General features: G+C 42.1%; 1 long non-coding RNA gene across 1 annotated transcript; it reads left to right on the top strand.

Moving 5' to 3' along the window:
• Positions 1-26805: 26805 nt before the first annotated feature.
• LOC120402145 lies at positions 26806-52566 on the top strand. Its single transcript, XR_005597015.1, has 3 exons — positions 26806-26941; positions 43996-44077; positions 52455-52566. It is a non-coding gene; the product is annotated as an uncharacterized LOC120402145 (long non-coding RNA).
• The last annotated feature ends 19523 nt before the right edge of the window (positions 52567-72089 follow it).

Raw genomic sequence — 72089 nt, 5'->3', positions numbered from 1 at the left:
TACTTCACAGGGGTGCAGTGAGTATTTGGCAATGTATGTAAAGAACTTTGAAAAAATAAATGCAATATAAAATTGCTAAATGTTATATCTGTTATGCTCTATACCTTCAGCCTTACCACTATCTGCTGTAATCCCATTAGATCTCATAAAATCAGGTTTCAGTATGATTAGTACCTCACCTGGAGTGGAGATGTCCCCTTCTTTGTCTCATTTACCTATTATTTCATGTCTTTTAGACTTTAAGATCTTTAGGACAGGTATTGCCACTTACTGTATATTTGTGCAGTGTCTAGCACAATGGGGCCCCAATCTGGTTAGCCTCTAGGCACTACCACAAGATAGATATTTATGAATAATAATAGAATTAAGAAGAACACACATGATAGTGGAGACACAAGAGGTGATACTCTTGGCTGTGCCTTCAACAGATAAGAAAACACTACGCACAACACATTATTCTCCCTCTCTCTGTAATGCAATATGTTAAGTCTGACCTCATCATTAAGGTTATAGTATTAACATGTTGTGTGTTTCCTTGCCTGGAAAGGCATTCAGCCCAGCTAAACGTGTCAAATCATTATCAGATATTCAGCAAGTTAACTACAAAGAATATGTCTCTGGAGGAATGGAATACAAAGCTACAGTGGACATATCTGGTGGTGGTTCTTATGGTGTTAAGCAAGCAGTTAGCAAAGAGGTTCTTCAACCATCTTAAGAAGGCAAGCAGTCATCATCAGAAACTCCATATTAAGGAGAATGGACAGAGAATTCAGCAAAGGATTCAGGATGGGGTGGTGTCCACCTGGCACGAACATACTGCTCTGCTCTGACCACTAGGCCTGGCTCCTGCTCCAATCACTAGGCTATGCTGCCCACATCCTGGTTCAGAACTCACCATTACTTGTTTTAGAATTATGAATAAGTCCTAACCACTGGATGCATGTGGACCAATATGCTAACTAACAAAGTCCAGGAGAAGGTACTGGTAGGGGGTCTGTTATAGACCACTGAATTAAACCAAAAGCATAATGAGTTCCTCCTTAAGTGCCTGTCTTATGTGTGGAAAGAGGAATTGTGGTGTTCTGAAGGACTTCAGTTTGGGAGACACATGCTGGAGGTTTCATGCAGCCAGTAGTAAAACATCATCAGAGTTTCTAAAAATGATCTATAATTTTAATATAAAAGATATTGTACCCAGATGAGGTAATTCTATTTTGGACATCATTAATTCATCTTGATCTATTATAATCACCAGACTGGAAGTTGGTGGTTCCTTAATCATGACCTGATTACAGGCAAACACAGAACAGTCTTAAGCAGTCATATACATTTGGTGCTCCAGAATGGCTCATTTCCCAAAGGTGAGAAAAATTATGAACAAAACTGGGAAGACAAATTTAGACAAATTTGAATGCAGATTGGGAGGTCTTTAAGAAGAGTTTATTAGATATCCAAAAAGCCACAATTCCTCAATCAAGAATGAGGAAAACTTTGACTAATAGCCTGTCCTGGTTTGCTAGTGTAGTGAAGGCAGCAGTATATAACAAATGGAAAAACGGGGGAAATAAATAGCCATCAAGATAAACTAGAAGTTATGAAAGACAGAAAATTGAAAAGAGAAGCTAAAGACATCAGGGGAAAAGCCATGGCTGACAGGACTAAGCATATTTAGGAACAAAAGAGAAACTAGCAACGAGAAAGGTTCATTACTAGATGGTGTGACAAAGTTCCTCCTCTACCTTGGTGGATCCTGCACTTATTGGTGAATTTGCTCACCTCACAGATTCACCATGTGAGTCGGGAAACAGCCCAGAGACCTTCCCCTCTGGTAAAAGCTACAGTCCAGGTCAATTCCTCCTGTGTCTGATCAGGAATTGGGAGGTTTGGGGGGAACCTGGGCCCGCCCTCTACTCTGGGTTCCAGCCCAGGGCCCTGTGGACTACAGCTGTCTAGCGTGCCTCCTGGTACAGCTGCACGACAGCTACAACTCCCTGGGCTACTTCCCCATGGCCTCCTTCCAACATCTTCTTTATCCTCACCACAGGACCTTTCTCCTGGTGCCTGATAATGCTTGTACTCCTCAGTCTTCCAGCAATATGTCTTCTCGCTCTCAGCTCCTCATGCCTCTTGCTCCCAGCTCCTTGCATGAACGCCACAAACTGAAGTGAGGTCCTAACTCAGGTGCCCTGATTAGCTAGCCTGTCCTAATTGATTCTAGCAGTTTCTTAATTGGCTCCAGGTGTCTTAATTATCCTGCCTGTCTTAATTGGTTCTAGCAGGTTCCTGATTACTCTAGTGCAGCCCCTGCTCTGGTCACTCAGGGAACAGAAAACTACTCATCCAGTGACCAGTATATTTGCCCTCTACCAGACTCCTGTACGCTCCCCGCATGGGGCTCTCCAGACCTAGTACTCCCCAGCACATACTTCAGGAGGTGAAGGCCGCTTTGCCACCCACTGCTTGGGCCTACCTCGACCGGGTCCTGTGAGACGGCATGCCCCGCCCACCCTCCACCCCTGGCCCTCTGGACCTTTTCATTGGGCCCCTGCCCCATGGCCCCAACCAGCCCCCCCCCCGGCCCTTTCACTGTGAGCTGGCTGCACAATTTGCAGCCAGTTTGGTTCCAGACCATGGCAAGGAAACATCTATACATGCTTATGCTCCACACCCTTCACTTCCTCACCCTCGCGTCCCGTCCCGACACAAAGTGGAGGGACCTCCTGCCACCTCTTGAGGGTGAGGAGCCCCGGTGGACCAGCCTATACTCCACCATGGTTCCAAGGCCCGCTGAGGATATCAGTTGGTGGCTCCTTCACAGGGCCATGACCACGGGCGTGTTCTTGGCGCGGTTTACCCCCATCTCGGATACCTGCCACTTCTGCAGCGTGGCACACATTTACCTAGAATATGCCAGGTTGCAGCCCCTATTCCAGCTCCTCTTAGATATCTTATTACATTTTTGGTTGCACTTTTCCCCTCACTTGTTCATCTATGCACGCCCCATCCGTGGCCCCACAAGGTTGCAGGACCTTCTTGTCAACCTCCTCCTCCAAAATGGCCATCTACAAAACCAGGGAGAGGAGGTTGGCTGACAGGATTTCCTGCAACTGTGGGGCCTATTTCCACTCCTCCATCCGTTCACGCATCCATACAGAGTTCCTCTGGGCGGTGTCCGCTGGCTCCCTTGATGTCTTCAAGAAGCAGTGGGCACTGTCCGGGGTTCTCTGCTTGGTGTCCCCGTCAGGTTCCCTTCCTTTAGCCCTGTGACCTCACTCCCATTCCTGTTATTTCATTAGTTGTCCCCCGGAATTATTTGGTATCACGGACCCATGGATCCTCCCCTTAGGCTGGGGGGAGGTCCTTTAGCAGTGGGCGGGACCAGACTTAACAGGACTAGACTTCTGTACCCCACTGGTCTGGGTCTGTCACAATGGACATAGAAAAATTGTTTATAATAATACAGAAAACTTAAGTGTTCAATAAATATTTCTGTTTGGTATTTGGAAAAAGCAAGATGGTGTCCTGGTATCACATGAGGATGCTGAAGTACTTTCTAGTCCACTAGTAATGAAGGAAGAGATAAATCAACATCTACTAGGTGTAAACATTTTTATGTCAGTAGTTCAAGACAGCTTCCACTCAAGAGTCCTAAAAGAACTCTCTGAGGAGCTCTCTGGTTTGCTGATTTTCATTTTTAATAAATATTGGTATACCAGAGAAGTTCCAGAAGACTAGAAGCATGCTAATGTTGTGCCAATATTCAGAAAGGACAAGTAGAAAGACCTGAGTAACTGTAGGATGGTAAAATAATGAAAAAGCTGTTTGGGTGTTCAACTGATAAAGAATTAAAGGATAGGAATATAATTAATGCCAATCAATATGGCTTAATACCAAACAATATTCTGATTAAAAAATTAGCACTATGAAATATCAAAGCAATGTCAAAAAGTAGTAATCAGTGAAAGTGGGTGTTTCCATCTGGGTTCTGCAAGGATGGGTACTAGGCCTGATGCTATCCAATATTTTCATCAACGATCTGGACATAAACATATTGCTAATAAAATCTGTGAGTGATGCAGGCTGTCAAAATGGTGAATAATGATGAAGACAGGGCAGCATGATCTTGGTAAGCTGGGCTCATTCAAACAAAATGCATTTTGAAACAGTCAAATGCAAAGTTATACATGTAGGATCAAGGAACTCAGACCATACCAACAGAATGGGGACTGTATACTGGAAAGCAGGGAATCTAAAAAGGATTCAGCCAGAAAGCAGTGAATCTAAAAAGGATTTAGGGGTCATAGTGGACAAGCAACCCAACATGTGCAACACTGTAGCAAATGCAATCTTTAGATATACCATATGTACAGTGCTATCTTTAGATATATATAGAACTAATGCAATGCTTAGATATATATACAGAGGAGCAGCATGAAAAAGCAGGGAGCTGATATTTACCTCTGTATACAGCATGGGTGAGACTGACAATACCATTCTGAGTCCAGTTCTCATGTCAACACATTAAAAAGATGTTGAAAAATTGGAGAAGGGGCAGGAAAGAGCCTTAAAAATGATTTGAGGGCTGGAGAAAATGCCTTACAGTGCCTTAAAGAGTACAATCATTTTAGCTGATCAAAAATAAGATTGAGAAATTACTTGATTAATGTATAAGCAGCTTTATGGGGAGACTGGATACCAAAAATGTCTTTAAAAGGCATAACAAGAACCAATGGCTGGAAACTGAAGCCAGATACATTCAAATGAGAAATTAGGCACAATTTTTTAACAGTGAAGGTGATTATCTATTGAAACAACCTACCAAAAGAAATGATGAAAATATGAAGAGAAGGAGAATTCAGATCAAGTTTGGGTGCCTTTCTGGAAGTAATGTTTTCTTCAAAAACAAGCTATTGGGTTCAATATAGGTGTAGCTAGGTGAAATTTAATGGCCTGTGAGATTCAGAAGGTCTGGCAAGATGATCAGATTGTTCTTTCTAGCCTTAAATAATCCTGAAACTATAGTTGAATAGAGTTTTCTTCATCAGAGAGAAAGATTTTTTTAATTAAATGCAGAGAATTTGGGGAAGGTAAAGATAATTAAGTTTTGAAACTGTAGCGATCTATTTAAAAATGAGCAATCTGATTATTTTTTTCCTCATAAAAACTGCTTAGCCACAGCTTTCAATATACTGTCTTTTCAAAATGAGGTAGTAACTTTATTCACTGGGTTATACAATCGTTTTAATTAAAACTAGGGGATTTTATTTTACAACAGAAAAATACAATATTTGAAATTTCAAGGAGGCAAGTTAATTACAATTCAATATTAGGGCTGATGTTCAAATAATTTCCTTAAAAGTTCTATCTGGATCTAAGTGAACAAGTCTAATTGTATATTCTTCCAGTGCATTAAGTAACAATTCAATGAATATACTTTCATAAACTAGTCACTTCTCATTAGCCAGGAAATTTTATTTTTGTATGCATTGTATTGGACTGATTGGCTTTGCAAATAAGTAAGTAGGCAAATAAATAAGTAACCAAACAAAACAAAACAAAAAACCCAAAACAATAACAAAACCCCATAAAATGACTGGAATTCAGGGGCTCATATTGCCAAATCACACCCCAAATGATTTAGACATTATTGGGAATTTCAGCTTGGAAAAGAGATAACTAAGGGAGGATATAATAGAGGTCTATAAAATCATGACTTGTGTGGAGACAGTAAATAAGGAGAAAATAAATACTCCCTCTCATAACACAAGAAGTAGGGGTCACCAAATGAAATTAATAGGCAGCATGTTTAAAACAAACAAAAGGAAGTATTTCTTCACACAACACACCGTCACCCTGTGGAACTCTTTGCCAGAGGATGTTGTGAAGGCCAAGACTATAACAGAGTTAAAAAAAAGAACTAGATAAAGTCATGGAGGATAGGTCCACCAATGGCTATTAGCCAGGATGGACAGGGATGGTGTCTCTAGCCTCTGTTTGTTGGAAGCTAGAAATAGATGACAGGAGATGGATCACTTGATGATGACCTTTTCTGTTCATTCCCTCTGAAGCACCTGTCATTGGCCACTATATGAAGACAGGATACTGGGCTAGATGGACCATTGGTCTGACCCATTATGGCTGTTCTTATGTTCTTTTGATTTGTAGTGGTAGAAACAATGGTACTGTATTCTAATAACTTGTCTCAAATTATCATGAGGACTTTTAATCACCTAAACAGACTATTTCTGTTAACTGTCTTTGAGTCAGCAGGTTACAATTATTTGGTTGTTCCTGAAGTAAAATAGACCCAGACATCAACTGATTGTAACAAAATGTGCCTCTGTGATCACTGATAATATTATCTTTCAGTTTGATTTTGGTTGTAACTTGAGGTGTTTTTGACCTTTTAAAGCTCCAATTCGTTTGGGGCCCTAACCTCAGCAATCACCTCCTTTCTTTTGTGCAGTAGTGTTGCTCTAGTCTAGGAAACAGCCCCCCAGATTTAAACGAGAGAGACAGATGACAGAACATCTTTAGTGAAGGGTTCTTGTCTCCAGAATAATTTCCCCTGTTTGTCTGAGGGACCCTGAATTTGTTGAACATTAAGATATGTCTTTGTCAAGTGGAGGTATGCTGGGTTTGGTTGGGTGGCTCTCAAATCCTAGACTATATGCCTAGGACAAATCCCCCTTGTCCTTGACTAAGAACCAGCCTCCCTTCTCCCCATGGAAAGGCAGAAGTTGACCCCAAGAATGGACTCTGCTCTCACCAATAAAGCAATATTTATCTGAATAGTGAGCTATCAGTATCAGGGGTGAGGCAATAATACAACATACCCAGTCCTCAGAGCCTAAATATACAAATTGATGCTCTCTAAACTGATTGAGCCCCAACATCCACTGCCCAGCTTGTTCTTCCCCATACATAGTACAAACCAACCCTTTGCTGTTGTCACTGTATGCTAGAGTGCAATTAGAACTCAGAGTTCTGAGTTCTGATTTCTGCTGCCTGGACTGTCCGTCTCCAACATTGCTGGGCTGGACTTCCCAGGTAGGTCTAGCTTCTCCCTGGGTCAGACCACTTTGCCACGTACTCTGTTTTCATTCTCTCCTCTAGTACAGTGGTTCCCAAACTGGGGTTTGTGAACCCCTGCGGGTTCAAGAAATGTTACAGGGGGTTCTCGGGGAAAAAATTCCTAATGGTGGACAGAGCTGTCCCTAGGGACCCCGGGCAGCACAGGGCCAGCAGCTCAGAGCCCCTGGACTTCCAAGAGCTAAGCAGATCAAAGCAAGCATATCTATCACACTGAGGAGATTTAAACTTCAAGACTCCTTATAAGAAATGGAAAGGGAGGTGGATATTTTTTGCTGTTTTAAAAATTAAAGAGGCAGCTAGTATTGTTTTTTAAATTATTATGAAGAACAAGTTTAAGCTTTCTTGTAACATGTGTTGTTTGCCTGGACTGCTCAAGACCTGAATGCTCATGTAGGAGGAATGAGTTAAGTTGGCTTCTTAAATACCTTCATGCTGTTTCACATTTGATACTCCTTGATGAAACATAGGTGTCTTATAACAGGCTCATTCAAAGTGATACAAGCTACGAAAGTGAGATCTTGGAAGAGTGTTGCTGTTTTCATAATGTAATAAAAATACTGTAATGCTAAATAATAATTAATAATAGTGTGTAATAAGCATGCCATAAAAACATATTTTATATTTCCAAGATCACTGCTTTTATAATTTATACTCAGGTAAAGGAGAAAATCCCTGGAAATATTCATTTTTAGGAGGGAGTTCGCGAGACTTGACATTTTAGTGAAAGGGGTTCACAGGTTGTTGAAGTTTGGGAACCAGAGTCTAACACAAACCAAAACTACAGCAAGTCGCAGGAGCACTCTTGCCAGTTCCACGTCTGTGTCTGCTGATTGGCCCAGAGCCAACCAGGTGGCCCACAGCCAATTCCCTGTCCTTTTCCTGGAGTGACATTCCTCCTCTCTAATGGGAATTAGGCAGTTTGTAGCCAATCTGCTGCTACTCTACCCTCACAATGAGAGGTGGGCCAGCATCAGGAAACTAGGAGATGGATGCCTACCTCACCTTTAACCAATCAGAGCTTTTCTGTGGAGGAAAGGCTCTACACAGGTGTCCAATTGCAAAGCCTGTCCACCTTCCTAAGCTTTTCCTGGGTGGGTAGAAGGTTTCCAGTTTAAAGGGTAGGGAGGATTCTAATTAAAATCGGTTTAATCTGAATCTCTGTATATTAAAAAAAAAAGAATTTGTTCATGTACCTAAAGCATAATTTATATGGCTTCAGTTTCCAGCCATTGGTTCTTGTTATGCCTTTTAAAGACATTTTTGGTATCCAGTCTCCCCATAAAGCTGCTTGTACATTAATCAATGTAGACTTGTAGAGACTTGATTTTGTTGTTAATGATGAGACACCTTGAAATGGCACAGGTAGTAGAAGCAATGGCTTCCCCCAGGTTTATTTAGGCTTTCAGAAGACAAAAATCACTAGACTTATTAAACTGAAAAGAATGTTGCTTGCAGTGTTTATTGTAGCAGGATATTACAGAGACCAGGTGGGTGAGGTAATATCTTTTATTGGACCAACTTCTGCTGGTGAAAGAGACAAGCTTTCAAGCTTACACAGTGCTCTTCTTCAGGACTGGGAAAGGTACTCAGGGTGTCACAGCTAACTACAAGATGGAACATAGCATAAGGAGTTAACATGTAAGAGACTATTCAGGGCAAAGTGGGCAATTAACACCTCAGCAGTCAGAGGTCAAAGAAGGGTTAGTGGGTTATAGATTGTTGAAATAGGCCATGAATTCAGTGTCTTTATTAAGTCCATGATTTGGGATGTTTAGCAGAGTTATGAATTTAAGCTCCCAGGTTCATCTTTCAAAAGTGTTGTGCAGGTTTCCTTTGAGGACAAGAACTGAGAGATCAGGTATGGAGTGATCATTTTATGTAAAGTGTTCACCCTGGGTTATATGCTGTTTCTGTCTTTTATCATTTTTCTGTGAGAGTTCATTCAATAGCATAGTGAATGTTTGGTTTAACCCATATAGTTGCTATTGGGACATTTAGTGCACTGGATGAGACACACCACATGTTGTGATAGGCATGTGTAGAACCCAGGGATCTTGAAAGGTATGAGGTGGGGATTATTTATTCTTGTAGCAGTGGAGATATGTCTGCAGGTTTTGCAACTGTTGTTATGGCAAGATCTGGTGCCACTTAAAGTTTGTGGGTCCTGGTCTGTGGGGACCGGCTTCTAATGATGATGTTGGCAAGGTCAGAAGGTGATTGCAGGCCAGAAGATGGGGTTTGGGAAAGATTTCTTTCAGGATATGGTCCCCATTGAGTACGGGTTATAATTGTATAATGATACCCCATAGGAGTTCCAGTGTGGAGTGGTAGGAGACAATGAGGGGCATGAGGTCAGAGGGTTTTTGTTTTTCTGTATTGAAGCAGGATATTTGGGCGGCCTGTTCCATGATGCGATCTGCACCTCTGGTTGAGTGTCTTTGTTTGGTGAAGGCAGTTTTCATGTGTTGAGATGTGTATGCCAGATTTTCTTCTCAGAACGTATTCTATGGTATCCAGTGATGAGCTGCCAAAATATTAACAACAGGTTCCCTCCTCCTCACCCCACAAGGGGGTTGTGGCTGCCCCCCCGGGACCCCTGCCCCATCCAGCCCCCTTCCCTGTCCCCTGACTGCCCCCTGCTGCCCCATCCAACCCCTCCTCTCATTCCTGATGGCCCCCTGGGACCGCTGCCCCATCCAACCACCCCTTCTCTCTGTCCCCGACTATCCTTGGAACCCCTGCCCCTGACTGCCCCCCACCGCCCCATCCAACCCCTGCTCCTTCCTGACTGCCCCCACCCCGGGACCCTTTCCCCCATTCAATCCCCCTGTTCCCTGCCCTCTGACCACCCCCCCTATCCACCCCCCCACAACCTCCAAAACTCCCCTGCCCTCTTCCAACACCCTCTCCCTGCTCCCTGCCTCCTTACCACGCTGCCTGGAGCCGCTTGGCTGGGACCTGCACCGGCACCGCGGGGCCGGAGTTGGGGGCGCTCGGCTGGGGTCAGGACGGGTCAGGGCTAGGGGCACTCAGCCGGGACCGGGAGCCGCAGGGCGGGAGCCGGGGGCACTTGGCTGGGGCTGGGACCAGGCTGGGGGTGCTCAGCTAGGGGTGCCAGGCCAGAGGGAGGCACTTGGCCAGGACCAGGAGCAGGACCGGAGGCTGCACTTCCCCTCCCCCGGCGCCCCAGCTTACCTGTGTGCCTGCTGCTTGTTTCAGGCTTCCCACAAACATCTGATTCGCGGGAAGCAGGGGAGGGGGAGGAGAAGGGGGGTGGAGTATTCAGGGGAGGAGAGGGAAGTGAGCTGGGGCCGGGGTGGAGTGGACAGCTGCCAGAGCTTTTGTTAAATAAAGCCCTTATAGAACCGATTGTCCCAAAACAACCGGTTCTAAAAGGGCTTCTAAATTTAACAACTGGTTCCTGCGAACTGGATCCAGCTCACCCCTGGTGGTATCTGAGTGTCTGGCTGTAGATACCAGATTTCTTGTTAATGTTGCCTGCATTCTCTCAAAAATGGTGATAAGTCAGGGGATGCTCAGCTTTCTTGTATATATATTGTAGCATTTAATTTCCTCGTAGTAGCTGGCATGGATGAGTTCAAGCAGTACTTACCTAACACCTGGAGCTTGTTAAGTATTACTGCTTTGAGAGATAAGAAGTGTTCAATGCCCTCAATACATTTAGTTGTTTTTTGTTTGTTTGAAACAACTGATAAGAATTCATTCACAATACAGTTTAATGACTTAAAATAAATAGGGTAAATAGTGTGCTGGATGGCTAACCAGCAGAAAACATGCCAATTCCAAATGTGTGTCACTTGGGATATTTGAGGCAGCTTTATGTCTGGGAAGAAAAACAGAATCTGGCCTCTGGGAGGATGGGCCAGGTAATGCAGCTGCACTACCTTCTGCTGCCAGTAAAGCCTTCCTCACCAACCCAGTTTTCTCAGTGTAACCTGCATCCCCCTGCTCCCAGGTCATGATATATCCTGGAGATTAGGAAAGAGCAAGCTGGTAGGCAGGTCATGTCAGGAGATCAGATTGCAATAAAGAGTGAACAAAAGAATTCTGAGTATTTTAGGCCTAAATCCACAAAGGTACGTAGGTGCCTAAACCCCAGATTGGGCACATAAGTCCCTGTTTTCGGCACAACTGAAAAGCACAAAACCCTTGTTTGGCTGTTGCCTAGCCCTGTAGGTACCTAAAGTCACTTGGCACCAAATTTTTCACTGTATAAGTTCCCTGTGTGCCTAAGTTTCTGTCTCTGGGCATTCACACTGTTGCATCACTCTACACATCTGGATGCCTAAGCCCCAACATGATCCTCAAACCAAGGAAAAGTCTCTCTTGCCTATGGGGCCTAGGGCCCATTCAAAATCCAGCTAGAGGAAGTGGTGGTGGTGGTGAACTTGCTTTTGTAAGTTTTAGCCCAGTGGTTAGATCACTCCCCCAGGATGTGGAAGGCTTGGATTCAATTCCTTTCTCTGCCTGCTGGAGCAAATCTGAAGAGATCTCCAACTGCCTCAGCAAGTGTTCTAACCATTGATCTCTGGGATACTGTAATGTAAGGACTCCCTCAATCTCTCCTGTTAAAGCTGTTCCACGGACACTTAATAGCTAGGTTTGTGGATCTTAAACTGCAAATTGTATAAGGTATATCTCAGGGTAGATATTTACTCATGATAACCAGACATCGAAAAAGGCAATATAAAGTCAAGAAAAGCACATTTTCAACCAGAAGTAAGATTTAGTATATAATATGAAAGAAAATTTGTTTTTTATTTCCAGTGCAGCTTTATTCTTAAGTAGGGCACAACATAATTGATGGTGAGAATAAAAATACTTAACCCTGTAGAGAAAGCATCCGTGACAGTGTTTTGGAAAATGGATGTGTTGGAAAGAAGCATTCCATCCTGTGAAGTATGGTAGTTTCCACTTACTAATTTTGAGGCTTTTGAAAAACTTGAAATAAAACTTTTGATAAATTGATTAAATCACCAAAGTACAAATACAATCCAGAGCCATAGTGGAGCACATGAAGTTACATAGTTTATATTCAGAACACTGGGAAAATGAGGTCAAATGCGTTGCTGGCACAAATAGGGATAATTTCATCCAAGTTAAATTAATGGAGTTGTGCCTGCTTATATCAATAGTGAATATGCCTGCTGTTTCTAGGTTCATGGCCAAACTTGGCTAAACATTGTAGTTATCTTATTTCACTAAATGAATTTCTGAGAGATTTTCTAGTATAGTATGAGGTACTGATGAGAACAACAATCAGAGCCAGCTGGTTTCACAGTCTACGCAGGATTTTACAAAAGCATTTGAGATTGTTTGGTCTGTGGAGTCAGCAACAAGTGATGCATGTGAGGTAAAGGAAATGGCACCATCTTCAGTGCCTGTGAGGGAAATGCAGTAGCCCACAGGAGGGAAGTATATTGATTGGATGCTACCATTGCAGAGGGAATCACTGAGTTGTAGCATTTTAAAGATTTCAATTGGCTTTAGTTCTTTTACCAAAAAAATAAAAACTGCTTGTAGGAATGAAGAGAGAGAGAGAAACAACAACAGCTGCAATGGTAAAAGTAGCCAAAGCTTAACACTCCTCCCCAAAAATCAAGACCTGCTAACTTAGGTCTGGGAATCTGCTGATGCCTATGCCACATGAATGACCTTAAAAACAAAAGCACACAGAGGCAATTAATCATGTCTTGGGTGATTACTGCAAGAGGTACAGATGACTGGATATTGGTGTCTCTCAAACACTGTTAATGAGGTAATTATGAGTAAACAAGAGGCTCTCAAATGTAAAAATAAAGCAGTGACAACACTGTTTAACACAGACACTGGGGAAAACAGTTCTGATTTAGGGAAAACAGTGTCCAATTTATCAAATTAAAGGGGATTTGTTTAAATTCACCAGTCAGGGCTGGCTTAGTGGAAAAATATTCACAATTTAAAAGAATGGAAGTTCTCAGCATTTCTCCTGAACTTAAGTATTTTTCTGCACAGTAAATGAGTCTGAATAAGCCAAGTAAGGGAAACATGCATTTGAGCCAGTTCAGTTCTCATTGGCCATACCTATCATATCTGTGGTGAAAAAGGGAGGAGCTATTTACAACAGTAGCAATAAAAACTCACAGTGAATAGAATCTGGATACATGCCTAATAACAAGGAGAGGCAAGCTTATTTCTTCATTATCAAATAGCTGTATTAGTGAACTTGACAAAAATGATGTATATCACTGATAGTTTCTTGTCTAGAATGCCAGATAATGTTTATTTACCATAGTCATAGTCACATTTTATAAAATATGACTATAAGGTAATACCAATCTCCTAGAACTGGAAGGGACCTTGAAAGGTCATCTAGTCCAACCCCCTACCTTCACTAGCAGGACCAATTTCTGCCCCAGATCCCTACGTGGCCTCCTCAAGGATTGAACTCACAACCCTGGGTTTAGTAGGCCAATGCCAATTCTCAAACCACTGAGCTATCTTACTCAATTCCTCTGCTAGAGAAATTCTTCCCAGGCTGGATCTAGGGCTTTCATAGCCCCTTGGGCTACCACAGCACTATAAAGAGAACAGACCTCGAGGGAGAACCTCTCTGGACTACAAAATAATTTAAGTATTTATTCTCAATGGAACAGTCTTTAGAGGAAAAACTTAGAACTGCAGTGGCTATAGCACCTCTCTGGAAGACTCTGGGTTCAATCCCCTGCTCCTATCATTCTTTCTTTATTCACAGTGGAGATGCTTCCATGGGAGACCCCATACCAGAATATTCTGTATAGTTTAGTGGTTTGTGCATGTTTCTGAGAGGGGGAAAAAACCCTCTACAAATTCTTTTCCCCCTCTACAATAGAGAGGGGAATTGAATCTGGATCTCCTCACATCCTGATCAAGTGCTCAAACCAGGAGGCTATAAATTATAGAATGCCCTCACCACTGCCTCCTCCCTGTAGAGTGAAGCAAGTGCCTAACATGCCCATAAGACGCATTTTAGGTGCTTAAGCCTATTCATTGTGTAGAGAGCCAGGTTCAATTCCTCCCTCTGTGTGCTAAAGTGGAGTGTATATCCCCAGCCGAACTACCAAACTGTTATATGGACTGGCTCTTTGGAGGCAAGAAATTTAGTGTTACCTCTGTGTGTGCCCAATAAGAAGGACTGGACGCTGCAGGAGAGATGGTTTTGGGGAGACTTGAGACCAGAAGCGTTGTTGGCGTCACCTTGAAAGGAATAACTGGGCTGAAGCCAGGGTTAAACCACTGTGTTGTCAGCATGCTGCTGGTGTCTGAGAGCACAGAGATTCCCAGGATTACAAGGCAGGTGGTAACAGAACATTTTACCAGTCTGGGTCAATCCCCAAAGTGCCACAGCCTGTTTCTGCAGTCCTTAATAAAGTAAATTGCCCTCTGTTTTAGATAGGCATTTTTGCTGAGTGTGAAGTGGGGGATAAGGCCTAGAAATGCAGAATGATATCTTTTATACATCCAATAACAAATTATAGACACAAAGAACGCCCCTTGCAATCCATGGCAATTATGACCTACATTCTTTGGCAAGAACATGGCATTTCATGACACTTCTGATGGTGTGGCAACTTCAGGAAAAAAAATAAAATGAAGATTTTTATTGAATTAAATATAAATAATAGTCATTACATTATGCTTTTGACTAATTTCAAAATAAATTGAGTTTATCTTAGGTACCTTCCATCCTGCTGCTGGAGTCCAACTGCTTGCATTTTTAATACTAGCAATTTGTTTACATCATTTTACAGGTTTTCTTTGCAAGGAATAGGACTAGAACTGTGTTAGACAGTTATGATTCTCTTTACATTTTTAGCTTCCCTAAAACAGAGCTTGTGGGACTGTGGTCACAGGCTTCATGAATTTAAAGGTCAGTTCTGTAAATGGCACTGGTTTTCTTATCCTTCCACCAGTCTCCCTTTGTTGCCATGCATCTAACCAGCCAGTCTTGTGAGAGAGTGAAGAATTATTGGCAATATGTTTAAAAATGATTGAAAATATATTTTAAAATATTCTAAAACAGCTACCTAATAATATCACAATTTTAAGGTCTAATTTTAATGTATAAAAGCAGGGGCGGATCTATAAATTACGGCGCCCCAAGTAGGGCGGCGCGCTTTGTCGCCCTTCCCCAGTCCCGCGGCTGGGGCAGAAGTGTCTGCGGCGGGTGCGCTGGTTCGTGGCTCCGGTGGAGCATCCGCAGGCATGCCTGCGGGAGCTCCGTCCGAGCCGCGGGACCAGCGTGCCCGCCGCAGTCATGCCTGCGGGAGCTCAAGCGGAGCCGCGGGAAGAGGGGACCCTCCGCTCGTCCCGGGTCTCCAGTGGACCTCCCGCAGGCATGACTGCGGAAGGTCCGTCGGAGCCAAATGCCGCCCCACGCGCCTGCTTGGCGCGCTGGGGTCTGGAGCCGGCCCTGTATAAAAGATATCATTATGGAATCCTCAAAGACTAGAGGCAAGTGTTTAATGTGTCAATAGAATGTGGAAGATCATACTTTCCCAATGGAATAAAACTTCTAGGCCCTATGAGGTATAAGCATGTAAGGCTTCAAGCCTGTCTCGAGTGTACAGTTAAATATTTCCCAACCTTGGCTATGGGACATTGTAATTTAGGGAGAATAATTTTACATGTAGGAAGAAAGCAGGATATATGTCTATGGAGGCGCTTAATAATATGATTTATTATTTGTATTACAAGAGTGCCTTATAAGCTTGTAATGTTAGAAGTTGTTCAGCTATAGATGAATTGGTGGGTAGAGTGCAAATGAGGAATTCATAAAGCTTGATATATGCAATTTTTCTTATGGGGGTCACCAACACATCGGTGGTTTAAATATTTAGCACTTGTCTGCATTAGTAAATATCCATTTTCCCACAAAATTTGATAATCATTGTTCACTTTAGATTATGATGCCCAGAAACCCTTTCCATACTGCTGATGCATACCACATGTGCCATAATCCAATGTCGCAATAAGGAAAAAGTGCAGAATATACTCTATTTCCTCATAGAGTTAGCTACTCATTTCAAGAATTTTTTCTTTAATCCTGATTAGAATTTCTATTTGCAATTCATTCAGTAGATGGTCCTGATGTTTCTTCCAGTATCTATTTTCACTGCATAAGTACTAAGTATTTATGATTAAGTTTCTGTTGAATTCTTTTGTTTGCAAACTTCTGAGTAAGAAGTTTCTGTTTGTTGGTCCTCTTCTCAGACATATAGCCAAGTAATGTCTCACAACCCATAAACTGAAAAAAATGTCTTTTCTTATGTTCCCTCATAACAGTTTCACGGTGGAAGCCCCAGCCCATGAAACATTTTAAAATTTAACTGGAAAAAAACTAAAGTAGTATGTTGATTTTAGTAAGTGTCAAATCAAGATTGATAGGACAGATCAGATAAGCTATGTTTGTTCTCGTGATGTCAGTCCCATAAATCTATTCTCTTCTGGCATCTGGCCTACCTTTGGCATTGCCATTCTGTCCCTGGACTTCAATCACCACACTTGAGCCCACCTCTTTTGACCCGTGAACAGTTATGCCACCTTTGGCTCCTCCCAAATCACCATAACTTTCAATACCAGTCCAAGCCCCAACTTCCTCCTCTCTTGGGCCTTGCCATACAATGTCTGGCCTCTGCTTACACCCCCATGACCAACTGAAAGGCTCTTCCTGCCTAGGAGGAAAACCTGTTGCATTTGGTGTATGGCCAGGAAACCCTAAATCAATGGCTGATAATTAGTATCACTCTTAGAAACTATAAAGGACCACAGGAAATGATAAAATGTAAAAAGAGAGAGGTGTTTAAAATATTTGCAATGTTTATCTTTTAAGTAAATAGATAAGTAAAGTTAGGTCTGAGAGGAAGGACCCACACCATTTCCGGAAATCTGCATTCTGCCTTGCAGCTTCTTGGAGGTGGGATCAGGATTACTTCAAGATCAATAAATTTGCAGATGAACTGAGGTTGAAGTGTTCTCCTACAGGTTTTTGTATATTGCCATCTCTAATATGATTTGTGTCCATTATCCTACTTCAAGATCAATGGCATTGGATGCTGTGGAAAGTCCCAGCAGAATAAATATGAATAATTCTTCTTCAAGTGATTGCTCATATTGATTCCAAGTAAGTGTGCACACGCCGCGTGCACAGTTGTGGGAATGTTTTTCCTCTAGCAGCACCCATCGGGTTGGCTATGGAGCCCCCTGGAGTGGCACCTTAATGGTGCTCAATATATGACCCTGGCGACTCCTCAGTTCCTTCTTACTGCCAGTGATGGTCATTAGAACTGTGTCTTCTTGCTTTGCAAGCTCTCCATCTTTCCCTAGCTTCTATTCGTATTGTTTGTATTTAGTAGTTAGTAAGCTGATGGGCTGGGGGGGTTTCCTCTCCAACCCAACTGCGTTCTCCTTGGGGAACTTACATGCCGAAGTCCCAAGGGTTCAAGTCCTGCAACAAGCCCATGCCAATGGACAACCCCCACAAGACTGCTTAAAGTGTCTGGGGGAAGCACACCAAGTGGACAAGTGCAGGATTTGTAAAGGGTTTTGCCCCAGGACAAAAAAGGATTGAGAATTTCACCTCAAGCAGCTCCTTAGGGAGGGGGCACTTAGACCACAACCTACACAAGTGGCAAGACCTGGCACTGAGCTCATCAGTGTGCAGTACCCCGGCGGCAGTGGTAGAAGTGGCAATGTGGAAGGATTCTGGGAGAGATCTGTGGCCTCGCGGTTCCCTGGGCCGAAACTGGCGGGACTGACCCGGCACCGGCAAGGGCGGCTCTAGGAATTTTGCCGCCCCAAGCACGGCAGGCAGGCTGCCTTCCGCGGCTTGCCTGCGGAGGGTCCGCTGGTCCCGTGGCTTCGGCGGACCTCCCGCAGGCACACCTGCGGGAGGTCCGCCAAAACCGCAGGATCAGCGGACCCTCCGCAGGCAAGCCACCGAGGGCAGCCTGCCTGCCGCCCTCATGGCGCCGGCAGAGCACCCCTCGTGGCTTGCTGCCCCAAGCACACGTTTGGCGTACTGGGGCCTGGAGCCACCCCTGGGCACCGGTCCCATTCCCCAATGCAGAAGTGGCACTGGAATCAGGAAAAGAGTGGATCTCTGACTCAGAGACACACCCTTTGGAGCAGGCCAATGGGGTGCGTCCCAGAGAGGAGGACCCAGGGCCGAAGACTTTGGAGCTGTTGACTTCAGCCCCGCAAGGGGGACCGTCGAGTCTGGTGCTGTTGTACTCCCTGAGTCAGGTAATTGAGGAGGTGGATTGCTATCTACCCTGGACACCTTTGAGGCCGGGAGGGACCACATCGTCATGACGGCACCACGGTCCCTACGAGCCAAGCCTCCGGTACCACACGTGTGGCACCGTCTCAAGGCAAACCGGCAATGCTCCATCCCTCAGCACTGCAGGTGGAATCACAGCACTGCTCAGAGTCCTGGCACCGCTTGCAATTGCAGCACCAGTCGGACTCGCACCACTGCTCCAGGTTGTGCCAGCACTCCCGATCGCAACACCGATCTTCATGCTGATTCCCGTTGATTAGCAGGTCCCTCTTCCAGCACTGGTCATCCTGGCACTGGTCAGCATCCCTGCACAGATCCTGATCTCGGTACTGCTCCAGACTCGCGGTTCAGAGGTCACCAAACAGGAACCTTTGTATTGGGTGCCCTGGGCCTGGTGGTACACCAACGGGGTCCAAAATGGCCACTGCACTGGTCCCTGCCACTCCCCAGTCCTGCTTCGCTCGGCACTGCCTTGCCCATCATGGTCCTGGTCCCTGTCTTTGGACTTGGAAACAGGGTCTAGATATTTAGAGCAGGGCCAGCACCAGTCAGGCCGTGGAAGGCCTGAGGTGGAGGCATGACCATGGCCTGTGCAGTGGCAGGGACCAGTGCAGTGGCCATTTTGGACCCCGTTGGTGTACCACCAGGCCCAGGGCACCCAATACAAAGGTTCCTGTTTGGCGACCTATGAACCGCGAGTGCTGGAGGCATCAGTCAGTCGCCCTACCCCTAGGGGTCCAAGGAGGTACCAGTGACTCTACCTCCCCTTGAAGCAACCCCAGTCTCTGAGCCTGATCCAGGTGTGGTTGGCTCCGACAGAGAGGCAGGACAGGAGGCCCCTGCAGACCAAGAGGATCAGGAGGACCCTGTTCCCCCATTAGCCTCCTCCTCATCCTCTGCAGATGAAGTGTTATAGGCACCTCTGTCTCTGGACCGCCCCCCATAGACAGCTGTACCCACCAGGACCTCCTTTGAAGGGTGGCATGAAATATGGGCTAGCAGGCTGAGGAGGTGGTGGAATCAGAAGACCTGATGATAGACATCCTGGCCCTGGAAGGCCTGTCGAGGGTGGCTCAACCCCTCATCAAGACTATACAGGCCAATGCTAAGACCATTTGGCAGACCCGGGCCTCCATCCCTCCCACTGTGAAGGATATGGAGAGGAATTATTTCATCCCATCTAAGAGGTATGAATACCTCTCACACACCCGCAGCCTTGCTCATTAGTGGTGGCGGCAGTAAACAAAAGGAGAGGCAGGGATAACAAGCCCCAGCGCCTAAGCCCAAGGATGCCAAGCGCCTAGATTTATTTGTGTGCAAAGTGTATTCTTTGGGAGCGGGGGTTGCAACTCAGGATTGCTGACCATCAGGCAATTCTGAGTAGATACAGCTTCAGCTCCTGGAACTTGATGCTCAAGTTGACCACAAACATTATCAATTCATGGTCCTTCCATTTGGCCTCTCAACAGCCCCCCAAGTATTCACCAAGTGCATGTCAGTCATGGTCGCTTTCCTCTGTCGGAGGCAGGTGCAGGTATACCCCTACCTCGATGACTGTCTGCTCAGGAGGCAGGTGGTGTCTCAAGTCTGGTTGGTCAGATCCACATTAGAGAGACGGGGTCTCCTCCTCAACTTGAACAAGTCAACCTTGGCACCAACCCAAAAAATAGAATTAATCGGGGCGGTGTTAGACTTGGTTCAGGCAAGAGCACTTTTGCCAGAGTCCGGATTCCAAGCCATGACACACATCTTTCGAGGCCTCAGGCAATACCCAACCACTACAGCAAGGGGTTCTTGAGTCTCCTCGGCCACATGGTAACCTGCACTTATGTGACCCGGCACGCCAGACTGAGGCTCAGGCCTCTACAGGTTTGGCTTGCTTTGGCCTACCGTCCGGGACGTGACAGACTGAATTCAGTGGTGATGGTGCCAGAGCAGGTGCTTGAGTCACTTCAATAGTGGCTTAACCCTTGGACAGTATGCGAAGGAGTCCCCTTCAACAGCCCCCAGCCTTCCTTGTCCCTAGTAATGGACGTGTCAGCTCTGGGAGACCTCCAAACACAGGGCCTTTGGTCGCAGGATGAGCTCTTCCTTCATATCAATATCAAGGAGCTGAGAGCAGTGAAACTAGCATGCCAGACCTTTCAGGCTCGACTACAAGGGCAGTGCATAGCAGTTCTGATGGACAAAACCACTGCCGTGTTTTACATCAACAGAGTCTCCCCTATGTCTGTCTACACAATTTGTAGTTACTATGTAACTTCCATAAGCAGTACAAATAATTTCTTTACCAATTTTGTCTCCTTGCCTTCTTACTGTTTGCTGCAATTAGTTCATTAATTTTTACTTGTGTTTTGTTAAACAGTTTGGCAATGTCATGAACATTATAAATGGTGTACTGTTTCTTCAGTAGCTGGCCCTTAACACCATGAATTACAGGTTCAGAAGTGGTTTCCGCTGCCTGTTGGTCAAAATAGTTAATGTTTTGTTTATATAATTTTTCATATTACCCGCATTCTAAATAGGTTTCCAAGTTCAGATGATCTTGCAATATACCCAATAACTTCATCTAGATTTGAATCTCCTGTTTTGAAAGATACCAGACTGCGGAACAGGGGCGGCTCTATGTTTTTTGCCACCCCAAGCACGGTAGTCAGGCTGCCTTCGGTGGCATTTCTGCGGGAGGTCCGCCAGTCTTGCGGATTCGGTGGCGGTTTTGCAGGTGATCTGCCGGTCCTGTGCCTTTGGCGTACCCGCCGCCGAATTGCCGCCTAATCCGCAGGACCGGCGGACCTCCTGCAGAAACGCAGCCAAAGGCTGCCTTGCTGCCACCCTCACAGCAACCGGCAGGGTGACCCCCGCAGCTTGCCGCCCTAGGCACGCGCTTGGTGCACTGGTTCCTGGAGCCACCCCTGCTGTGGAATAGTCTTTTGCCCAGCCCTTAAGTCTTGTGCACATTTCTGATAAGATGCTAGTATATTAATGAACAAAGTAGTATATAGCAATAATACAGTTGCTTTTACACAGTAACCAAATGCATCCATATTTCTGTAATAAAAATTTAAAACCACAGGCACATGAACTAACTTTGCCCAATAATATACCATTTTAAACAACAGTTAGACCTGGTCCACCTAGTAGTTTCTAGCTGATTGAATTCTTAATTATCCATATGTGGTAAACTGAGGTTTAGTTGACCAGTCTGGTTTTTATAAAGCACTTATTTTTCTTTCTTGATGCCTGGGAGTTTCTTCATTGTGTACTAGGGTGACCGGATGTCTCGATTTTATAGAGAGAGTCCTGATATTTGGGGCTTTTTCTTATATAGGCTTCTATTACTCCCCAACCTCTGTCCCGATTTTTCACACTTTCTATCTGGTCAGCCTACTGTGCACTAATATCTTCTGATGTCTTCAGTCTGTGGGATGCACCTTAAACTGCTTAAGTTGGTTAACATAATAAAGTTTTTGCTTGTTTGTTTTACATTTCTCTTCTTTTCAATAACCCAAATTTAATACACAGATTAGCTTAGTTTGTTCACAATGTAATAAGGAACAAGACTTTTATAACACAAGCTATGCTTTGTTCTGATTTTCCCAATTCTTTAGTGCAAATATACCTGTTTTAGATGCTTTTACAGTTGTTGCATAGACATTCATTTTCACTTAAGAGGTGCATTACTAATTTTTTCATAATAAATGTAGTGCTTGACTGCTAAAATATATGCTCACTCTCTTTTGTGAGGTGTCCTGCTCTGCCCTGCTGAGTACTCCATTTTGGAAAAAAGTTAGGAACAGAATTTTTACCCAAGCTTTTTAGAGTTAATTTGCTTGTGATACCAATTCAACTTTTGTTAATTAGTTGAAAGCACAAACTGTAACAATCACTACTTTCCTTTAACATAACATAAAAGAAAAAAGTATAAAAATCAAACCAAAATGAATTTTAAATGCAAGTTTAGACAAATGCTTTGAGGGCATAAAAATTTCATGACACATGGTTTTGTTTGGGAGACAAAGGTCAAAACCTGTTGAAATTGCTTTGTTTAACTTCAACATTTTGCAACATAACCAGATATAGCATATATTGTTATTTTTTTGAATTTTTTTCTATAACATTCTTATAACTATATTTAAAGGTTCAAACAAGTTCACAAAAACCCAAACAAGAAATTGACATTTTGTTAATATTACCTTTGCATTAATGTTGAGGTTTCCCCTTACATTTTTCCTTTGAAAAAAAAATGTTGTGATTAATATAAGATAACCTTTTTTTGTTTGCAATTGCATTATTTGTTTAGGCAAAAATATATGTACATATATTTATAACTGAGGCCTTTTTAAACTTTGCAAAAAAGTTAATTGGGATTATGATGGTTATACCTCAGCCACAGTACAAAAATAGTGTGGTACCATGCCTATAAAAAAGTATAAAATTGACGTTTGTTGCAACACAATGAAAACAAAAAAAGTAGCTATGGGGGACACACACCATACAACACAGGGCAACATGCATGACATACAGGACAAACTTACAAATAAAGACAAATGGCACCAGAATTTTATTCATAACTATATAAGATAAGGCATTAAGAGTTCAAAATTATGAAGGCGATGCATTTTCAAATACAGACAGGTAAACAAAAGAGATTAACATTTAAATAAGCAGATTATTACCTTTTTATTTAAAACTTTTAATAAGAATTAATAAAAATTCAGATTAACTTATTTGCCCACTTCGTATTAATTCAATAACTTAAGGCATTTTCCATTACTTTCCATTGCTTTATTTTAAAAACTCTGTTACAGGGAAATAAGGAAAACCCATGTTTCAAATATTAGTCAGTGGTTAGGATTAGAAGCAGAGTCTGCATTTCTGTTGCTTGGCAACCATATCTTCAAGAAAGTTAGGATATTTCCAGTTGTTGCATTCCTGACCTAAAAGGTTAAAATAATTAATTTACTGGACTTATTTAGAGTAAAGAATTTACCTTGTTTTCTCTCTATTTGTTTGTTGCTACTTTGTCTTTTTCAGCGATGGAGGTTTCTGTAATATCTATAACTTTTAAAACAAAGAGAGAGCAGATGGGAGGGAAGGGGGGAAGAGCAACCTAGAAAGGGAAGGAGACTTGAGCCAAGAGAGAGATAACTTGACAGAGTTAATTAATCTTAAAGTACAGGCAGCAGCAGCAAGTTTAGCAAACTGAGAGAGGATATAAAGAAAAACTTAACTGGTACATAAAAATATTTGAGAAAGAAGGCTATATTATTAGCTCAGAACAAGAAGTGGGGCTCCGTGGGTTAAGGCAGTTGGGAAACCGTATCCCTAGTTTTTATCCTGGTTCTGAGAGGATAGTGGGGGTTACCTGCTCTTGCCAAACTTGAATTTGTTCCCCCAGTGTCTGTTGTTTTTCTCTGCATGTCAAATGGGTTACAGGAGTGCCCATTCCTGCTGCAGTTAACTGTTTCTGGGCAACTCCATATGTCATTGCATCAATTCTAGGTGTTAACCCACTCACTCTCGATTTTTCACTTTGAAATTATTTTTATACACTCCTCTGCAAAATGATATGATCCTACAACACTGTGCTGGTTTTGCTAGACCAGAAGTGATGGTCCACCCATGGGAATACCATGGCAATACTGGCAGTCACTGTATCTGTTCCGTGGGACCAGAATGGCTTGTCATCACTCTCATGGTCAGCTATCTTCATCTTATCATGTCAGTAAGTTCTGCCTCGATTCCATCCAGTGTCTTGCCAGTCACTTACTGCACCCCATAAACATTTGTCCCTCAATAAGAAGCATGAGCAGAATCACGTAATTATTCACTTGCTCCATGTCTTCCACCCAGTTTGGCAGGAGGAAGATGTGAGCAGGAACTACCTTCAATAAACATGGACAATACCAACACCACCCAGCAAAGTGGTTCCTAGAGCATCTCCTGTGATGCACAGAACTCTGAGATACCACTACTGAAATGGTAGTGCTGACAATGTGTAACAAATGCAGCAGTGCGGACATGAGCATTCATGTGTACACAACACATGCGGACACTGTATGGGGAACATGCATGAACATGTATATAGTCAATTAGCTGAATATGTGTGCAAGTGTAGACATAGCCTTAAAAGCACATTTCACTACATTGGTAAAATGTATTAACCTTCTGTCAAATTACCACAGAAATGACACATACTTGAGTCTGACGTTGAGGTGCTGAATGTCTCTTGTGGGAGATATTTATGCAGGGGAAGATAAGGGTGCTCAACACCTTATAGGATCAGACCCCTATTACCTTAATTTTCAGATGCTGTTAGTAGTGGTGGTGCAGAGAATGAATGTGTTTCCTTTTATCTCCAATGCACTGAGAAACCTGATAAGAGCATACAAAGGCATTGTAGAAACTTATCACACCTCACTGATTCCACTCCCCCACCCCCATCTACATGCTGGGAGCCTGTAGTGAAATGAAGTGAAGCCTGGAGAAGAACAATTTTATGTTTTTTTTCAAACTGGTGGGAGAATGTGCTTGAGTAACTATTAAACCTACCCAAACTCTGTGCATTAATGATTAACTCATTGAAATGAACTTTTAGCACAGATATATGTACCTTCTTTAAAACTAAACAAAGTTTACATATAAATAAATACTAGCAAATATATGGCCTATATAGAGGGGACAGGGATGGAAAAATCTTTCTCTTTGGTTTCTGTGCCTCTTTGTCCAATGAATCTGTAGGGCTAGTCCAGCAGCAGCTGGGCCGAGCTTACTTTGTAATGAGGCCCAACTGGATCAGAGCCAGATCAGAGTTCAACCTTCACAGTTGCCTGGCACACGTGGCCAAAGGACCAGGTATCTGAACACTGGAGCAGGACCTGGCAGAGCAGTTCATTCTGGGCTGGAGGAGACTGATGCCTCTTGATTACCATTGAGTCTAACTGGGCCTGTGACTGGGGTCTTATATGGGGTCTGTGGTGGGGCTAAGAATTCTGGATCTCAATAAGCCAGACAATTATTTGAAATTCAGGAGTTGACCAAACTCCTGAATACACTGATTTGGGTTGCTCATTTTCCTGTATGTAAATATATCCTAGGTTTTCATGTCTTTTGATTGTTTTTCCATTTCCCCAAATAAAAAGATACATGTGGTTCCATATTCCCAAAGCTGAGTGCTTGTGGGTGGGGAAGAACCCCCTGCAAAAATAGTGAGGAAGGTTTTAATTTAATTTCTCAGAACCAGAAATCGGAATTCAGCTCTAGGTGGGTCATAGTTTTATTTGTTTCAGAAAGTAGCCCCCAAGACAGATTGAACCTGGGCCTGGTTATTGCCATTGGCTCTTGGGTTACACTAAATGTCCATGGGAACTGGTTCACTTGCTAATGTCCATCTAGACAAAAGAGAATGCTTCACTCATGCAATTCCTCTGATATAGTTGCTCTGGCCAGCTTTCACTACAGTATGTCTTTTGGGTTCGACCCTCTATCTTGAACCCCTTGAATGCTCTTGAGTCTGCAATGATTATTCACAGCATACAATTCATTAACAGCTTTGTATATGGTAGTCACTACAGGCTTGGTTGCTGGGAACTGGAGATATCCACGAGTTTCCCAAAACCCTGGGTCAAAATTATTACTCAGATCCTACATCTGGATCTCTAAGGCGTATAGGTGACTTGATTGATTTTTTTTTAAGATGGAATGAAATATACCACTTTGTTCCTCCTGCTCTTTCTGAAGTGAGCTGATACTAAGCTAAAGAATTAAGATTTGCAAGGCTTGCACAGCAAGAGGCTCTGATTTGAGAGCAAACTGGTGCTCCACTAACTTTTTCCCTGTGTGGCATATGTCTGCAGTAGTAATACAGCCCTGAGGCAATTCTAGTATAAGATAAATGCAGAGGCTGGAGGTGCTGATAACATTGGACTTCAATCCAGAGAAATCTTGCAAATGCAAACTTCAGTCTCTCACCAGCTAATCAGTGGGGATTATTCTCAGTTTGTATTTCTCATGTTCAAGAGTGAGGAGTAGACATAGAAGGAATAAAAGTCACACCGAGTCATCTTTGGAATCAGTCAATGTTATTTTGAACCATTTGAATACTTCAGTGATTTTAAATAGCATTTGGTCAGTTTAAATTTATTGTGTATATATATTATAAATTTTAACATGAATTCTATTTTAGGTCAAAGGATCTCAAGACTATTTGATTTATGGCTACTTTAAGTTTTCCTGCTGTGAAGGGACACACCCTCACTTTGCCAGAGAGGAGACTAACTAGCTCTTCAGAGCCTGTTCAACACCAAAGAGGCACACCTGCAAGGCTTATTTTACCCAGAGGACGGGGGAGCTTAAAAGGGAAAACCTGCCCCAAGAAGAAGGCTGCCTTGCCTCAGTCAGCAGAGACAGGCCCACTGAAAGGGAGATAACAGCAAGTCCTCACTACTCCCAAAGCTGCAAGACCCAGCCTCAGAGCAGTATCCCCCAGGATGAGGGGCTGATCCAGGAAGACTGCCTGAGATTCAGGTCACCCTTGCCTCTCTTTGTTTTCCTGTGGGTTCCCTCTGGGAAGGAAGGAACCCCACCCCTGTCCTGCGGTGTCTGGTAGGGGTGGCGCTGGGGGGATGATAGGGGGGAGGAAGATATACAGGAGTGAAAGCAGAGTCTAGAGGGAAGTTGAGAGAGCTCCTGCCCCCCATAGCTACCAAACATATTTTAACTAAACACATACAGAGATACAAAGACACAAACACTATTTCTCTGAATATGATTGTCAGTTGAACCTGACTTTATTTTATGTTTTTGGTGGTGATTAGAGCTTGCTAAGAAAGAATTTTCTTGTCCCAGGATAACATTCAAATGTTTAGGAGTACTTGTGGCACCTTAAAGACTAACAAATTTATTTTAGCATGAGCTTTTGTGAGCTACAGCTCACTTCTTCGGATGCATAGAATGGAACACAGACAGGAGATATTTATACATACAGAGAACATGAAAAGGTGGAAGTATGCATAACAGGAAAAGTCTAATCAATTGAGATGAGCTATCATCAGCAGGAGGAAAAAAAACTTTTTGAAGTGATGATTAAGATGGCCCATAGAAGGTGTGAGGAGAACTTAACATAGGGAAATAGATTCAATTAGTGTAATGACCCAACCATTCCCAGTCTCTGTTTAGGCCAGAGTTAATTGTATCTAATTTGCATATTAATTCAAGTTCAGCCAGGGCCGCCCAGAGGGGGGGGCAAAGGGGGCAATTTGCCCTGGGCCCCGGGCTCCGCAGGGGCCCCCAAGAGAACAGCGGAGGCTCCCACCTCCGCCCCTCTCCTGGAGCCTCAGCGCACCAAGCGCCGAGTCTCCGCCGGAGCCCCTGAGCCCCGCCCCGCTCAGAGCCGCGTGGTCAGGGGGTGGGGCTGCGAGCTCCGGGCTGAGCTCAGCTCCCTCCGCTCGGCAAGGAGCTCCCAGCCCCGCCCCCTCACCACGCAGCTCTGAGCGGGACGGAGCTCAGGCCCCGCCGGCCACACGCTGCGGCTGTTTCGGCGAGGCGCTGAGACTCCGGGTGAGGAGGGAGCCGGGGGTAAGAGGCTGGGGCCGGGGGGGGGAAGCGGGACCCGCCGCGAGCGCAGCCCGGTCTTGGCGGTAGTCGGCGGTGGGGCCCCTTCCGTTCGGGACCGCGCGAAGTGCCCGAAGACCGCGGGGACCCCGCCATGAATTACCACCAAGACCGGGCTGCACTTCAGCAGCGGGTCCCGCTTCGGCGGTAATTTGGCGGAGGGGGGCCCCGCCGCGGGTCTTCGGGGCACTTCGGCGGCGGGTCCCAGAACGGAAGGGCCCCCCGCCACCGAAGACCCCAGGCCCCCGGAATCCTCTGGGCGGCTCTGAGTTCAGCAGTCTCTCTTTGGAGTCTGTTTTTGAAGTTTTTTTGTTGCAAAATTGCCACCTTCAAGTCTGTCACTGAGTGGTTAGAGAGGTTGAAGTGTTCTCCCACTGGTTTTTGAATGTTATGATTCCTGATGTCAGATTTGTGTCCATTTATTCTTTTTCGTAGAGACTGTCCGGTTTGGCCAATGTACATGGCAGAGGGGCATTGCTGGCACATGATGGCATATATCACGTTGTACACAAGTACTCCTGTTCTTTTTGCGGATACAGACTAACACGGCTGCTACTCTGAAACCATTCAAATGTTTGAAACATGTCCTTGTCTGAATTGGTCTAAACCAGAGAGAGGCACCTACCCCTGGGGTTTTAGAAACTCACCTGGGGTATGAAAGACTCACATTCATGTCCCTGCTCCAAATCAGGTAGGCTGGGCTATATAGTCTCTCTCTCTTGTTGTTGCTGTTTCACTTTGTATAATTAAATATTGCTTGAGGCCATGAAAGACAGTGACTATACAGCCCCATGGTTAGGACACTCAGACCTATATAACCCCATGGTTAGAGTAGGGACTTGACTCTGGGTCTTACATAAACTGATGTTTTGGTACACTCCCGTGTGATATGTTATTGTGGGGTGGGTCTTAGTGTCCCTTTGGGATTGACTAGGAATTTCATCCCGGACCACAGAAATCTTCCTGACTAACTGTAACAAGGCAGGGCTTATCCCTGGCTTGTTAAGGGCTCACTGCCACACCCACAATTGCCTTTATGTAATTTTATTATCCAAAGTTAAGTCAAAACAACAAAACCACAGTTCCTCAACTTGCCCTGGACTACAGCTCCTAAGAATTCCCCATTTTAGATTCCTTCCACCTCCCCTCTGAGGGGACACTAGCAGTCCTGCTTTCCTGTCTCCTTTTCCAGGGGACTTGGCTTAGCTCAGTGCTTAATTTGTAGTGAAAGAGGTTCTGGAGCTCGAACAATTTTTATACTTTCATAACTGAGGCAACCAGCCCAGAGGTGCCAGGGTTATGAACTGCTAAGCCTAGAGGTTCCAGGGCTCAGCCCTGACATAAATTAAGCACTGCCTAGCTCCCTAAAGGCACCCCATTATCAGAGAGCAAAGTGTGAAAGCGCCATACCCATGCTCTCCACCCCTTTCCTGACAGGCTCTCAGCCTGACTCTACCTCACCAAGTCATTCTCTGGCTAAATTAAGGTGTCCTTTATTAAAGCTCAACTGAAGGCAGCTGCCTAGTCACAGGTGCACTGTGTCTGCTCCCTCTTAAAGGGCCAGTGTCACACTGTGACACCACTGTTAATAGAAAGTGACCCTTTCATGTGAAAAGCTTTGGTTTTGACAAATCAGCATTTTCCATTTGAAAAAAAAAACTTTGTAAAAATTTCAGACCACCTCTAATGGTGATACAGATGTGTGAATATCAATCAGTGGGGAAATCTTAGCACTATTTCACTAGCAAAGATGCTCTCCACCTTGGTAATGGAGCCTCCTAAATTAATTTCCTGAAAGACTTCAAAACTCATGTGGCTGAAGAACTCAGGTTGGTCTTGCCTAGCTTGTGATTTGTCCAAGTTGTCTCTAGACTTGCACATAATGCTGACCCACTGCCTCAATGTGTGTCTCTGTATGTTATGGCAAGGTGGAGTAAGCCTTTACCCTGAACCAACTATCCCCTTTCCCTTATGGGTACATAACATGAGAACGGCTATACTGGGTCAGACCAAAGGCTCATCTAGCCCAGTATTCTGTCTTCTGACACTGGCCAATGCTAGGTGCCCCAGAAGGAATGAAAGAACATGTAATCATCAAGTGATCCATTCCCTGTTGCCCATTCCCAGCTTCTGGCAAACAGAGGCTAGGGACACCATCCCTGCTCATCCTGGCTAATAGCCATTGATGGACCTATCCTCCATTAATTGATCTAGTTCTTTTTTGAACACTGTTATAGTCTTGGCCTTCACAACATCCTCTGGCAAGGAGTTCCACAAGTTGACTATGTGTTGTGTGGAAAAAATACTTCCTTTTGTTTGTTTTAAACCTGCTGCCTATTAATTTCATTTGGTGACCCCTAGTTCCTGTGTTATGAGAAGGAGTAAATAACACTTTCTTCTTTACTTTCTCCACACCAGTCATGATTTTATAGGCCTCTATTATATCCTCCCCTTAGTCACCTCTTTTCCAAGCTGAAAAGTCCCAGTCTTATTCATCTTTCTTTATAAGGAAGCTATTCCATACCCCTAATCATTTTAGTTGCCTTTTTCTGAACCTTTTCCAATTCCAATATATCTTTTTTGAGCTGGAGTGACCACATGTGCATGCAATATTCAAGATGTGGGTGTACCATGGATTTATATATGGGCAATATGATATTTTCTGTCTTATCTATCCCTTTCTTAATGATTCCTAACATTCAGTTCGTTTTTTTTTACTGCCACTGCACATTGAGTGGATGTTTTGAGAGAACTATCCATAATGACTCCAAGATCTTTTTCTTGAGTGGTAACAGCTAATTTAGACCCTATCATTTTATATGTGTAGTATTTATAGGTAGTGAACAGAACATGTTGGTCTATCCGTGAAGATTCATAGATTAAGTGAGTCTACAGCACAAAGCTCTTTAGCCATGGGATCAGTATATTTATATACTAGTTGGGTACTATAATCGCTTGTAATATACAACTGCTGGTATGGTATCCTTGAAGTACCCCCACATTCTGCATAGACCCTACAGCTTTCCTTGGATTACTGATGATGAACATTAGATAATGTACAAATGCAGGGGATTAGAGTGGTGGTGTATTTAATGTGTTCTGAAACCGATCAGCTACATCTAAACTAATTAATGAAATCCATTCCAATGGCTGTGAGAGAGGCTAAGAGAACCTTTTCTGCTATAGCTTCTGTGAAGTTTTGATCCATAGAACTGCTTTGAATAGTGATCTGTCTAATCAACTCTGACTGCCTTCACACACAAGTTATGAAGAATTCCCAATCTAGTGTGTGGAAAAGATCAATTATATCTGAAATCGTGTTCTCTCTAGGGTCCAATAAATCTGAGTCAGAAGAATGCATAGTAAACTCAAAATATCCCTGAATTTGGTGCTTTTGGGTAACCAGAGATTTACAAAGCACAAAGTGATGTCTAAGCTATTGTAGGTGCCCCTCATGGTTGCTGAAAATCAGAGCATGAAATCTGGACTTTTGGTTAACCAAGATAATTAATATCTCCTTCAAGGACGGCAGCTAACCAGCTAAAATGAAATGACAGGTTTCAGAGTGGTAGCTGTGTTAGTCTGCATCGGCTTTCATGGGCTAAAATGAAAAACTCCATGCATCTGATGAAGTGGGTTTTAGCCCATGAAAGCTTATGCCCAGATAAATTTGTCAGTCTCTAAGATACCACAAGGACGCCTTGTTGTTTTTAATGAAATGACAAATGATCTCACTAGTTGCTGTCCTATTTCTATCCTCCATTTCTTGGGTATGGTAATAGAGAATCTGGTGGCAAAATAACTCCAGCAGTACCTGATCTCTGCTAATATCCTTGACTGATCATGCTCAGGCTTCAGAAGACAAAATTTTACTAAAACAGTACTAGGGAATGAAGTTGTCTTAGCCACGGACAGAAGCAATGTACTTATGCAAAGTTTTTACATTACAGAGTAGTCAAGGAGAAGGGTGGCTCCTGTATACAGCACCTGGATTATTGTGTTCAATTCTGGGCACCACATTACTAGAAAGTTATTAACAAACTTGAGGAGGGAATTCAAATAAAGAGCAATAAAAATTATGAGGAAGCTAGAGGAATTGACATGAGAAAATATTACAAAGGGTTAAATTTTTATCACTTGTCTAAGCAATAGCTCTCTAGAGTGTAAGTTATTTGAGGCAGAGTCTATCACTTACTGTGTTTGTGCCTAAAATAATGGATCCCCAAACTAGCTAGCCTCTAGGTGCTATCACTATAGAAATGTCAAATATTATTAATAGCATGGGCATAATTTATTTCAAACAAGTACAGACTCTCATATCCTCTCCCTCTTTAGTATTTAGTGTGGTACATGGGGAATAACTAGAAGTAATAAGATACAATAAAGGAAAGGAAATTTCTGGCTGAATAACATAAATTACTTCGTAACAATGCAAAGCTTTCCATTGTGGAATAGTCTCCCAAAGTAAGTGGGGGAAGTCCCATCATTTGGGATAATTAAAAGTGGATCAGAATAAAAAATGTGCTGCTAAGACATTCTCGCATTTGATGAGGAGATGGACTGGATGATTAATCATCTCTCACTTCTATGAACTAATAATTGAAGTGCTAGTCTAACTTAGCATACAATCAGTCTCTAACCACATTACAGACACATTCTTTTATTCCACTATTTCCATTTCTAAAATAAATCTTGTAGATTTTCTTCTTAAATTGTATTCTTATTCTTCCTACTTCCCAAGAAAGCCTTTAGAACCTATTGTGATAATGACCTGGACTCACTGTAGGCTAAAATTTTAAAAGCAGAGTAACGAATATGGGTGCCTCAATTTTTGGATCCCAACTTGTGACACCTTATAGGGACTCATTTTTAAGAGGGTGGCTACTCAATGCTCTGAAATTCCTTTGACGTGCTTCAAATTGGGCATCCAAAATCACCACTCTCTTGAAAATCTGGGTTTGTAGAGTCTGCTCATGTAAGCTGTCTGTGTATAGAACTGCCCTTGAATTCAGTGGAAGTTACATGTACACAAAGTTTCCAGATCTAGGCCCAAAATTTAGCCACTTATTTGTGTTGTATTTGTTGCAGTATACCTGTCATATGGGAATAAATCTGTTCAGATGCTGAGCAGATAGGATAAAAATGCCCTATAGTTTCACTACAGCCAATGTATTCTGCCTGTACCGGCATCAGACATAAAGCAGAGATATTACGGCACTTGAATCCTGTGTATTTCATATGCTTTCAGTGCTTTTTTAATGCTTGAAATGAGAGCTGTTTCAATAAGGAGAGAATATTTTTCTTTGCACTAAATGGAAGCAGTGTGTTTGGAATACAGTCTGAGACTAGGATAAACACTGATGCCATTTGTTTCAGTGAACAAGAAAAAAGCTCACTTTCTATTTCTTACACACACTCATGTACGTATCTATAGGCAGAATGTCTGACTCCTGTAGTGAAGGTTTCATGAATTTTCATTCTAAAGTGCTTTTTTTGTTTGTTTATTTCTCTCTAAGTTTAATCTTTTGCTCAGAAATTTTGTTGGCCAGATTTCTGCCCAAGATAACATTTTTTTAGTAAAAGTCTAAGCAAAAATGAAGACTATAAATAAATATACTTTTGTCATTTTAAAATAATGTATTTCACCATTTCTGAATAGTTCGAATGCCTCAAAGTATGTGCTTTTTTGTATTCCAGTGAAAATCTGCTTTGATTTGAGTAGGTCAGAAGGTTTAAAGAACAGACTTTGCCCAAGTGCATTCATGTTTTACTAACCACGTGAGTTTTTTTCATTAATGATCTTCCAGTATTCTGATAACACTGCTCATGGGTACATGTATAACTGGAATGGGATTTTCAGTCACTGAGGTGAATATGGCATTTTGTCTCTACAGTGTTTAATGGTGCATTCGTAGGTGTGTACAGAATGGGAGATAATTCCAAAGGTCTCATTCCATCTGATGCTTGAAGGTCCTGACGCTTGCCTCCCTGAGTGATCAACTTCTGTAGGGCACAGCACATCATAGGATAAAATTTTTTGGGTTTATCATTTTTCTTTTAAAACCTAGGAAATGCCATATAAAATTAATAAACATACAGATTAGGGCTGTCAAGTGATTTAAAAAAACTAATTGTGGTTAATCGCACAATTAAAAAATTAATCATGATAACATCGGTCTGTTAATAATAGAATACCATTTATTTAAATATTTTTGGATGTTCTCTACATTTTCAAATATATTGATTTCAATTACATCTCAGAATACAAAGTATACAGTGCTCACTTTATATCTTTTTTGTTACAAATATTAGCACTGTAAAAAAGAAACAAAAGAAATAGTATTTTTCAATTCACCTAATACTAGTATTATAGTGCAATCTCTTTATCATGAAAGTTGAACTTACAAATGTAAAATTATATACAATAAACCCTGCATTCAAAAATAAAACAATGTAAAACTTTAGAGCCTGCAAGTCCACTCAGTCCTACTTCTCGTTCAGCCAATCACTCATTCAAACAAGTTTGTTTACATTTGCAAGAGATAATGCTGCCCACTTCTTATTTACAATGTCACCTGAAAGTGAGAAGGGGCATTTGCATGGCACTGTTGTAGCTGGTGTCGCAAGATATGTGCCAGATGTACTAAAGATTCATATGTTTCTTCATGCTTCGCCCACCATTCCAGAGGACATTTGTCTGTGCTGATGATGAGTTCTGCTCGATAATGATCAAAAGCAGTGCAGACCAACCATGTTCATTTTCATCATCTGAGTCAGATGACACCAACAATAGTTTGATTTTCTTTTTTGATGGTTCAGGTCCTGTAGTTTCCGCATTGGTGTGTTGCTCTTTTAAGACTTCTGAAAACATGCTTCACACCTTGAACCTCTCAGATTTTGGAAGGCACTTCAGATTCTTAAACTTTGGGTGGAGTGCTGTAGCTATCTTTAGAAATGTCACATTGGTACCGTCCTTGCATTTTGTCAAATCTGCAGTGAAAGTGTTCTTAAAACAAACGCGATGGGTCATCACCTGAGACTGCTATAACATGAAATATATGGCAGAATACAGGTAAAACAGAGCAGGAAACATACAATTCTCCCTCCAGTCACAGATTTAATTAAGGCATTATTTTTGTAACGAGAGTCTTCAGCACGGAAGCATGTTCTCTGGAATGGTGGCCGAAGCGTGAAGGGACGTACGAATGTTTAGCATACCGGGCACGTAAATACCTAGCAATGTCTTGATATTTCCTATTTTCAGGTGACATTGTAAATAAGAAGTAGGCAGCATTATCTCATGAAAATGTAAACAAACTTGTTTGTCTTAGTAATTGCCTGAAGAAGAAGTAAGACTGAGTGGACTTGTAAGTTCTAAAGTTTTATATTGTTTTGTTTTTGAGTGCAGTTATGTAACAAAAAAATCTGCATTTGTAAGTTGCACTTTCATGATAAAGAGATTGCACTACAGTACTTGTATGAAGTGAATTGAAAAATACTATTTTTTAGCATTTTTACAGTGCAAATATTTGTAATAAAAGTAATATAAAGTGAGCACTGTACACTTTGTATGTGTTGTAAATTGAAATAAAATATTTGAAACTATAGAAAAACATCCAAAATATTTAATAAATTTCAATTGGTTTTCTATTGTTTAACAGTGCGATTAAAACTGCGATGAATCACGACTAATTTTTTATTCACAATTAATTTTTTTGAGTTAAGTATGTGAGTTTACTGCAATTAATCAACAGCCCTAATACAGATGCAAATTGAGGAACTTCAAAGTTAGAAAACACCAAAGTTAGCTCTGCCCTCTTGTGCATATGCCTGACAGCAGTGTTACACAACATGATTTTATGTCATTTTATTCTCCTCAAGACTCCTGTCTCATTAATTACATAGGTTGCCTAGGTTCATAACATAGGTTGAATGAGGCAGGGATACAGAGTGAATGACACAGTGATCCTGCAGAATTGTGATTTATTTGGGATGAAATTCTGTTTGCAATACCATAGTGTAAATGTACAGAAAATACTGATTTACACATGTGTTTTTGATTGCATATTTAGGTCCTGACTGGACTGGATGAATGGTGTATAGTGATTGAGACAAAGTTTCAATGCATAATGAGGATAAAAATATTTAATATTGCCTCATTCTCTGCATGCTGCCCAACTTATGCTGCCTTTGAGGCAGAGGATCCATGGGGGAAAAATTATAGGGTCATGCATTTAAAGAGTGCACCATAATGCAAATACACAAAAGACATAATTATGAGTTCACAGGCAACCTTAACTTTGACCTTTTTTTCCCTTTGCACTTTTAAAGTTCTGTTCATGTAGTTTGTAAATTCTTTCATAAGATGGAAAAAAATAGGCTAGGATAAAAATGTAGCCTAGTATCATAAAAATACTGTGTTCTGCACCTTTAGACTAAGTTCTTCATTCTTCTGTATAACGTTACAGAATACTGTTTGCCTGTACCACTATATTATCTTCTACTCTCAATATTGAGGAAAACTAATACAGGAGCAGCAAAATGTTACCATCTATATAGTACCTATGTAAAAATTTGGTTTTAGGTTATGATTTATCACTCATATTGGGCTAAGTCCTGCTTACCTTACTCACGAGTAAATCTATTGGCTATGTAATTGGGTCCATGTACACTTCATGACAGGTGCTCATTGTTTTTCAGATGTGAGTGTGAGTTCCCCACCATCCCGGGGGTGGTGGGGCTCGGCTTTGGGCTTCAGTCCTGGGGGGTGGGCAGCAGGCTCGGGCTGTGAGGCAGCAGGCTCCATCCCCCAGCCACAGTGCTTCAGGCTCTGGCCCTGGGCTCAGCCCTGACCCCCCCACATCACCCCGAGCTCCGCTACCTCCTCCAGCCCCAAGCTCCAGCCCTGGGCTCAACTCCTCATATCCTGCTGCCTCCTTCAGCCCCCATCCATCACCCCATCACCCCTGCCCCCCTCCTTACCCATCTCCCCATCCAGGGCTTAATCTGTCCCCCAGCTTGCCAGGGCTGAGCGAGTCTGCTGTGATGTTTGTATGTTTGTTAATATCACTTTTCACAGCCTCCAGCCACTTAGTAAGTCTGCTGTGAAAAGTGGTATTAACAAATATGCAAATATCACTTTTCACAGTAGCAGACTTACTAACTAGCAAGTCTAAAAAAACCCCAAAAAGCAAAACATGCAAAGCACCTTATTTGTGTTTTTGTGTAGGTCCAGTAAAGAATAGAGACAACTGTACATTATTTTTATTACTGAGTCTGCAAAAGAACCAAAACTCTACATAAATAAATTACAATAATTTGGACATGTATATGTGCATATTTAATTGTTTTTCCTAAAGTTAATTACATATTTTAGGAAAAATTGTCTGAACAGCCACCAGCAATAGTTGGTGGCCGCACTCTGAGGCCACCAAAAATTTTGGTGTGAGAACCCCCAGCTGGTATAGGAAGATGCAAATTTAACTCCAGGAAGGATTCCTCTGGTATCCCTGCTGTTTCTCCTGTTGGATGTACTTAATCATAACATTTCATGGTTGCTTACCCTACACCAGGTAGCACCATTCAGATTGGGTTCTGTACTGGCTGGTTGTGGGTCCCCCAGAAGAGAGGAGTTTGTGATTAACATGCTCCCCTCTAGCCCTCTGAGCCACTAGTGTGAACCCAGGAGTGAATTGGCACTGTAGGCACTGGATTTTAGCCTATCTGTAATATACATTACATTTAAAAGAAATACTAATTAATTGAATACTTACCTTGCATGTTAGAATATCTTAATGCTATTTCATGGTTAAATATCATATATGATTTAAAAAGAAAATATCTGATTTTATATAATACATACACACGCATATTTAAAAGTGTGTATGTACATGGGGACATCTTCCCTCTGTGGACCAAAAATAGCTTTGAGTGAGCTCTTTCATTTGAGTAGCAGCTGCTTTTAAAAATTGCTGAAGTATATATTTACAGGCACCAGAGGAGCCATTCTGGTGTATTGGGTAAGTGACTGAGGAGCATTTTATAGCCTTCCATAAGAAATGTGTTTTGTAAATAAGCTACAAAAAGAAATGCACCAAAAAAAAATCAAGTTTGTGATGTAACCTGACAATCTAATCCCCTTGCATTGATGGCTGGCAGATTTTTATTCTGGACTGCTTATGTAAGAATACAAGAAATGTCAGCCTCACCTTTTAATAGTCTGCCGTTTGATAGTTTCTGTTATGAACTTACTGTATCTAGTAAGCTTATTAGAGGTAATTATCATCGTGTATAGTAAAGAGTGCTTTGATTAGTCTTCTGGTTAGAGCTATTTGTACCACGTAAATGTGAGCATTCTTTCTATCTTTATGTTGTACTTTGGGGAGATTTTAAAAAAAAAAGCAATAAGAATATTTTCATAAGCTAGTCATATCCTAAATATGGGAAGCAGACAACAGAATTAAGACTGTACTACTATTTACAACAAATACAATTATATTTTTTTCATTAGTTCACTGTAAAATGAAGCTCCTTGTTGATAGAGGGAAAAGATCGATCATGCAATGGAAAGAACCAAGATAAATGAATTTGTGCTCTCTGTTTCTGGAGAACGTGCCCCTACCTGAACTCCCAGCAATGTATAGGGCATCTCAGTAAAATGGAGTAGAGTATCTTAGGGAAGTGGTCTCTGCTTTCATCAGACAGCAGAAATTTACTTGTCACAAGGGCAATCTTGTAGAGAATATCTAAAATGAGAAGTGGGAACAATGCACAGGATCATTGCTGGAGAGAATTGAACAAGGTGACAGGTCAGCTCATGGAGGAGTATGTTATAGGAGCATGACACAGGGAACTTTAGAGGTTCTGGTTCCCGACCTTTATAGCCTCATAGGGGAATGGGATGGGGCATAATAATACTTCAGTAATGTGGCAGTTCCATCTCCACATGACCATCAGTGCCTCTCAGACTGCAACACCAGTAGAGAAAATTAAATGAAGGGATCTCCAAGAGTTGGCCCATTTGTCCGCCCACAAGAGGGAAAGCAGGTGGGCAAAGTAGTAGGAAATCTCAACAGAGATGATGACAAAGGGAGAAGTGGGGCATGAAGAAAATTCTACACTCTTGCCTCAACAGTTAACTGTTGGAACAGCATACGAAGGGATGTGGGGATCCTCTACGACATAAAGATCTTAAATCAAGAATGCATGTCTTCCCAGGAGCTATACTCCAGTTCAACCACAAGTTATTGGGTTCAGTGCTGGAATTACTGGGTGAAGTTCTATGCCATACACAGGATGCCAGACAAGATGACTGTAATGTTCCCTTCTGGCCTTAAAAACTGTGAATCTATGGATAGTGTTTTCTAGGTGGGGATGAAGCTAGGAAGTGAGCAGATAATAGTTGTGGCTTTTCTTCGTGCTCCCATGGTGGTGTTTTGTCAGATAAGTTGGGAGACTGCCTGGAGTGCTTCTTTCCTGCTCTTGCAGGAGCATACTAACAGTAGCAGGTTCTCCCAGCTTGCATTCCTCTGGTGTCTGAGCAGAGTGTCTGTCAGTGAAGGAGAAAGAGGAAAAACATAAAAGCAAAACCAGGAGAGGAGGTGAAAGGCAATGTCACATCTAGATGAAGTAAATATTTATTTGGATTTGGACAATAGAGTAACCACTGGGCAAATGCATTCCGTTCTGATTCTGGGCTTGTTTCTCCACTCGGTAACACCAGCTTCACGTCCATTTCAAGTCCATTTGAAATCAACGCATTTACACCAGCATAAAGCTGAAGTGAAGAATTTGAGGCTGGGATCGCTAACTTGCACTGGTTCTATTGCTGTGGCACAGAATAACACTCTGGGCTAGCATGTGGAATTTACATACTGCCTTGCATTGGGAACAGTATGGCACTTCAATGCTCTGGTGCGTCAATGCTCTGAGGGAGCTTTGCGAGGGATGGTGTGTTAGGGAGGCACAATCCCTCCAGAACTCCAGGGAATTCAAGGAGAAGGTACAGTGTGCTCCCCTCTATGGCTAGTCAGTTCTGTTGACAAGTGCAGAAGGGGGGACCCTCAGATTTATGGCCCCGCCTCCTATCCCCTTTCATTGTCCTCTTTGAGGTGGATTCCACCTCCAGGAGTCCTAAGAGGGAACAGTCCATAGGCTCAGATAAACTCATGAATGGGGAATGTGATTGGTCTCTGCACAGGGGACACCAGGGAAGGGGGAAAGTTCCTTGTGTCTTCCCCTGAATTGTGCACCCCACTTGACAGCCTATCAGCATTTAGCCCAGTATTGGGACAGTTCACGTGTCTATTAGAATATCTGAAACAGAAACATTTATATAACTTTTTGTACAGTTTGCTTTGGAAACAACTCAATTGAACCAAACTCCTAAAAGCTTTTATATTCTCAGGAATGTTGTTCCTTTGAATACCGTTCAAGCGTCATACAGAGTTACATTCAGATAATTCACCTTGCAACAGCCCGCTTCATAATCATCATGTTCCCATTATGCCTCTGGCGTTTAGGGCAGTGATGAAGCTCCTCCACTCCTGTCTTCTCTGGCAAGTCATTCAATGATTCCCCAGCTGTGCCCCAGGTTTTTTAGCTCAGGTTCCACAGCTCTTCACCATGTTTTCGGGCAGCCTCGTGTTCGCTTGCCTTCAGATGTCCATTTTATTGCTACTCTGGTGATGGAATCAGTTTCCATCCAAAGCACATGGCCAATCCATCTCCAATACCTCCTGGCAATGATGGTGCTCAGATCCTCTTGGCTGCACTGTGTCAATAGATCTTGGTTTGAGATTGTTCTGGGTGAAAAGATACAGAGGATTTTTCTGAGGCAGATTGTATGGAGACAGTTTGGACATGTCATACTTTCTCATTCCCCAGCATTCTGCACTACAAAGTAATGTTGAAAGTACACAGCTCTGATAAATCTTGAGTTTGCTTTTGGTGCTGTATTTTGCTGATTTCCAGACTGTATTTAAGCTCCTGAAGGTGTTCCTGGCTTTATTGATTTTGTTCTGGATGTCCTGGCTTGTTCCACCATCATGGCTGATGGAGTTGCCCAAATATGTGAATGTTTCTACATTGGTGAGAACAATCCTCTATCCCTACTGGTGATGGTGAGTCAATATTAAAGGTCACAATGTCCATCTTATTGTGACTTATTTTCAGTCCAATTTGCTAGCCTTCTCAAAGTCTATGAAATTTATGTAGAGTTGTCATTGCCATTCTAAGCACTGTTCTATTATGTTTCGTAGAGTGAAGATCTGGTCTGTGCATCCATGCCCTTTCCAAAAACCAGTTTGCTCTTTTCTGAGAACGCTATCAACTGCCTCTGATATACGCTAGACTATAATCTTACACAGTACTTTGCTTGGCACAGATAAGTGTGATATCACACCAGTTATTACAATCACTGAGAGTTCCTTTCTTTGGTATCTTCACTATAATCCCATTGGTCCGCTCATCTGGCACTTTTTCCCTTTCCCAGACTGATGTAAATAGAGGGGCCAGGATAGATGCTGCTAATTTAGGATTTACCTTGAACAATTTCTGCATTCAAGTTATCCTTGCCAGAAGCTTTTCCGCTTTTTAAGGATTTGATGGCTTGAATGATCTCTTCCTTAGTTGGGGTGTCCGTGTTGAAACCAAGATCATCGTCTGCCTCCTGGATGTTTGCTTCCTCTATAGGTGGCTCCCTGTTGAGCAATTCTTTGAAATGCTCTGTCGGTGCATTTCTCGTTCCTTTTCGGTTGTTAGTAGATGTCTTTGTTTGTTCCTGATAAGAGTGTGTGTTTGGTGTCTGCCATTTACCACTGATAAACTGTCATTTTGAAGAGGAGGGTAGCTGCCTTTAAAAGCTGAATTTCCCAGATAGTCTGGGCAGGGCACTGTGCACTTGTTATGAACAGTCATGTGGGACCATACACAAGAATAAAGCAACGTGAAACAAAATTTTCTGACTCTTTGATTCACCTAAAGTTCTGAAAAACGTTGTTTGGGTCAACCCTTTTTAAAAAGATTTTTTTTTCCAGCACTGCTAGTGAACCAAAAAAATCAGTTATTTGCACAGTTCTACTGGGTAATGCTTATTGTCTGGAAAAAGAAACATCTATAGCTTTTTAAAATAAACTTTTTATTTTGTTGCAGCATGTCTGTTCATAAAGGGCCAACATTTCTTTCTAGTGTTGTTTTGGTAGCTGGATGTATCAAATTATGAACACAACTTCTTGGAAAAACAGTCTGGGTCTTTATCAGTTCCTAATAATGAAATAGAATTGGGCATAATAACTCATTTAGTAGAATAAAATTACTATAGTATCAGTAGTACATAACTGCAGAACCTTAAAAGAATTACTTAACTTCTGCAGCTTTTGGACCCTCATGAGATTTGTGAGACTTACTGATTTCATTTGCAGGTCTACTCTTAAAGTCATTGATGAAAAAGTGTAATGTTAATGCAATAACTAAAAGGTCTGTCATTTTTCTGTCAGAGGCTCTCTGACAATAGCAATTTGTATTGTCTAGTTGCAACTGCAAGTCTGCTCAATAGAATGTCCTCATAAAATTTCATCAATGTGAATACAGCTTGGATTTTTTTTTTTGCAGACACCATTTAAAAAGCTTTAGCACCTGCTGAGGTTACTGTGAGTTGCTATCAGGGCTGGCTCTAGCAATTTCGCCGCCCCAAGCATGGCGGCACACTGCAGGGAGCGCTCTGCCACTCGCCGGTCCCGCGGCTCCGGTGGACCTCCGGCAGGCATGCCTGCGGATGCCCCACTGGAGCCGCAGGACCGGCGGACCCTCCACAGGCACGCCTGCAGGAGGTCCACCGGAGCCGCCTGCTGCCCTCCCGGCAACCGGCAGAGCGCCCCCCATGGCATGCCGCCCCAAGCACGCGCTTGGCGCGCTGGGGTCTGGAGCCAGCCCTGGTTGCTATCCACTCTTCCACACTACCATCTCCTCCAACTACTGTGGATCTAGTGATTTGTATTTGAGAGGGACCAGGAGGACACAGTCAGCTCATGGACACCAGCAGTATACCATGGTGACCCCTCCACTCTGGGGAAGCCCTAAACCCTTGAGGCAGTTTTTCTAGGGGCATCCACTAGTGGAGGAGGCCCTGAAAACATTGGTTCTATTGTAAAAGGTACAGAAGACCACAGAGCGGGCATAGAGACACAAGGATATATAGAGAGAATGGGCCTCCAGTTCTGAGTAAATAATGACCTGGTCACTCCATGGGTGGAGTGTACCATAGTGTACCACCAATGGTTCATAGAATGAGAAGATTTATATCTAGTCAATTTGTTGAGAGAGGTACATGCGTGTCTATTATATGCATACATTTAACAGTCCAACTCATATTCATGGCTATTACTTACAGAAACCTTAACCTGCCTGTACTGCCCCGAGAACATTCACATCTCGTTCCCTGCTTGCTTTGAAATTTGTAACCCTTATTGCATTACCTTTTTGGTAACATTTAACTTGTAAATCTGTGCTGAGTGGCCAGAAGACTGTTACTTTAAAAATAAATATTAGGTGTAAAGTAGGTACCTGAATAAAAAGGAAACGGCTTCAGGGTCAGGCAATTTTTTCCTGCAAAATGAACTTGGGCCTAACAAAATTACTTTTTAGTCAGTTTTTCCTAAAATATTATAAAATGATTTGAAATAATTATAGCAACATGGATGGCAAACCAGTGACATTTTAAGGTTATGAAATTGCTTTTAAAGTATACACACAGTATAGTACCTTTATTTCTGCAGGCTACAAGCAGTGAGCTGAAACTAATAACAGTAAGTTACTCAGTGTTTTACCTGACAAACCATGATTTATTTAACAACTTACTGAAACTGAAATATTTGCAGAGGAACCAGCTAGTTTAGTCCTTCCAATATTTTACATGTTAAGTCTTGGGTATTCAGAGACGGTTTCGATGCAATCAACAATGATCTTCTCAGACTAGGAGGCAGCGTGGCCCAAGGACAAGATACTGGGAGGCAGGAGATCTGGATTGTATGCTCGGCTCTGCTACTGCTTTGGGTAAGTCACTTCAACTCCCTGTGCCTTAGTTTCCCCATATGTAAAAAGTGAATGCTGACTTTTGGAAAGCACTTTGAGATCAATGAGTGCTATATAACAGATAAATATTAACTTATTTATTAATTATTTTAAAATACCCTCATCCATTTTGGGACCATGTAGAACACATAACTCCATGCAACTGACAAATTGAATCATTTGAGTTAAGCCAGAAATGGCATAGGGGCTACCCCAGTCAAGGATCAGTGACATTGTGCTGGGTACTGAACAAACACATAAGAGAAAGATGGCTCCTGTATTTGATCCTTACCAGATGAGATATTAATCTATCTGATTATTTTATCTATTAGATTTCAACATTCTTATAAATCAGCATTTCTTACAGAAGATTTTAAATGTATATCTATACAGTAGATGCCCTTAAAACTTGCACTTATAGATTTTCACAAGCCTTAGTAGAGCCACCAGGGAAATTCGGGGAAAGTAAGCAAAATCCCTTGCATTGCTGCATTTGGGCTCCCCTAGATCATAGCTCTGGCTCCCCATGAAAAGCAGCCATTTAGAAATAGGTGTGGGCCCTGGGTCTTTACAGTATATCCTGCCCTTGAATTATCAGCATATAAATAACCTGGTTTTCTTTAATATCAGCTGACCCAAAACTAAATCACACAAATAGCACGTCTCTTCGAAAGGGACAGTTGATAACACTACCATTCCTGCTGGCTGTGATTTCATTAGACATGGCAGCTGATGTTTTTCAGGAGGTGAGTTTCCTTAAGAGCTTCCTGAAGGTCTTTTCCTAACTTCTCATTACAGAGATCCCTGGGGGTGTGACACTCTGGGTATCAGTCTATCACATTCTGGGGTGCAATCCAGACCAGTGTGGGGTTCTGTCACCACTTGCCCTGTGACTCTGGTTCCTTAACTGCTCTGCTGCTGAGGCTCACAGCCCAGATGCCAAAAGACAAGCATGCAGTATCCTGAGTGTGTGTGCTGTGCAACCCTGGTTCAATGCTCTGACCTGAGCAGCCTGCCTACAGCACCACAGCCCCACTCTGGTTTCCACTAGCTTTGGATGCACCTGTCAAGATGACACCAAGACCCTCCAGTCACAAATTTTCCAAAACACTGTGCTCTGTAATGTCCAGTCCTTTCCTGGACCCTTCAAAGGAATAAGGTTTGTTTGCTCCTTTAAAGAGATAATATCCAGGAGCTTGCCACAGTAATTGGAGTTAACAATCACTTCCATTCAAACACAGGACACGGCTGGTTTAGACTAAAAGTAAAACAAAAAGGACATGGGTTAAGCCAGGGATGCCAAGTAAAAAATAAAGTTGGGAAGGGTTACAAACAAATAAAAGTAAAATGCCGCAGTTCTCAAACTTCATTTCATCACAACCTCCTTCTGACAACTGTTGGGATTTTGTGGTTCCCAATAATAACCAAATGAGTCAGAGGCTGGGCAGAATCAAGGGTCTTCAATTCAACTCAACAAGACTTTATTCAGTGTGCACAAAGGAAGAGCCCCTGGTACAAAAATCAATCAGAGTCCCTCCAGCAAGGAGCCCCTCCCATTGCTATTTTATAGCACATAATAAGTTACATAACACAAACCTCTAACCAATCATATTTAACCTTTCTATATATGGATTTATTCATCACATGCTTATACTTCTCCGCTCCACATGCCGAGCTCGCCCTTCTTCCCTTGACCTTTTCTAGAATGTTCCTAGGGTGGTGAGCCACGGCATGCTTCTTTATACATAAATCACATTTTGTTTAAAATGAACACAAGCAACAAAAATTACTACATGACCCTAGGCAGGGGAACTGAAGCTGAGCCTGAGCCCTACCTTCAGCCTTGGCAAGGGATTTTGGGCTTCAGCCCTGGGTGTGTGTGTGTTTGGGGGGGGGAGCATCGGGATTTGACTTCACCCTGGGCCCCAGCAAGTCTAACACCAGAGCTGGAGACACCATTAAAATGGTGTCAGAGCCCATTTTAGGGTCCTGACCAACAGTTTGAGAACAGCTGTTCTAATAGCTAAGACTTAACAAGCTACAGCTTTGGTTCTGGGTAGATTTCTTACCAATTTTTTGTTCCCAGAGACTTCAACCCCCTTGGTTCACAGATCCATCTTTCTCAGCTTGCAAGAACTCTCACCCATTGTATCTGTCTAGTGATGAATACGAAGATGACTTCTCCTCTTTCCTTATATCTTCCCACACTCACTGTTTTGTCCCTGGACTAAGGATGAACTCATGATGTTCTTCCTTTTTGGTGGACTTCCCATTCCCCTGCTGATTCGTATGTAAAAGGAGCTTCCACTGTTTTTGGTCACACCTTACTTAATGTCCCTTCAGACAGGGAGAGAGCACTCTTCCTTCCAGTCTGGGGGAAAACCTGTTTCTCCTTGTGTTTGGTCACAGACTTCAAAGCATGGTATCATTAAATATCCATATTTTCCCCACATAGCTTTAATACATTTCACAATGATATTAATCATCAGTGTGTCCTTAGCTTTTAGAAAAGATGTCACTCTATACCCCTGTATAATACAGTAATATTGTATACAGTCCATTGATTCAATTACTTATTTAAGATTCAGACCCCCACAAGAGGCTATCTTCCCCCCCCCCCCTTGTTAGGTTGATGGCTTTGTTGAGCTTTTATGTAAATGTGCCTTCACTATCTGTGCCTGATGACGAGCAAATACACATTCTTTTGTCTAGCGCAGACTGAGCTAATGCATGGCTTGCCAAACATATTTTAAGAATATAATTCTAACACCTATTTTAAGTCTTTGTGCACACCCTGCACATATACCATGCAATAATTTTTGGAACCAGTGTGTTATTAGTTTGTACATGATATCTTACATGACACCTTTTTAGATACAGATTATGACTATGGCGTGTTAGGTGTAGGGAGTATGTCAGGCCTGATAAGAGCTGATGACATAGAATAGTGACCACAAATGGGCCTGTGTGTGTCAGTTTCCCACTGAATAGCTGAGCTCCTACATTGAGGTCAGAAAGCAGTTCAAACAGGTACTTCTGCATTGTAGAGAAGAGCATAAAATTGGACCCAGCTGGTGCTATCCCCTCACCCAGGACCTTCTAGACACCAAATTGTGCAGCACGGACCCCTGACCTTTGAGGGTAGTAGGACCCATTTGGTATCTTTCTTCCTCCAGCCATGTGACCTTTGCAAAAGAAACTGCCGGGAAGAGCCAGCCAGGTACTGAAGCTGGCACAGCAGCTGCAGGAGGCAGTTCAAGTATGGACTCACAGACAAAGATGATGTTCTCACACTTTCTGCAGCTTTCACCCTGAACTTTCTCTCCCCTGTGCTGACTGGCTGTTTGCTCCAACCCAGTCCCACCCTCTGCCCCCAGTCTCTTACTCCCTTATCTCCCCTTTGTCTTTCCATCTAGCTATTTCTCATGTAACACAACCCCACTTAAATGATGTAAACAACAAAACCAAACCAAAATATTGCAGAACTGACATGGAGTTTAGTCACTGTATTGTTTGCTCAGCTTGTGTGTTCTATTCCTTTCCCCTATTCTGTGTCTGCCATGTCTAGTTGGACTGTAGCCTCTGTATTATACTATTTTTGTACTGTGTGTACCACAATGGGGCTGTATTCTTGGTTGGCTCCTAGGCACTGGCATAGTAAACATGATTATAATGACTTCTACCACAAGTCTAATAATTATAATTAGTAGGGCTTGAGCTGGAGTGTCATAAACAGATAGTTAAGGGTTAAGGTCTCTTTTACCTGTAAAGGGTTAACAAGCTCAGTAACCTGACGGACACCTGACCAGAGGACCAATCAAGGAACAAGATAATTTCACATCTCTGTGGAGGGAAGTCTTTGTCTGTGTTCTTTGTTTCGGGTTTTGTTCTCTCTTTGGATCTAAGAGGAGCCAGACGTATTTCCAGGGTCTCCAAGTTTCCTGAAGTATTCTCTTCTATTCAGTATAGTGAGTATTAGAAAGGCAGATTAGTCTTCTAATTAATTTCTGTATTTGCAAATGTGTTTTTGCTGGAACCCTATTTTATTTTATTTTTTGGTTGCTGTATTTGTCCTGATGCTAGCTCTCTAGTTTCATAAGTTATACCCTGTAACGTTTCCATCCTGGTGTTAGAGATAGTGTACTTTCTTTTAATCAAATCCTTTTCTTTTTAGAACCTGATTGATTTCTTCCCTTGTTTGGATTTTCAGGGGAAGGGGAGGGGGGAAAAGCGAATCCCTCTTTGTTTTGATTCAAGGAGTTTGAATCAAGGTGATCTCTCCCAATGACTAGGAGTGGGGAGGAGGTGGGGGAATGGTTTATTTCCCTTTGTGTTAAGATCCAAGGAAGTTGGGATCTGTGTTACCCAGGGAAAGTTTGGGGGAACAGGAAGTGTGCTAGACACTGGAATTTCTAGCTGGTGGCAGCTTTACCAGATCTAAACTAGGATTTAAGTTTAGAGGAGCCTATGCAGGTCCCCATCTTGTGAACCCTAAAGTTCAAAGTGGGGAATAAACCTATGACATGGAGGAAAAATGGTTTGAGGGTAGAGTATCATTTACTGGAGACACCAACATGAGATGACACTTAAGTAGATTGTGTAGCTGTTCTTATTGTGTATTTTACAGGGCTCCTCAGGCATGACCGAGTTGGCTCCTCATCAATGGGCTTTAGATACCCTCTCACAGGTTCTGATGGGATCCTTGGGTTTTGTTCCCATTTGGTGAAGCTTTGGTGTCCTGGATGGTGGTGTAAGATTAGCACCTCCTCATCTATGGTCTCTTGGCTCAGTAACTCTAGAGGGAGCAGGGAGTTGTAGTACTCTCATTTGCACATGAGTGGGTGGGTGGTCATTAGAGATACCTCACAGATAATTGAGCTGACTTTTGCAATATAATCCTGTTTTTTCTTCCCAGGTGCTTTGATCAGTAGTGAAATAAGTAGCAATGATAATGACGTTATCATAAATGGGTATCTTTGTTAACAACCCATTGAGCAGTGCACACTTCCCAGAGATGGTACTTCAGCTCTGTGCTAACTCAGGTGGACATAATTGCATTGGTTACAATTGGTTCATGTTTTGAAGGTTTTTCTTGCAGCCATGAAGACTTGAGATTTTTTTTTAAAGGAAAGCTGAGAAGACATGAACATGTTTGAAGCCTCAGGAAAGCAAAAGGACCAGACTGTTGACCCAACCCAGTTCATATACTCACTATTAGTAACTAGTTCTCCACCTCACAACAAGATCCTGAGCATTTGTAAATTCATCAACTAGCCCTTCATTCTTTCCACTGCAACAGACAGACCTTATTTCTCCATCAAGGGAACTTTGAGCCTTGTTTTGAATTCAGCTGAAAAAACACACACAAAATGCAATGTGAGGGTTAAAAAATGAGGTACAAAAGTCTGGAATTCTAGTTTGGAGGTTGGCAGAATAGCCTGAGCTATGTCCCCAGTGGATGTGTCATGGCTCAGGTATAACATTTCTTTTCCTTTCCTGTACTTCAATTTACATTTCTGCTGCAGAACAGAGCAGGCTATATATATATATTTTCATATATATTCTAATGAGTTAAACCTCTGTTAGGAATGTGAAAATCTCTAAAGGAAAATTTTTACTAAGTCTCCCTATATATATATATATATGTGTGACAATTACTTATAACCTTTGAAACAATTGTAAATATTGACAATAACTCTTTTAAAGATAAGACTTTCAAGGGAGGTTTCATAAGTACTTAATACTACCACATGTTCAAATGCAAAATATAATTATGCAAAATATAACTGTACATTCCTCTAGGGCTCTTCTCTGGGAGAATTTACCCTTCTCAGTCTCTGTGGAATAGTGTCTAAGCCTCCTGAAAGGCACACCAGTGCCTTAAAATCTGGGAAACAAGTGATAGCCCTGCAGTCTCCTTTAAAATCCCTTTGAGTCTCTGCAACAACAGTCTGCAATTTGCACAGCTGCAGCAATTCTAATCCACTTCTTCTCTTGTGGGGCAAGAAAGTCTGCTGTTTAAATCCACCAAACTGGCAAAGTCCCTGGAATACAATCTTTTCAGCACAGCCTTCTGGTCCTTCTGTTGCTCCACTGCTGAATCCTCTACTCTGGCTCCCACTTCTATTAATAAACTCTCCCTGCTTTCAATGGCTCCAGTCCCAGAGTGTGACTCTGGGTGTGTCCTGCCAGAGTGCTTGTGCACAATGGACTCAGCTTGTACCCTACTTCTTGGCACACCACCATTTCAGTGTCTTTGAATTGGTGGGGGGCCCCATATGGCTGCAGCATGCTCGGAGCACATGCTTTGGCAGCAAGCTCTGAACAGGCCCTGAGGAGAGCCAAACAGAAAGGGTGTATTTACACTGCAGTCAGAGGTGTGAATGCAGCATGTGTAGGCAGACCTTTGCTAGCTTTACTCTAGTTAGCGCAGCTAAAAATAGCAGTGATGACATGGCAGTGTGGGCTTCAGCTCTGGCTGTACGAGCCTACCCAGAACTCTGGGTACATGCTTGTGGTGTTAGGCCATGCTGGGGTCCGTGCCACTGTGCTGTCACTACTACACTGCTATTTTTAGCTGTTTTGGCTAAGTTAAAGCTAGCATAGGTATGACTACATGAGCTGCAATCTCATTTCCAATTACACCATAACTACACAGTCTCACAACCAACAGGAGGGAGGGAGAGAGAGAGAGAGAGAGATGAGAAGGCTCCCTGTGCTCTCTTTACATCCCTTTATTAATAGTGTTGCCAACTCTCATGATTTGTGCAAATCTCTTAATATTTGGTGCTTTTCTTAGCTCTCCAGATCCTGGATTCATGTGACTTCATGAGGCTCTAGCCCTCATGGTTATGGAAAAAAAGTTTGAAAATATGAACCCTAAAGGCTCTGACACCATATATAAATAAAAAGAACCCCAAAGATGTTTTAAGTAAATGTTATGAGGAGGGTAGTCAGACTCATGATTTTTTGAATGTTTGAGGTTGGCAATACTGCATTAAATGTAAGAGCCCAGAAGTTGTCCCTATATATGCAGATCCACTAAAGTCTGTGCTGTGACCAAGATAAACTGATCTCTGGAACAGACAAGTGTCTGCTGCTAAAGTCCTGCTGAATCTTTGAAATGTAGGGGTGTGACGTTATTGATATAAATTGGGACCATATAGAACATGGGTTGCAACCAAGGTCCTGCAGTGGCACCAAATCTTAGATAAAGGGGGTCATCTAAGGTGTCTAAGACCAGATTATGGGTTGCTGGTTATAATTATGCTGTCTATATGTCTGTATCATTTGTAGTTAAAATTATAAGTATTGGCTCTGTAATGTCTATAGTTTGTAATTCTGCTCTGCCTCTGGGAAGTGTCCCAGACAAGCTGATGTTAGCCCGGCATAGCTGGATTGATGGCCCATTAAAGGGCCATCGGCTACACAATTGACCCATGGAGAGAAGGCAGACACGCCTTGTGACTCAGCAAAGTATGCAGGGACTGGCCCATGTGACTCTAGGCTCCATTTTGCTGTAAATTTCCACAGTGAAGACAAAGGGATTCTTACACCTGGAAAAGTCTATATAAGGCCAATGCCTCATCTCCATCTGGTCTTCAATCCTGCTTCTGACCTCTGGAGGGACTTTGCCACAAACTGAAGCTCTACACCAGGGACTGAGGACCCATCCCAGCGGGGGATGTTCCAGAGACTTAATCTAAACCTGCAGTTTACTCCAGCACTGCTGCAAGCCTGAACTAAGAACTTTGCCATTACTGTATGTAATTGATTGCATTTAACCAATTCTACCTCTCATCTCTACCTTTTTCCCTTTGTAAATAAACCTTTAGATTTTAGATTCTAAAGGATTGGCAACAGCGTGATTTGTGGGTAAGATCTGATGTGTATATTGACCTGGGTCTGGGGCTTGGTCCTTTGGGATCGAGGGAACCTCTTTCTTTTATTGGGGTGTTGGTTTTCATAACCATTTATCCCCAGGACGAGTGCACTGGTGGTGATACTGGGAGACTGGAGTGTCTAAGGAAATTGCTTGTGTGACTTGTGGTTAGCCAGTGGGGTGAGACCAAAGTCCTTTTTGTCTGGCTGGTTTGGTTTGCCTTAGAGGTGGAAAAACCCCAGCCTAGGGCTGTAACTGCCCTGTTTAAGCAATTGGTCCTAATTTGGCACTCTCAGTTGGGTCCCGCCAGAATCGCTCCGTCACAAGGGGTGATGGATTAAGACTTCAAAGGGATGCACAGCTGGTAGCATGGTGGTAGTAGGAGTTGTACAATTCTTTGTAATCTGACCAATAATGAAGGTGAAAGGGATGAAGAAGAGGTTGCCAGGAACTAATGAAATATCCTTTGTTCCACAGGATAGAATGAACTGCATTTGAAAGTACTACCCTTGCTATGGATGGCTGTGAAATTCCACATTACTAAGGTGAAGAGACAAGAATAAAATGGGGGTTTTAAAGAAAGCAAAAACACAAACAAAAAACCCCCACCAAAACACACACATTCTAGACTTGAACTCTTGCAGGTTTTATCTTTTCATTATTAAAGCTTTAAAATATTTTGCAGTAAATTCAAAATGTCATCAGTGTTTGAACACTCTTGCTTTGACAAAAGAACTCACAGTCCTTAGATGATTAGCAAGAGATGCCTCACAAGACATATAAGGAGATACTAAGCTACAGGATTGTTATGTTATTGTTGCCTCGGAGAAGAATGCAGTGTTTCTGGGGAAAATAATATTAATGTCCCCTCCCCCACAACAGAACTGACTAAAGTTAATGTTCTGCTGGAAAATGTTAATGAATGGCTGCCATCCTGCAGGTTCTTGATCTATAGGCTATTAAAGACCTGGTAAAGCTGGTGGGTGTGCTAAGCATCGCTTTTTCAGGCTAAATGGAAGGCTAAATTAAGCCTCTTTATGAAGTTAGATAGCTGGAAGAGTAGATGCCACAGTCCAAAGCACTGGGCTGCATGGCAAGGCCTGATCAGAACCTAAGCTGTGGGATTCTGAAGGAGCTAGGGAATTGTTTGGCAAGCTGTGTGTGTGTGTGTTGGGTGGAGAAAGAGACAGCAAGATAAGCAGCTACAAAAGTGTCCCTGAGAGGGAACAGCAAGACAGAGCTTCTTGGGACACAGAAGTGACTGAGGTTGGGGAGGTGCAGACTTGGAAATAGTGAGCAAAGAAACTTCCTGCGATTTGTTTCTAATGTGCTCAGGGAAACAGGACTTTGTTGACATTCTTTTTAACCAAACAAGATTGAACCAAATATACCTGACTTGTATAATCCATTTCTTCTCCTAATGGAAACAACCCAGCAGGGCCCCTATCACAAACCTCATTGTCTCAGAATGCCCCTTCATGACATAGTGGGGCATTACAGCAGCTCTGCCTCAGTTTACCCTCTGTGACTTAGCCCTCCAGCCAAGCCATTAACAAAAGCCAACCCCTTCTGATGTATCCACATTCAAAACAAACAAAACACAAAATCTTTGTCCCAGTCTCAAACTGGGCTGAGCCCCTCCTTCCCAAGGAGGTCTGTCTTCTCTCCTCTTATTCAAGCACTCTTCTGACCACCCTCCAGGCTCAGCTTTCACTCTTCCCAGGCTCCTTTTTGTCTCTCCCTTCAGACCCTCCTGGGGTCCTTCCCAGGCAGCCAATGCCAGGCCTTTCTGCCTGGCATCTTCCACAGACCTGCCTATCTTGTGCTTTTCCTCTGGCTTCTCAGAACCTTCTGTTCTCCTCTCCAGCCAGCCTTCACTTCTGGGCTTCCTTCCTCTTAAATCCAACCCTGCACAGTTGTAGCAGGACAGGGCTTAATTGAACAGAGCTGACTTGCTCATCACCTCTTGACCTTTAAGAAGAAGACCACCCAGTTACAGCCCCAAATATTGGCTAACCACTCAGGTCAAAGGGGCACCGTTAATATGAGCGGCAAAGTACACCTCAGATACCTCATGTGTCCCCGAATAACTCTATGGCTTGAAGATAGAAACCAGATCAGGGCAATCTGGGTATCAACAGCCATGGGAACACAGTATATTAGAGAGAATTACACTCTACAGAAAACAATGATGTGGGCTCAATAGCTATCCTGCTTAGCTTGGCATGCCAAGACACTTAAAAAAACAGTCAACAGAGAGAGAGAGGGAAAGAGAGAGCAGTGAAAATAACTACTAAAGCTGATAGCCATTCTTTGTGGTGGATGTGTTGACTAAAAACAATCATCTTTGATTAGCACACATCAGTGAAGCATGAGCTATGGGACTGCCTGTCACAATTATAGGCACTGATATGTGTGAAATTACTCAAAATGGTTCAGTGCTCGGTGAATGAATATGATGTGGCAGAGGATATTGGAAGTTGTGCGCCTGTTATGAGCAGCTTCGTGTCAAAAGCCAAAAATGTAAAAGACAATTGGAGAGGTTGCTAGCGGGCATCATCCTGTTTAGCACTAATGCAGATTGATTCATCCTTAGGTTATGGATATTAGTGCTAAGCCAAATATTTCCTATTCTTTTTAAACACACACTATTTTATTTATCTTGGGGGAATAAATTGAAGACACAGTGACTGAACTAATGCCAGATAGAGATGTTAACATGCAAAAAGTGAATTATTGGATATTCATTGGCCAGTAGAGATCCAGACCATATTTCACTGCATTATATAAATTTTCTTTGTAATTTTAGTCAGATATTCTCTTATTTTTTTTAAAAAAAGAGCCAACAGAAATACCTTGATCCAGTTCAAAGGAAATGCTGTTATTGTTAAGTGACCTCTAAAGAAATCATATTGACTGGATTTCCACTGTTTTTTATCAGCTGCGTAGTGTGAGATGGAAGTTGTCTAGTTCTCAGATTTTTGGCCAAATGAGGCACCATTCTGAGATCAACTGCCCATGTGTCAGAGCTTCCCTCATTCTGACTGGGCTCTCTGAGGATAATATGGAGTTGTGGCTGTCACAGCTGCTTCTAGTCATTGCTGCCTTCTTGGATTTTTATCTAGGTTTGGATGCCATTTCTAAATTCACTTGATTTTGCTTGTTCTTCTTTATTTTTCTGGGACTCTGGAGTGGCTCTTCACAGTTCGGATTGTCTTTTTTTTTTTTTTTTTTTTTTTTTAACACTTTTAACTGAGTAGCTGAAGTTGTGTTGTCAGTGCCTCTCCTAAGAAAAGGAGGGTTTTTCAGCTGCTACAGTTCATGTGCTTTGAAGTGCTTGGCACGTTGCGGGTCACTGGACTTTTTTTCATTCATTGTTGATAGTCCTTCTTTGCACAGCATTTCAGTAGCCTCAATGCTTTGCTAATGGTCAGTGGTCTGGGCACATCCCTTGACGTACTGAATTCCCTAGCTAAGTAATTACCTTTGACTCATTTTCTCACTGTCTGGAGATTGTTTTTCTATGGCTTTTATCTCTTGTCTGCTAGACGTATTGGGTGAGATGAAGAGCCCTTAGGGATTACTTTGGGGTATCACTCTGTCCTGTAGGCATCACTTCAAGTTCTCTGTGCAGAGAGGTCCATGCCCTAAGGTCTCCAAAAGAGAGACTAATAAGTCTGAGCCATTCTGAGTCTGGGGTGCTTGGAAGGTGTTTGCCTCAGAGCAGATTGTGAACAATATTGACTAGTGGCACAGAACTGCCCCTCAAAACTGCTCTCTAAAGCCTGACACGGAGGCAGCCCTTCACCTCAGCTATTGGAGTTTAAGGTAAGTAGTTTCAGTGCAGAGCCACACTATGAAGCCCGACCACTTCTGAGATTGTTTTCATGTTATAGTCTTGATGCAGTTAAAGGTGTGGTTGAGAGCAGATTGACTGCTTCTGAGGTCAAGACTGGTAGCATCAGAGCAAAGTGGCACTGCATTGCTGAAATGCATGAATCAGTGCAGCACTATGCTGGTGAAGATGATATCAATACTATTGGAAGTGCCAAGTCACTATGGGCTGGTGGAGCTAAACCCCACCAATAATGTCCCAGCTGTCAACCGCACTGTAGAAGACACAACATGGTGTGTAGTGGGAGTGCTAAACTTAGGGTGTAGTACAATCTGAAGCCACTAGGGGACTCTTTAGGGGTTGAAGCTGGTCCAGTTCCATCATCAGTCCCTGGATAATAACCAGAGCTGATGATGTGCTAATGCAAGGGAATAGGGGTAAAATTCGGATGCCATTTAAATCAATGGGAACTTTGCTATAGACTTTAAAAAGACCAGGATTTCCATCTCTGCTCTGCAGTACAAACCTTATGTTGTCCGCATCTTGAGGATCATCTGGCCCTCTCTATGGCTATTTGCTACCTGTTCAATGTTTCACTTAACCCCTCCGCCTCTTACTGTTGATATAGGGAATGGCGCCTTTCCACAATTCTCCTCATGCAATTTCTTTGTGCATTCATGACTGGAGAATCTATGGATTTGTGGAAAATCCACAAAAGCCATTTAGTTTCCTGTGAGGAGAATAGCATATATGGATATACAGACCTTATATAACATTTACATTTTATATTTCAAATGGGTTTAATCTTGAACTGTAAAATCATTTTTCTCTATCAAGAATTAGATTTCAGAAGAAAAGCTGTCTGGCCTATAGTCCAGTTCCAAAATAGAAACATTACTATAATTCTTGTTTGCAACAAGAATAAGAATGTTGACTGGAGATGACTAAAAGTATCTTAAGTATGAATTTATTTGAATTTTGCTGATGAATGAATGTTGAGTGAGTGCTTTTGTTGTGCTAGGGTTTTTCCTAATAGCTATTTTTAGAAAGATTTTTATATTGAATTTCCCATAAATTGTCATCTTAAGACATTTCACCCAGATAAGACCATGCCAGCTTCCTCAAAAGTAATCTCATGAACCCAGATTTTTGATCACTTTTTGGGGGAGGTAGTCACAAACTTACCAATCTTTGTGGTATGCAAAACACTGGATATTTTTCACATTGCTGGGTTAAATGGGACTTTTCCAAATTGATGTGCTAATGATGATTATTTACACCTGATTGGACCAAGCTGCATAATTCCAAGATAGACTTCACACCTGATTCACACAAGACCTTGGAGGGAGGTGGTGTAAGGCAGTGCAAGTGTTATTCCTAAACCATGAGGCTCAAGGATAAGGCTGAGAAGTCTTGGCTTTCAGGTCAAAATCCATCTGAGGGAAGATTCATGTTCCAGAATCTCCAAGACTGATCACCGTAGGGAGAGAAAGTCACAACATCAACCACCAGGGTCGAGCTCCTCAAAGGTATTTAGGCACCTAACACCCATTGATTTTAATGAAACTTAGGAGCGTAAATACCTTTGAGGATCTGGACCCAGGCCACTCCAGTCTTTGACCAGTCTTTTCCAGCAGCACCTGAAGGAGGCCCACTAGCAAGAAGCTGTATGGCAGTAGAACATCACTAAGTGGCTCCTTGACTGAAGTTCTCTCTGACTCTGAGCGTTCAGAAAACTACAAGAGGTGAGGAGTTTGCCACACCCCGGGTATCTTAAGTGTCTTATTTCCCTCATTTTATTTTTTGTCTTTTGTTTTTTATTAACTGGGAGATATCCCAGATACTTTTCAGATGTGAAAGTGCAGCTTTGTGCATGCATATATATGTGAGCACACTCAAAGTCCACATTAGGAAGGCACCTGAAGAAGTTCCCCACCTTAGAACAGCTCTAAATATTGTCTCATAAAGATGCTCATTAGAATGTGTCTTATGTCAAAAAGTCCTAAGAAGCTTGCAATTATCATCTGCAATTTCTGTTAAATAAGAGGTGTTAAACTTAGCAGGAGATTTCTGAAAAACTATGTATTATAGTATCTCTGTGCAGGGTTGGGGGTGGAGTGGGAGGGAAGGATTAGCTATCATAGAAGTTTTATAATTGGCTTTGAGGTTAGGGGTCCAGACATTAGATAATAATTTGGTTTCAATATTAAGATATTTAACCATTCAAACTATAGATTTGATTGACTGGTAAAATTCTTTAGTTGGGATTTAAAGATCAGTCAGCCACTTCTGGACTGCATAAGGATTCATTATTTGTGGATATAAATTTGGTGATTTAACTAATTTGACTTAGTTCCATTTCAGTATTGAGACTAATTTGTTTTTATTTTGATTGGCTATTTGAATGTTGTGTTGCTTTGTTCTTAGTTTAGTTTATTAATAGTAGCTAAGCTTGGTTTTAGGTTTTCTTGGGTTTTTTGTAAGTATTTTAATAAAATTTAGGATCAATTTTATAAGTCACAGTTCTTTCAATAAGAAACACAGGTCCAGAACCTTTGACGTAGCTGAGACTCAAGGGAGGAACTCCTCTCTGTTAAATTTGAAACTGAAAGTATATAACAAGATATTTTACTGCACACATATTTAATTGTTTCTTTGCTGTCGTTGAAGCTAATTAAGTTATTTTGTTAATGGACTGCAATTGTGTATCAAACTTGGAAGATGTGTACATCAAAAAACAAGGCAATAAGAATGGAAATGAAGTTCATTTCCTCCAGTCTCCTTCCTTTAATAGCCTAATTAAAAAAGTCTAGCTCTTTTCTGCCTTTCTTTATTACAGTTGTGGAGATAATGGGACTTTGCTGAGAATAATAGAACTTTGCTGACACTTGTAGGTGATTTGGTGTGGTATCTGATTGGAATGTATTAATATCTAAGGAACTGAGCAAGACTTGGGTGACTTGCAAAAGTCACTGGAAAGATAAGCCCTGGCTACACCAAGGAATTGCTATATTTCAACTACACTGCTATGATGGAAAGAGCCAAGATTCTGATGTAATGGCCCAAGCTATCCATCTTGTGCGGGGTGCATCCAATGCTGTGTATTACACACCACATTTCCTGAAAGCTTTGCAGGCTCTGTAGGTCATTTCATCTATCCCAGAGTTTTCAGTACAGCTTCCTGCAGCAGTGTCTGACGTCTACAATATACAATATTTGTTATATAGGCAGACCACCTGAGTCAGCATAGTTAAGTGGCTAGGATACTGGACTGGGAATCAGTAGGTCTGGATTCTGTTCTTGGCTCTGATACTAGCCTCTCTATGATCTTGAGTATGTTTCTTTACCTCTGTTCCTACAGTTTTTCCCATTGGTAGGAAAGGAATAGTGACACCTCCCTCCCTTTGTATAGGGTCTTGAGATCCAAGGATGAAAAGATTGCATAAGAACTAATTATTTTTTGCACTAGTTCACACTTCTCCTTTGTTCTGATGGATGCTGTGAATGTCTCTGTCCTGCACCAGGGACAGGGGCTATGCTTATACATTAAAAATGCAGGTGCGATGGTGGAGGGTCACCCACTTCACCCCAAGCTTCTGCCGCATGGAATCTGTGCCTGGAACCTCAGAGTCTGTTGCAATGAGGAAAGCTATCTTTGGGTGGCAGTGCCTGAGGAGGTAAGGAGGTTGGGGGTTTGTTACTATTACTCTATTTTCTCTAAAATTTAATATTTTATTGGGTTCCTGTTTTTCTTTCTTGAGTTCTCTTCTCATTTTTGTGGTGGTTTTGCAGACTTCATGGGTTTAATTTTGTCTCCCTTTTAATGCTGAGACTCACTTGAAGGTAGGCATAGATCCTGTTCCAGAGGGAGGAGATCTAGCTAGGCCTCACTACGAAGCCCATCTGGCTCCCATTTCCTCTGCCCCGTCTCATGCGGGGGGACCTTGGTACCTTTGTGTTCATGAGTATTAGAATTGCCACCCAAAACACATTGGGGTCTGTGACAGGATGTCAGGTTCTAGAACCCTCCACTGAGGTATTTTCTGTTTGTCTGGCAGCCAGATTAGGTGGGTCCCATTAACTCTAACTCAGGATGATAAAAGGTAGAGAGTACAAGACAAGAGAGAGGGTAAGAGGTGTGAGAGCAGGGTTTGTAAGGAATAATCCTAGAAGTATCCAGCTTATGAGGAAGCTCAGGCTAAAATTTCTTAGTTGTTCAAGTAAGAGTAAAGGAAAAACCCAGGTGGAGACAGGTTTGTGTGGTTAATTAATACAGCATGTGTGGTATTGGGGGGTAGGGTAGGGACTCATTCCATTCACAACCTATGCAGATGTTAGTACATCCCTGGGCCATGAAGATATTAACTATTTAAAATTCTTGATGAGGTGATACATACCCAGGTGATATCTGGGTGTTTGTGTCTGTAAAGTGAGGGTGCAGGTACACATAGCATAGTTTAAATACAATATATGGAGCTATTTTTAAAAATGGAAATTAAAAAAAAATACCTCAGACAATTTTTCTTGGGTGGGGACAGGTATAGAAGGTAAGAAAGAATGAACCACACTTGTCAGATGTTAATTATTTTGTTCAGATACTACAGTGGTATAAGAATCTGAACCAAAGACAGTCTATACTGTTTTCTGCTGGTAAAGCGCTATCAAAATAAATGATTAAATGCTGAGCTTTACAGAAATAGGCTGAGGGGCATGCTGATATTATCTTAATTTTTATAATGCATACTTCCATAATTCTGCACAATTGAGGAAGGGTTTGAGACTTGTTTGATTTTCTTTGTCATAAGGTTTTAATAGACTCACGGATTATGAACCAAGACCTAATTCATCCACAAAAAAATCTTCATTTTTCCAAGCCTGATGAGTTCACTGATATCTTTGATTCTCCTGATAGAAAACCTGCTAAAGTTGTGCAAGAGTATTTCATCAAATGTTGCATTTTATGGACCTTATAACTAATGAAAAATGTGTGCATCTTATCACACAAATTACAAATAAGAAAAACAACCCCAAATTACTGAAATCCAATACATGCTGTATTCTGCATGCAATTAGTGGAATGTTTTATTTTTCTTTGCAATATAGTCAATCACCTAAATGTTGTTAGTTGTCTGTGATTATTTCTGTTAATGACAATGTAAATTCATGAGATGTAATCAGCTATCGCGTAATTTTGATCACAACACTCTTAATGTATTTGTGGTTTTTTTTTTAAAGGACACATAATTAAAAAAAAAGTATTTTAAGCATTCTGAACAAAATCCATCCCTGATGTAGCTCCTGTGACATCAGAGGAGTTATCTAGTGGTGTGTGAATTTATCCTTCTGTGACATACAATCTAGTCAGTCTTTCCTGGGTATGCTACAAATGGAAATCACTACGTGTGTGGTCCTATGAGCAACATGGGATATACTTGTTTAATTGTTTCCCATTCTGGTTATGATACAGTATAGACCATTAATCTCAAGAACAAAATAGAGATTTTATTTTTTTGGTGGGAGAAAAGATAAGCCTTATGTTGTACATATTGACTATCATCACATGTCTAAGTCCCCAGACGCTGTGCATCTGTTATGCATGTTTGTTCTGCAGTGCTTGTTACAGTACATTTGTTTCAGAGTTCATGGATCTTTATTAATAGGTATATTGCTAGTACCTTCAGGATAAGGTTGAGGCAGATGGTTTCACAGAGACCTTGGTAAGTGAATTATAGGTTATTCCATCGGTCAGAGGAAATGGAATGTGGGTGATGCAATAATTAACACATTTCTCTTCTTCCAGGAGAAGATTGGCAGGTGTGTTTGGCTGATACTGGAGGATCAAATCCAGAGCTTTGTGGTGGCTTTGGTGACACATGATTTGTTTCCTTTCTCCATTGCTGTTTACTTGGTGGCATTTCACTCTGTCTTGTATAAATGCTTCAGGGCAGGGAACATGTCTTACTGTGTAAAACACCATGTCAGTCTAATTCATAAATAAATAACAGTTACTGTTCACTCTTACCCAGTGAGCAGCTTTGTTACTCACAGAATGGAAGAAGGCTGGCACGAGGAGTAGATGTAGGACTCTTCAGCTTGGAAAAGAGAAGACTAAGGGGGGATATGATAGAGGTATATAAAATCATGAGTGATGTTGAGAAAGTAGATAAGGAAAAGTTATTTACTTATTCCCATAATACAAGAACTAGGGGTCACCAAATGAAATTAATAGGCAGCAGGTTTAAAACAAATAAAAGGAAGTTCTTCACGCAGTGCACAGTCAACTTGTGGAACTCCTTACCTGAGGAGGTTGTGAAGGCTAGGACTATAACAATGTTTAAAAGGGGACTGGATAAATTCATGATGGGTAAGTCCATAAATGGCTATTAGCCAGGATGGGTAAGGAATGGTGTCCCTAGCCTCTGTTCGTCAGAGGATGGAGATGGATGGCAGGAGAGAGATCACTTGATCATTGCCTGTTAGGTTCACTCCCTCTGGGGCACCTGGCATTGGCCACTGTCGGTAGACAGATACTGGGCTAGATGGACCTTTGGTCTGACCCGGTACGGCCTTTCTTATGTTCTTATGTCTGGATTACAGGTAAACCATGAACTCCTGTTTCCTTTGCTAATGTGGACATTGGTCAGAATCTATGCCTACCTTCAAGTGAGTTCTGTTCCATTTCACCTTTTAGCATGGTTTTCTCTCATTTTGGTGGGGAGTATGGGGTAGAGAGCAGAACATGACCATTTCAGGTAAGAGTTTGGGCAGATTTAAGAAACACATTGGATTTTTATTTTTTTAATATGGAGAACCACTTTATATGTGTCAAGGTTTCCTCCCCCACTCTGAACTTCAGGGTACAGATGTGGGGACCTGCATGGACCCTTCTAAGCTTAATTCCTAGCTTAGATCTGGTAACACTGCCACCAGCCAGAGATCAGTGTCTGGCACACTTTCTGTTTCCCCAAAACCTTCCCTGGGGAACACAGATCCAAATTCCTTGGATCTTAAAACAAGGAGAAATTAACCATCCTCCCTCCTTTCCCCCCCAGACTTTCCCCTCCCTGGGTTGCCATGAGAGGCTTCACACAGATCCAAACTCCCTGGATCTTAAAACAAAGAGGAATTAACCATCCCCCCTCCTTCTACCCCCCACCAATCCCTGGTGAGTTCAGACCCAATCCCCTTGGGTCTTAAAACAAGGAAAAATCAATCAGGTTCTTAAAAAGAAAGCTTTTAATTAAAGAAAGAAAAGGTAAAAATTATCTCTGTAAAATCAGGATGGAAAATGCTTTACAGGGTACTCAGATTCATAGAGACCAGAGGGACCCCCTCCCCAGCCTTAGATTAAAAGTTACAGCAAACAGAGGTAAAAATCCTTCCAGCAAAAGAAACATTCACAAGCTGAGAAAACAAACATAAGTCTAATCTGCTTTGCCTGGCTATTACTTACAATTTTGAAACATGAAAGACTGATTCAGAAAGATTTGGAGAGCCTGGATGTACATCTGGTCCCTCTTAGTCCCAAGAGCGAACAACAACAAAACAAAGAGTACAAACAAAGACTTCCCTCCACCAAGATTTGAAAGTATCTTGTCCTCTCATTGGTCTTCTGGTCAGGTGTCAGCCAGGTTTACTGAGCTTCTTAACCCTTTACAGGTAAAAGAGACATTAACCCTTAACTATCTGTTTATGACAATATGCTTTAAAACTAATCCCAGGGAAGAGCAGTCAAATCACTGATCTGCCTGGTCTGAGCACTTAGGGACTACTTAACTGGTTGACCAAGTGCCAGGACAGGGATGCTTTGGCACATCAAGGATACGTCCTCTCATTCAGTAGCATTTTTTTTTCAGTTTTCTGGAAAGAATTGTGTTTTCTATAGCTACTATCTGACCAGCCTGGGGTTTGGGCCTCATGTCCAAAATGTATTCAGGATTTTGGGCTTCGGTTATCCTGAAATTAGAGAGGTGATGTTCAGTGTTTTTCTGGTTATAGGTAAGGATGCCTGGAGTTGGTCCCTCCTGCTGAGAGATGTTAATTCATTTTGTTTGCTCACTCACTAACCTCTCACACTCCCTCTTTCCTCAATTAGTGACAACTAATAATCTAGGTCAGTGGTCATAACATTTTACATTGAGAGTGGACGTAGCCAGTTGAGAGAAAACAAGTGGCTTTCTGGCTGAATACCAGTCCCACCTTGTGGAAAGGTGAGATGAGGGGTCAACTCACTATCTCAACAATAGGTTGATAGCACTCAAGTTGTGTAGCAACACTGTTTTCCATTTTACAATGGAGGAACACAGAAATCTATTCACACTAATTATTGTTAATGCAACCTTTCTGCCAGATGGTGTTGGTAGCAGTAAGGGCTGGGTTCAATATTGAGGGATTTCTCTTAAAATAACAAGAGAGAACCTGCTTTAGCCCCAACCCAGAAACCTGTAAAAATGAAATACCTCCTCTGAACACCTCTAATACAGTATGTCCCTGCTAGTAAGTACTGAGTCTGTGCATAAAAAAAAAAAAAGAAAACGTTTATTAAGGGTAAAGGGAGTACAACATTAATTTGGGAAAACAGAAACAATAATGGAAAAGTATGCAAACTCTCTCCCACAGTATGTTAGGCAGTGCCCTATGCCTCAGTTTCCTACCTTGCAGTATGAAAGTCCAACAGACAAATGTCTCTTCAGTACATCTTGTCCCCTTTCCCTCTGCTGAATATCACTAATGGTTTGTTGCTGGAGGTCAGACAAGTCCCAGAGTCCAGGGGTACATTAGGTGGGTTCATCTTCAGCTTCTGAGTGAAGTGAAACCTGTGCCACTATTATTATTGCTGCTGCTGCGCCAGCTGCTACCATACAACACTACCCACCAGATATAAACACTTGTCTCCCACCTCCTTTGGTTTTGGATTGCTACCACATGTTTAGCAAGTGAGACCAATGTTATGGTGACCACTCTGTTAGAGATGGAAAGAAGGAGCAGGAGGACCCAGAGGCAGATTGAGTAAATGGACTTCTTTATTGCGGTATTTGTTCCCCTCGACTCAATTGTCAAGTAAGCCCCAAATTAATCACATCACACTCTTTTATCTAATACCCACATTTACTTCAACACCCCCAAAACCCTTATTTAATAATATGAACACCCATATAATGAATATTAATAGCTATATAGACAATATAATTATACCCGCCCCTGTTTACAGCATTAAACATATTATACAGACATTTTAACCTTGAAGATACATTTCTTTGCAGTAATTGTAGCCACAAGTTCCCTTAATCAGCAGTTCACATGGGAGGGAGAAAGGGGCCATGACCCCGAGCTCGTTTATGTAGCTGGGAGAGGAAGGGAGGGAGGAGATACTTCTTCACACAAAGGGTGTTATCCTTCAGACAACCATATTCCTTATCCAGCTACAATGCTTATCTATCCTTAACAAGCAGAAGGGAAGGGAAAAGGATAACAACTTTATTTATCAAGTGAAGAAATAGTGCTTGCTGTTACTCTCTATTACCATGATAGCAGTTACCCAGGTCTTCACTTAACCCTTCCATACGCCAGCACACTCAGTTAGGTCATATTAAGTACAATTCTGTTGCCCTTTAGTCACACAGTAAGGATAACAACATTTCATTACCCCTGTATCCAAGACTTCAGTGAATTTTAACTCAAAACAGCCAGAATTGGTCACCTTGGCAAAGCATATATGTCAAGACAAATAAGGTCTGTTCATGAGGTCTTTTCTTTCAGTTCCTCAATAGATGGCAACAGAGAGTTCATTCAGACCATATGCTTACTTCAGTTATTTGTATTACATTAGTGCCTGGAAGTCCTGCCTGAAATCAGAACCCCTTCGTATTCGATACTGTACATATACACAATAAAAGAGAGCCTCCACTCCAAAGAGTTCATAATAGATCGACAAGATTGCTGAAGTGGTTTGCTAGTTGAGGTCACTACACAAAACCAGCCAGGGGAAGAAGAGGGATAAACTGCAAGTGAAAAGTCTCTTTAAAAAAAAAACTACTTCCTTTGCAAGCCTGCCCTATTGAAGACATCTTTACTGTGATGCCCAATATACTCAACCCTATTGTAATACTTTTAAAGTACTATGTGGACTGTTAGGTTATGACAAACTGAGAATGAGTCAAACTGAGGAAAACCTTTTCTTGGGGCTTGAGTGGGGGTAATATGATCATTTGCCAAGATGAGTACAGGGACATCCATCTATGAGTACTGTACATAGAATAATGTAACTTGTCATTGGGAGGAATTTTTTTTAAAACATATTGGGTTCTAATCTGTGGCCTGTGGAGCATGTGCTCAATGTTAAGGCTGTGATTTAGCCACAGAGGTCACTGAATCTGTGACTTCAGCCAGCGCTGGCTGGGAGCTGCGGGGTCCCCTGCTGCCTGCAGAGGCCAGGAGCTATAGGGTACCCCCGCAGCTCCTGGCCAGCTGTGGGCAGCAGGTGGACCAACCACCGCTCCCAGCCCCTGCAGGTGGCGGGGGGACCCCCATCACTTGGAGCTGCCAATGGAGGGGGACCCTGGAGCTTCTAGCCCCCATGGGTGGTGGGGGCCCCTGGAACTCCCAGACCACTGGCAGATGCCCAGGCTCCCCACTTTGTGATGGATATTTTTAATAAAAGTCAGCGATAGGTCACGGGCTTCCATGAATTTTTCATTGTTGACCGTCACCTGTCTGTGACTTCTACTAAAAAATATCCATGACAAAAATCTTAGCCTTACTCTTTGTACACAAAGGGTTGGCTAGGCATGTGATTCTGGCTTTATGTGCTTTTTGCTGTGAGATTATATTATGTGAGGATGAGATGGGGTGGGGGTGGGGTTGGGAGGGAGAGAGAGAGAGGCCAGGGTGGGACAGACCAGATTAACCACCTGCCATCCTCAGTATACATATTACATCAATTAAAAACATTTATTCACACTTATTAACTGATGTGTATCATACATCACCTAAACTTGGCCCAATGATATTCCACGATATAGCAATATTTCATAACATTGTAACCTAAGATAGTGTCTATTTTATATTGTGTTTGCACAGGGTTGTGAATCGGTACTGAGTATATACTGAGGCTATGCTAGATCTTTTCATATACCTCATGTGGTTATAATATCATCAATCCCTTATTAAAATCTATTGTTTCATTTTCTAGATTAGACTTTTAGTAATATAATTCAGGCAATTATGTACATAGACATATTTATTACTTTGTAATAAAATATAATCTATTACTTTAAAAATACCATCTGACATACTGTAATTAAATTTAATTGATGATCATTTAAACATGATCCTTACAGATGCATAAATGTTTACATGATCATCTCAACTGAGCATTGTGAGAGGAAGGTGCCATTCACTGTTGTAAATTTTGCAACAGATATAGTTAATGAGTCGAACTTTCCAAAAATAACACTTTAAAGCAGTGTAATTCTTGTTGAAGGCCAGTTTAAAAGAAGGCTGAGCATTGTGAATATTATAATACACTGCATTGTATTGACTGAATCAATGAGTTTCATGAAAGACAGTTTTAAACTACATAGTGATAGTGGGGTATGACAGAATGTAGTTAAATTGAAGTCAATACATTTTCCATCTAAGACGACTAAATTTATATTTGTCAGTGTAAATGTATTTAGTGAATAGTTAGGAAAAATGAAGTATTAACAACTTAAAATAATTACTTTTAATAATTACTTTTCATATGTAATACTACTTGTATTCAGTTTGCTACATTTAATTAATAAAAATACTGAGCTCTGTTGTATGCTGACTGTTGTGTTTGATTTCCGGTACTGATATCAACACATACTGGAACTCAATACATGCTAGTTCATCTTCCAAAACTTTACATTGTGTTCAGGAAAAGTTCCTGTATCCTGGAGAATATTTCACAGTAAATGAATGGTGGCAGCAAGTGCAGATCCTTGGCAACATATTGCCCCAACATGCTACTTCTGCTATTAACAATATGGTGTAACATCCACTGGTTGGTACAAAATGGTTGGCTGTGCAACTACTACATAACTAATTATATTTTCTGTAATAATTAGTACTTTTTACAGTGTCACATCTTCAAAGTGCTGCACAAATAACTGATTGATCAGTACTCACTACTCCTCCTTCATTCTCCAGTCTTTGATATTCTCAGTTTTTCATCTGAAATCCTTAAACAATTAAGAAATTTTCTGTTTTAATTTTTTAGTAAACTATTATCAGTTTATTACTGAACAAGATAAGAAGTAAGGAATGAATGACATGACTGTTCATTAAAACAAAGTATGCTATACTTTCCTCATTTATTTTTACAAATAAGTAATCAATTAGTAGCAGTTTTCCCTCTTTCTGTATATTTCATATTAAATAATATTGCTGAACTATTCCAAGGCCTTGTCTGCGCAAGCTCTAAGCTGCACCAGTACAAACTGCATTGCACTGGTGTAAACTACATCTTTGCTAGCGGTTTGCACCGGGACAACTAAACCAGTGGTTTAAAAAAATCCAGATCCTGACTCACTGACACTAAGGTCTCTTTACATCACACTGGCATGTAATTTCTATCCATTTCAGTGTCCCTTTATGTGGCCAGATGGTATGATGAGGCCTTAGTGTAAACGAGAATCAGTCTGTAAGTGTAGGCAAGGCTTACACTGCATCAGTTTCAATGAGCTTTAAATACTTGATTGTGGCTTCAGGAAGTCTAACTATTTCAGACTGACTAAACCATCCCTAAATGATACAGACAAATGTGAGGGATTCAGGCAAAAGCAACAAATATATATCTAGGAATATCTGACATGTCAATGGAGAGGCATTATTTTGCCATGGTAGAACAAGGAAGCAACAGGATTAAGAGAGGGAAAACTCACATAAAAGAGGAAAGAAAATAGGGGTGATGTCATGGTGATGTCTATTATATTCCACCAAATCAGGAAGAAGAGTGGATGAGGCATTTCCCGAACAAACAGAAATATCTGAAAAACAAGACCTACTAGCAGTGGGGGACTCTAACTACCCAGACACCTATTGGAAAAGTAATAGGCAAAACACAACATTTCTAATTAGTTCTTTGAATGTATTCGGGACAAATTTTTGTTTTGGAAAGTGGAGGAAGTAACCAGGTGGTCAGCCATTTTAGACTTGATTCTGACTAACAGGGAGGAACTGATTACAAATCTGATGGGGGAAGGCAATCTGGATGAAAGTGATCATGAAATGACAGATTTCATGATTCTAAGGAAAGGAAGAAGTGAAAACAGCAGAATAAGAACAATGGACTTCAAAAAAGCAGACTTTAACAAACTCAGAAAACTGGTAAGTGAAGTCCGATGGGAAGAAAATCAAAGAAATAAAGGAGTTGTGGAGAGATGACAGTTCTTCAAGGAGGAAATATTAAAGGCACAACTGCAAACTCTCCCAACGTGAAGGAAAGAGAGAAAAATTTTGACCTCTTATTATTCTTTCTAGCAGGAGCTCTTTAATTATATGAAAAATTATTATAAGGTGGGTAAACAACTAGCTGAAAGACCATACTCAAAGAGTAGTTATCAATGGTTTGCTGTCAAACTGAGATGGTGTTTATTGGGGTTCCACAGGGATCAGTCCTAGGACTGGTAGCAGTCAATATTTTCATTAATGACTTGTATAATGGAGTGGAGAGTCTGCTTATAAAATTTGCAGATGACATCAAGCTGGAAGGGGTAGAAAGCACTTTGGAGCACAAGATTAGAATTTAAAATGACCTTGATAAACTGGAGAATTGGTCTGAAATAAACAAGGTGAAGTACTTTGCACTCGGTTTTTAGTGAATTTCAGTTAGGAAAGAAAATTCAAATGCGCAACTACAAAATGGGGAATAGTTGGCTAGGTGGTAGTACTACTAAAAGGATCTGGGGGTTGTAGTGGGCCACAAATTGAATACAAGTCAACAATATGATGGAGTTGTGGTTCCAGGAAGTCTAACTATTTCAGACAGAAAAAGGCTAATATCATTCTGGGGTATATTGACAGGAGTGTTGTATGTAAGACACTGGAGCTAATTGTCCCTCTCTTTTCAGGTGAGACCTCAGCTGGAATATTGTGTCCGATTCTGGGCACCACCCTTTAGGTAAGATGTGGACAAATTGAATAGAATCCAGAGGAGAGCAACAAAAATGATAAAAGGTTTAAAAAACCTGGGCATGTTTAGTCCTGAGAAAAGACTGGGGTGGGTAGGTGGACCTGATATGTTTTCAAATATGTTAAGGGCTGTTATAAAGAGGATAATGATAAATTTTTGATCTTGTCCACTGAAGATAGGACAAGAAATAATGGGCTTAATATGCAGCAAGGGAGACTTAGTTAGAAAGTTTTTCCTAATACCTAACCTATATGGATAGTTAAGCACTAGGATGATCCTTTCAGGCCTATGTTTCCTATCTGTTAGTGTGTGGGATAAATTTAGAGAAAAGTATCATCTGCCACTGCCTATAGGGCGGCCGGAGTGCCGAAGCAAAAAAAAAAAAAAGAAAAGAAAAGGGCGGGCGCGCGCGGCAAAAAAAAAAAAAAAAAAGGATTTGAGGGAATGCTGCCCCTTAGAATCTGCCGCCCCAAGCATGAGCTTGTTCGGCTGGTGCCTGGAGCCAGCCCTGCATACGGCTGCCAAAATTTATATATTGCTCAGATGCATGCATACTTCACACTACAGACCCAAGCTAAGCAGTGTGCATGCAAAGTACAGACACGTGTGTGAGCAATTAGCCCGGTTGCAGGCTCAGGTGGTGCACAGACCCTATGGAAGCAGATGACATGCTGAAAGGGAGAACCACTGACATTATGTGCCAAAACAGAACATTCATTGCCTGAATCAGCCCCTGCAGTGCCACTGCCCAAATGCTTTAATGGGAATTGGTAGAATTCTGGGGTTTCTGAACCAGTGCAGGCTGCTTTTCCTGCTCCATCCCCACAGACCAGACTAAGGTGGGGCTACTAGTCAGACTGGTCTCCAGAGAAGCTCTTGATTGGGCCTCCCCACTATTGGAGTAGAACAGCTCAGTGCTCCTGGACTTGGATGCCTTCCTTCAAGTCTTCATGACCATTTTTGATGACCCGCATCTGCTCTGAGAGGCTTCCCACTGGAAATTTTGCCAGGGGCAAGGGCCAGTCATTTCTTATGACACTCATTTCTGATGGCTCGTAGCTAACGATGAATGGAATGAGGCAGCCCAAGTTCATCAATTCTGGTCGGGACTCAATGATGAGGTAAAAGATGAGCTATCCTGCACTGAAAACCCCACTGGCTTAGATGCCTTTAGTGACCTTGCCCTGAACAATGACTTTTGGCTGTCTGAGTGGAAGGAGGAGTGACCTGACACCTCCACCCTCCACACCAAAGCCTATAGAACCGAGTCCAGAATCCATGCAGGCCAACCTGGATCACCGTCGTCTGACCCCAGAGGGGAGAGAGCATGAATGACAGCTGAACCTCTGCTTTTACTGTGGGGTCCAAGACAAGCTTTGGCCTCCTGCCCAGCTCCAAAGAACTTGGGGAAACGCACCAGCCCAGGCCCAGTAGGAGGATACAGCCTGAGTACCACCAGAGCTCCATGGTCTGGAACCCCCCCACCCCACAAGTAGAACCTGATATCGGCACTTCATTGGGAATCAAGGATGGCATGCTCTTTGTATTCCTTGTGATCCTGGATTTTGACTGGTGGAGGTGGTGGTGTGGTTCGGTCAGGAAAATGGTTCTTAGTGTAGATCTTTAGAAAGGAAACATAGAAAGCTGTGGAATCTGGAGTTTGAAGGTAAAAGGATTAATCTCCTGACAGAACAGGAAGGGTCCCAGGGAGAGGTGGTCCAATTTTCAGGAGTATCACCTGGTCTGGAGGTGTTTGGCAGCAAAGCACACCTTTTGGCCTACCATAAATGCTGGACCTTCTTGTTGCCGATGGTCTGCATGTCTCTTGTAGGTCTTCTTTGCCTCTTCTAGTTGGTTCTTGAGTTCTTCCAGAATGGGATGAATCTGTTGGACCCAGGCAGTGGCAGCAGGACTCAGGGAGGCAGCTGATAGCGCTGGGTGGAAACCATAATTGGTGGTGAAGGGGCTCTGACCCATAAAGGTATGGTCAGCATTGTCATATGAAAACTCTAAATATGGCAGGAGTGTGGACCAGTTATCTTCATGGAAATTTATGAAGCACCTCAATCACCAGTACTTAGTTCATGTGTTGAGTTTTTCTATCTGTTTGGGGGTGATA

The sequence above is a fragment of the Mauremys reevesii genome, linkage group 3 (genome assembly GCF_016161935.1).
Source record: "Mauremys reevesii isolate NIE-2019 linkage group 3, ASM1616193v1, whole genome shotgun sequence".
Taxonomy (NCBI): Eukaryota; Metazoa; Chordata; order Testudines; family Geoemydidae; genus Mauremys; species Mauremys reevesii.
This window is presented reverse-complemented; position numbering and strand designations above follow the sequence as displayed.